Below are 72,089 nucleotides of genomic sequence, written 5' to 3'. Positions count from 1 at the left end.
ATAAATTTAAGCACCATGACTGTTTAATGCGTCTTCAGGTAATCTACATGATTCAATAATGGGGAAAGATAAAATTTTATCCTTGTACAAGGGGTTTTTATATTTTTAATTTATTTTTGAAAGGGGAAGATAATTTTTAACTCTCAACTCGTCATATGTTTTTAGTTTATTGCCTTCAATTTATTTTAAAAATTTGATGCATCACATTAATGTCTATGGGAATATGATTAATTAAAATAATATGAAGCTCCAATAAAATGCAATTTTCATAATTTTTTCTTTTAACTGTTTATTTTGCCTTTTTGTTTCGTTCATCATTATGATAGATCCGGGACATTTCGAAAGTGTTTGAGGCCCGTGGGCGCTCGTCTTAAGCTTTACATTAGGAATTTTGATTTCTGAATCAGTTCTGAGGTGCTCGAGCACCTTCTGACGGGGACGTAGCTAGGATTTTTGCCACACGGGGCAAAGAGCATTTTGCCGCCCCCGTGCCTCAAAGTACTGGAAGTGCTCGAGCGTCCTCCGCCACTGTGTATTTAGGTTTTGCTGCCTGTAGCCTGTACAAATTTCGCCACCCTTCTTCCGTTCCACTCTCATATTCTTGAATACGTATTACTCGAAATATATGCCGTCCATCCGAACCTTCCGCTATGTAGATGTAGTATTGAGAAAAAAAATATTAAAAATAAAAACCTTTTTTTACGAGCCGCGATAAGTCCTCTCTCTGGCCTATAGCCCATAGTATTTAGAAAAATAATCACTTGGGCTGTTTTTTCCCCCTCTTCATTTTGTACCTATTACTTTGCTTTTAAAGTGGTATGTGTACGAAACCTTGACAAAAAACACAATTTTCGAATTCAATTTGAAATCTAAAAATTGTCTGTGTTCGAATTTTTGTTGTTCTACCTGGACTGGAAGTATTTCTACAATATTTTAATATAAACAGCTGAAAGGCATTATATATGCTAATGTTTTGCATATATAATGTTTTTCGCAAAAAAAAAAAAGTCAGATTTTTTCAAACACCGCTTGTTCAAGTGTCTTTAAACATTGTCTTTCTCTCAGCACTGAGGTGTTACATACTTTGGCATAATTTTTTTGAAATTAAAATGCCGAGAAAAAATTTTGTGGCACAAGATATGGGTAAATTTCGGTTATTTTTTGCAAAAGGTTCCATGTTGTTGAAGTTAATATTCGAAAACAAACAACAACTAAAATTGTAAAATCTCTCGTTCAATTGTATAAATATATCCACAGAATTTGAGGGAAAAAAATCGAGTTCCTAAAGTGAATAGTAAATTTTTAAATGATTTTTAAAAACGGGATGTTTCTCATAGGAAAGCATGGGAAGCCACGGTTTGTTTGGGCTTACTTGGTCCCTTTAATAGAGCGATCACTGGCTTCATCTGGCAACCCAGATTCACCATGCTTTCTCAACGGACGCGCTGGTCGCGTCACCTCCTGTTATTCATTCCTCCATGTTCGTTACTGGTTGTCACAAGATAAATGAAGTACTTTTAATTGCGATTTTGTTTTGGATGGAAATGCAAAATTTTTCAATGAGTAATTGTTCATATAAATTTATCAACACGTTATATAAATTATAATTTCATCTATATCATGTTTTTACGGAAGATCAGAGGATCTGTGAAATCTGTCAACAATTGAAAAAGATGCAATGAATTCTTTGACGTGTACGTTGAACTAAAAACATGAATTTTTTAAAATCTTTTTTTTTCGATAATTATAAATAACGCAAATTATTATTTTTATAATTACATTACTATATCTTTCAAGGATAAAAAAATAAAAGAAAACGAAAAAATTACTGTCATCGACTAAACTCAGCAAGAAATTAAACGGTAATTGTAATATACCTAATCAATACTTTTGAAGTCTTTATTAAATAAAACCAGGTGATTACTGCTACGACAGCGCGATCGGTAAAGGCATGGCGTGAGAAACATGATAGCAATTCGCGAACGAGCTGGGTTCGAGTCCGACCTACGCCAGAAAGTCACTTTTTTCCCCGTCTCTTCGAATAGTGCCATCTATCTTCTGAAAGTCGAACTATTTGGAAATGGTCATTTTTGACGTTTTCAAAATGGACATAATGACCATTTTATCACGTCATGTTTGAGACATTTTATGACTTCCAAAAAAACGTTTTTATTGACGTCAGGCGACAACTTTAGTTATAGCTCAGTGTTTGATTCATTTAGTTGGTGCTGCCCCCAACGAAAAAATTAGAGGTTTTCTCTATATCTGCAGATAAAATATTAGAAAGCCCATATTCTGATCCCTGATTGGTTGAGATGGTCAGGCCTGGCCATTTATCGTTGGCGACAAAATAATATCGTTAGCAAACATCCTAGCAGCAATACCGTGAACTTTTCACTGAGGTTATTTGAAGCGGAATAACAAAAACTGAAAAGAGAAAAAAATCTTTTCCCCTTCATTGGATTTTTTGTCATTTTTGAATATTAATGAAAGGAAGAATTTCAGAGTAAATCAAAATTGAGGATTAATGAAAAGAATAACAGATATCATAAAAAGTCAGGATTAATAAAAGAAATAACTCCAGATTTAACCAAAATTCTGTATTAATGAAAGAAATAATTTCGGCATTAATAAAACTTCATTATTATGAAAGAAATAATTTCAGCGTTAATAAAAATTCATTATTAATGAAAGAAATATTGCTAGAGTTCATAACTATTCAGGATAATCCATAATTAATGAAAGGAATAATTCCAGAATTAATGAAAAGAATAATTCCAGAAATAATGAAAAGAATAGTTTCAGTTATTAGTGAAAATTCTGTATTAAGGGAAGAAATAATTTCAGAATGAATGAAAATACAGCATTAATGAAAGAAGTAATTTCATCGTTGATTAAAGTAATGACAGTTCAGGATCAATGAAACAGTATTAATTTGAAATTTAATTAAAGTTCAGGGATACTGAAAACTGTAATTCCAGAGTTAATGAAAATTTAGGATATTCCAAAGTTATGAGCGAAATAATTCCAGAATTAGTGAAACATCATTATTATTAAAACAAATTCTTTCAGAGTTAATAAAAATTCTTTATTAATGAAAGAAAGAATTTCAGAGTGAATTAAAATTGAGGATTAATGAAAATGATTTCAGATATGATAACAATTCATGATCAATGAAATAAATAACTCGAGTTAACCAAATTTCATTCAACCAAACCAACATTCTGTATTAATGAAAGAAATAATTTCGCCGCCAATGAAAATTCATTATTAATGAAAGACAATTTCAGAATTGATGGAAGTTCAGAATAAGCGAAAATTAAAATCAAAGAAATAATTCAATTGGCGATATCCAGTATTTTCCCCATATTTGTGGGCCTAATTTATTGTATTTTTCTCGAGGAAATGTGGTCAGTTTATTAATGATGATATTTGAGCATTTGAAGACTCAATAGATGTCACTGCAAATAGTTTGTTGTCTGTAACAAATATAAATGACACATCTTATCTTACAGCCTAAAATGTTGTAAAAGCCCAATGAACTTGCTTTCGGTAAGCAAAATAATGTCAGCATATAAAGACTCTATAGGTGACACTGCAGACGGTTGGTTGTCTGTAACAAATATAATTCAACAAATCAAACTTGATACCATAGCCTAAAGCATAAAAAAAGACCAAAACACTTTTCTCAGTTTATGATGATGTCATAGCATATAAGGACTCAATAGATGTCACTGGAAACAGTTTGTTGTCTGTAACAAATATATGCCAACGAATCTGGGTCTCGACCATCTACTTGTCGTTCATAACAACCTGTCCCTCGCTGAAAGACAATTCTGAAGGATAATATTCTGAGCGACCATTTTCCACTCGTTGAAGATTGTCGTTCAGACCACGTGATACGATAAGTACGCGAAAATTCTTCTTCGAGAGTAATGCATCTTCTGGCTAATCAGCGCTATATTAAGGAAATACAACAACTACTATGTTTTTTATTTTAATTGTTCTTCTTACGGTGGCAACAGAAACATTCTGTTTATTTACTTTGTCCCTTTCATGTGCTTTTTTCTTTTCCTATGGCAATGAATGGTGCTCAACCCTATCGCCGCTCAGTATGAGGTGATGGTAATTTTTTTGGAGAAACACCGTGCTTTAATTGAGGGGAAGCTGTCCCCTGACCTCACAAGTCACGACAAAAATACAGCATGGTCACGGCTGGCGACAAAATTAAATGCCATTCCGTATGGTCCCAGCAAAGATGGGAAGGATTGGAAAAAGGTGAGTACTTCCAAGTTTGTTGAATTTTACCTTGTAATTTATGAAATATAGTTAATTTATTAAATATGTTTCGTTTATAAAACCAAAAGTTTTGTTTCCTGCTGATGTTATAAAAATTACAGAAACGAAATAAGGAAATATTGCATTTAATCGCTTAAACTAAAATTTTTTTTTATCAACGTCTCTCAAAGGAAAAAAAAATCTGATGTAATTGTTTTTTTATGTGGTTTATATAAACAATGGTAGAATGTTACAAAAATTAACAGCGGTCCAAACAGGCCTTTTTGAATCTGGTTTTTGAAGATTGAATTAATGTGGCAGTTATGCATAGGATGATTATTTAAACCACATTTCTTTTTGCGTAGCCATGGACTCACTACAAGAGTGCTGTGAAAAAAAAAAAGTGAAATTCACTTCATCCCATGTCACATTTTCTCACTGCCGAAGAGCTTCTTTGCATTGCGCTCTCATTAAATTTCACTTTTGGGACACGGTGCCTATTACCTCTTGGCATACAGAAATGTTTCACGCATTTCCGATTGAGTTTTGTGGTCTTCCAGTTAGTGCCGTCTTAATGCATAGGCCCCCACCAGGTTTGAGACTGCCCTGCATTTTCAGAAACTAATAACACATACAGTTGTGACATGATGGCATTGGGTTGTATCATCGTATATAACTGTCTGAAAGTTTGATGCATAATGGATATGATTATGAGGTAATATTTGTTAAATCTCCTTCACTTGAATACACATTTTAGGTTCTGTTAATGTATTTCTTACTGTTCCTTCCCATCAAGAGGAAACAGCTCAGCTTCATTGAACATGGATGCGATGGAAGAGCTCATACAAGCACAGAAGGAAATTGCAATAGCCTTCAAAGAAGTGGCCACTTCTATAAACAATCTTTCTTCACAGTTATGTAACGTGTTTAAAAGTTTATTGAAGTATATAAGAAAAATTAAAATTGTGATTTTTTTTTTTTTCCTTTTTATTGATTGAATTTGCATTGCTGTATTTCATTTAGATAGGTCACTTTTTAAAATGCTGTTTAATCTCCCACAGGAGACTGGAGGATAATATGACCCTGTTTACACTTAAATTCAACCATTTAAAAATTCATGAAATTCATCGGCTAACAGAGATCAGGAAATGGTATAATAACAGATTGGAAAGTTAAAATGATCAAGATCACTAAAAATATTTTAATAAAAACTATTTCCGATATCTTTTTAAAACCGAAATCAATGAATTTCTCACACCTTGATTAAGTAATGAGTCAACTCTCAATTACATTTAGTTTAATTGTGCATTTATTATTTTCCTTTCTTGCAAAATTTGAGGTTTGGCAAGAATTTAACTGCCAGGACAATACATTGCAGCATAAAACATTCGAAACACAAGAGATTTTATAAGCAATACTACTTGCAAGGGCGTAGCCAGGGGGGGGGGGGGACTTGGGGGTCTGGTCCCCCCCCCCCGAAATGTGAGAAAATGACCGAAAAAAGGGAAAAAGATGGCCAAATCCATTGTTCTGTCACTTTGGTCCCCCCCCCCCCGAACGAAATTTCTGGCTACGCCCCTGACTACTTGTATATTCAAAAACTGAAATCACAATCAAAAATTCACAAAGATAAAACTTGGAAGACAAACGCAACATTTGTGCATGCCGTTCTGATCAATAACGCTTTCCCTCCCTATTTTTCATACATATAGGTTGGAAAAACACACCCGCAGTCAATGTTTACCGCTCAAAAAAACCACACAGTTCACTGGCAAGTCATTACCGCTGAGAATCCATTGCCTGGATGTTGAGATTCAGAAGTTCTGTCTGAAATAATAAAAAAAAACTATGTAATGATAGTTAAAAAGACTGCATGTGAATTACTAAAACCTGACATTGTGTCAGACAGAAATAGTTACAAATATCCTGAAATTTAGTAATGGAAAAAAAAAGTTCTTTACATAAAGGTTGAGAACAGTGTTTAGACAACATACGTGTATAGTACTACAAGAACAAATTCTGTTTGATAGTTTGTATAAAGATATCACACCTTTTCTCCACTTATGTCATTACATAGTGACAGTTTTCATGGAACGTATCATAAATGACTACTAAACCAGACATGCACCTCAGCCATATTGCTATTAAAAATTAACCCCCCCCCCTTTCCACAGACGTTTCCCAAAATTCAAAATCATAAAGGATGATTATTGACAAGAAGTTGAAATACTATATTTCTCACCAATTGTGCGTTGACTCAATGAAACTGCTTCCCGTTGATGTAGGAAGGCTCTGGATACTTCTTGTCAAACTTTAATGGTGCCACAACAGGAATGCGTATACAGTCTATGGCACAGATAACTCCCAGAAATTTGAGCTTTTCTCAAAAATTCTCTTGCAGGTCGACATATTGGGACATCTCAGGAAACGACACATACTTATGTAGCATCAACGTATTGATGGCCTCAGTAACTGTATGGATAGAGTTACTCACAGACTGTTCGTACATCCCCTAACAGACGTCTTGACTCAGGCTTCTTTGGCAGGCACCAGTGACATGCACATAGAACCTGCGCAAAAGTTAAATAAAACATGAGGTAGTCGTTCAAGATATATTATGAAACTATTATATTTGAATAAACTAATGTTATGGTAAAGCGCTATGAGAAACTTCTGTTAGAAACAAATGCTAATGCGCTCACGTAAAATGTAACCACCCCCCCCCCCCCAAAAAAAAAAAACCATGAAAAACAATGACATATAGTGTGGCTATCGTTCTATCCATTTTGCCTCCCATCTCCAAAAGAAATAAGCGCCTTTATTGTGCCTTCAATACCTTCTTGCAACACCCAAATAACATTCACTTCTCTTAAATCTTTGTTTATATAGTGTCCTCCTGGATGTTGTAATGGAATGGTTAATGGTTGCTATTAAATGAGGTCATTATAACGAGCATAGACTGTATACAGTTATCTCCCACTTATCCCCCAATGCAAAAGTTGGGGGGGGGGGGAAACATGCATTAGTGAGAGCAGGGCCGCAACTAGGGGGGGGGCAGGGTCTTAGGCACTAGACCCGAGGGGGGTGCAAATTTCATTCGAATACCTCTCCTTCAAAACGTTACAAAGGGGCGTCAAAATACTCTCTTGCCCCGGGTGACCAAGCATCTAGTTGTGGCCCTGAGTGAGAGAGGCATACAAGCGAATAGCTTGTCCATGCAGTGTGCAATCGCTTCGGTACTCACACAAATAGGTAAACCATTAAGTGAATATTTCATTGGAACAACTGTGATGGACAAAGGGTGACCTAAACAAAATACTGTAAACTTGTTTAGGATACTTATTAATTTTACACACACACACACAGTGGCGGATTACCGCACAGGCGCATGAGGCGCGCGCCTGGGGCCTCGGCAGAGCGGGGGGCCTCCAAATAGTTGTGTGCTTCATCCTACATATGAATTTACATGCGCATCAACAAATCTCTTGAACTAAGTACAGTATCTGCTCTACCTTTTTTTTTTTTTAACCGCAATTTTTTTTTTTTTAATGTATACTGTACCTATAATGGTTATGGAAGAAAAACGGGAACTGAAAGAAAAGAACAATTTACAAGACGCAGTTCTCAAGGGCCAGTTCTTCCCCGACAAAGAAAGAAGAGACATTGTAAAGCGATCATTCAGGGAGGGTCATTTTCAAACAGTATTTCCCTAAGCGCACAAGCAGGAGGAGGGGTGAGAACAGCAGGTCCTAATGTCTGTCCGAAATGAAAATTGGAGTGAAGGCATAAACAGATGTCTCATTCCACAATATTAAATGCTTTTATAGGCGCCAATAATACGACAGCTTTGGTGTAAGCTTTTGTATACAGTATAATGGATGACAAGATGGCTATCGGCAAGCGGCGACATCGACAGGAAGAGACACTCGTACTAATTAAAATGAATGTAGTAGAGCTCTTATTGTGATTTTGTCTCCCACTTGTTTGAATGAAATACTATAAGCTGGTTCAAACAACATATACATTTGCAATCTATGACTGGAACCATACGACCATATGACAAAAAAAAAGTGGGGTTTGAAATGAATGCTGAATGACATGATTTTTCTGTTTCTCTTTTAACACTCCCTCCCCGGCTGAAAAAAATCAAGGGGGTTTCTTTTCCTTCTTTCTAAAAAAAAAGAGCTACATTTTTGGATTGATCAAGGAGGCTTGGGTAGACAACATCTTTGTGTCAGACCGAAAAGTGTTTATTGTTAATGTAATTGTAATGTGTGTTATTGTAATGAAAAAAAATTTCATGCCGATCCTCAAGATTTCCTTTAGGATTTAGATTGCAGAATCTCCAAAAATAACGGTAAGCAAAACTAAAAATATAAAAATTATCTGATAAATTTTTATTTGAGCATTTCAATTCAACTACAGTAGTCTCTCGAGAATTCGATCGTGCTCTAATCCAGCACGTCCAGTAGTCCAGGATATTTAGGTGGTGTGGTGTCACTTTTCTCCTGATGCCCTAACCCCTTAACACGTTCTAATATTTCTTAATTGCTGATCAAGTCCTGACTATGTCTTTGCACGAAATTTCATATATTATTTCAATGGGTTTCTTCAAAGTTAATCCAGCAATTTCGGTAAAATCTGGCACACCGTGGTCTAATACGTACCGGATTAACGAGAGGCTACTGCAGTGGTCTTCAACCTTTGAGGCATAGCAGGCCATATTGAAACATTTTATAAAGTACGCGGGCCACAATGTTATACTGTGGCATTTTTCGTTATTAAACGAAACGGGGGGGGGCATAATATAGAAGATTTTTATTCACTCTGAATACAAATAATACAAAGGCAAAGGCCACAACAGGCAGAGTGCCCAACGAGGTGGCTGAAAGAGAAAATAATAATAATTAATATAATAATAGTAAAAATAAAATAGAATAAACAAATAAAAAATAATTTCTAAAAAATTTTTTTTAAATAATTTCTTTCATTGACAATAATTTTAATTCATTATGAAATAATTTCTTTCATTAAATTTTATTCATTATGAAATAATTTCTTTCATTAAATTTTATTCATTCTGACCTAATTTCTTCCATTAAAAATATAATTCTTATATTTACTCTGATATAATTTCTTCCCTCTATTGAAGAAATGTTTTTCTATTAAATATTATCAGTATCTTTATATCAAATCAAATATATTATATTTGAGATATTATCAAATCTTTATTAATCAGTAATATTAAATTACTAAAACTATGACGGATCTCCATTTTTGCCGTGTGGCTGGCTGAAGGCACCAGGACGGACATCTTAGATTACTAAAAATATGATGCAGAATTTTACTGTGATTTTTTTTTTTTTTTTAATGGGAGTGTGATTATTTTTGATCTAGTACCAGAGAATATCATTATATTTCCTTATCTTATTTTTGTGTTTATGGTTTTGGTGATGCAAAAATAAAAAAAAAGTTATGATTTTCATAATACTGTTCATTTTAGTGAACCATCTCGTTCTTATTAGGGCCAAAAGGGTGCAGTGGTGGATAAACGCAAATTTGTGGGTGGGGGCGGTGGTTGTGACAATGTGTTCAATTTTTCAGGACGGTTCTGATTTTTTTTGGAAAAAATTCTGAATTTTCCCCCTTTTTTAAGCAAATTTATTTTCTTGGTTTGTTATTCAGTCAAAAACGTAGAAAATATATTTTTTTTCCATTTAATTTTTCTGCTCTCGGGGGGGGGGGTGTGACAGCCCCTACCTTTAATCCGCCCCTGATAGGGGGGGCCTCCAGATCAGGTTGCGCCTGGGGCCTCCCAAAATCATGATCCGCCACTGCACACACATATATATATACACACAGGCAAGGCTTGACAAATGGAAAAAATATTTAGGCGCCAGCCCAATTTCTTAGCTGCCCTGCAAAATTTGGGAATCACAGGTCTGGGGTTGTCTCAAGAACGCAATGGGTCCATGTGCCCCCATTCCGCAGGATCCCTACGCTTGGATCTTTGCCGGTCCCCTCCAGAAAAGGTGAATTTAGAGTGTAAAAGAATGAAAAATGATAGAAATCGGGCCCCTTCAGCCCAACCCTTGTGGGTACCATGCATGGGCCTCAGGCAAAGTTATATTCTGGGACCCCCTAATAAATTGAAAGGGCCTGCAGCTTATTAATTTTATGCTTTCCTCGCGAGAATCATAGCACCAACTCTCACTCTTACGAGGCCACTTATGCACATCGGGTCGTGCCCGGAAGGGGCCCCACGTGTTAAGACGACACTGCACAGAACTACATATTTTGTGCACGAGTTTTTCAAAATACTTTTATTTCGAAAGCCTAGTGTTTTTTAATGAAAGTCAAAATTACCTGAAAACATCGTGAACATAAAAAATGTATAGGCTTACGTTAAGTACTTGATTCGTTTTCCATTATTAATAAAAAACATTCATTCAAAATGAAACACCACTACAACGAATAATTTCTGATTATCATTATTTTAATTTAAACGTTAATTATTACTTACCTTTCTGTCAGCGGTGTCTCGAGTTCCGACCTATGGGCCAACATCGGCGCAATTCCTCGTAGCATTTCTCTTCAACCTATGAAGGTTCACGAATTCTTTATCCGACAGCTCAAACGCATCTATTTCAAAACGGAGCACGTGCGGGCATTTGAGAATCGTAATTATCATTTAACAACACGTAAGTCGACGCCATTGCCATTGTTAAGCCTACTGAAATAATTGTCCTTCCGCTGAACGAGAGGTTCCCGGCTCTCGTTCACAATTGTCCCTCCCAGCGATCCGCATTTATCGTTCACGAAGAATATGGTCACAAAAACTTCCCTTTTATCGCTCATAACGAGAAATCGCTGAGTGAGCGATAGAATCGTTACCGGGGACAAGTAGATGGTCGAGCCCCTGACCTGCTACCCTTATCGCGATATATAAAGAAATACTTCCAGAATTTAAGAAAACAAAGAGTTCAGAGTTAATGAAATATCATTATTATTAAAACGAATTCTTTCGAAGTTAATAAAAATTCGTTATTAATGAAAGAAAGAATTTCAGAGTGAACTAAAATTGAGGATTAATGAAAATGATTTTAGATATGATAAAAATTCATGATTAATGAAAGAAATAATTTCGCCGCTAATGAAAATTCATTATTAATGAAATAATTAATTCCAGAGTTCATAAAAATTCTTTATTAATGAAAGGAAGAATTTCAGAGTAAACTAAAATTGAGGATTGATGAAAAGAATAATTTCAGATATGATAAAAATTCATGATTAATGAAAGAAATAACTCCAGAAACAAAAATTCTGTACTAATGAAAGAAATGTAGGCATGTGTAATGCTTTCAATGACTTTTTCGCGTCTATTTTTAATGGAGATAATGATATTAGGGTGTTGCATAGGCTAATAAAACCCTCAACGATATTCAAGTAGAAGACGTGGAGGTCCTAAATCTTCTAAGAAATGTATGTGCAAGCAAAGCACCAGGAGATATCTATCCCAGGGTCCTCAAGAAATGTGCTAATGAATTGTTGGGTCCAGTCGCACAGATATACAGGAGTAATGTTGCTGAGGGTATCGTCCCAAGGGATTGGAAACTTGCTAATGTTGTTCCAATATTTAAGAAGGGTAGTAGAGAAGCGGTGTCCAATTATCGTCCAGTGAGTTTGACGAACTCTCTCTCGAAAATTTTGGAAATTATCATCAAAAGGCAGTTTGTGAAGTGGATAGACGAGAATAATGTATTGTCGGATAATCAGCATGGGTTCAGGAAGGGGAAGTCATGTGTAACTAACCTCCTTTGCTTCTATGATCACGTGACTAAGGCTTTGGGTAAGAGCAAAAATGTAGATGTTGTTTACCTTGATTTCCAGAAGGCATTCGATCGGGTCCAACATGGGAAACTCTTGAAGCGTTTACACAAGATTGCAATTGGGGGCAACTTGCTGAATTGGATAGAATCGGGGTTAAGAGATAGGTCGCAACGAGTTATGGTGAACGGGGAATTCTCTGGTTGGACACACGTCACAAGTGGAGTTCCTCAAGGAAGTGTCCTTGGCCCCCATACTTTTTATCGATAAACTCGATCAGGCTATCAATGGGATTACTAGCAAATTCGCAGATGATGTGAAGTTAATGAGGGTAATCGGGAATCAAAGCGATAGGGAGTCGCTCCAGACCAGTCTAAACAGGATTGCAGCATGGGCAAATGAATGGAGCATGACGTTTAGCGTTAAGTGCATGGTCACTCATTTTGGTTCGAACAACCCACGGTTCTCTTACGAGTTGAATGGTGTCACTATCCCGGATGCAACTAGGGTCACCGATTTGGGAATTCTCATTGACGAGCGGTTTAGGGTTTCTGGACATTGTTCAGCGGTGGTCGAAAAATCGAATAGAATGCTTGGTCTCATTTTCAAAATGGTCTCTTTGTGTTCTCCTAAAGTCATTCTTCTGCTTTTTCGAGGCTTAGTTTGTCCTGAACTAGAGCATGCTGTAAGGCAGCGGTTCTCAACCTTTTTTGACTCATGGAGACCCATAGGCTAATTTTTTAATTATTCATCAAAGTTACTGATTTATTTTTATTATTTAATGATATTTATTATTATTATTATTTTAATATTATTGGTTTTTTTATTTTCCTCGAGCGGCCGCGGAGCCCCTAGAAAGTGCACAAGCGCGGAGCACCGGTTGAGAACCGCTGCTGTAAGGTTTTGGAGACCATACCTACAGAGGCACATAGACTTGGTTGAAGGGGTGCAGAGAAGAGATACGCGTGTCCTTATTGGCACACTGAGCTTGAGTTATGAAGAGAGACTTCATTTTTTGAATATGTTTACATTGGATGAAAGCAGATGTCGAGGAGATATGATCGAAGTGTTCAAAATTTTCAATGGGATGGATAGGATGGACCATGAACTTTTAGTACACCGCTAATCGACTGCTTTTACAAGGGGACACCAGTATCGATTGGTAAGGGACAATGCGAGGTTATGGTGTCGCAGGGAATTTTCCTCTAATAGGGTTGTTAATAAATGGAATAGCTTACCCCCGGAGGTAGTAAATTGTAACAAAATTGACACGTTTAAAAAGAAATACGATAAACATGTTGGGGTAAATCGAGAAACTCTATCCATACTTAGAATAAGACAACCATAAGTATTCTTTATGGGCGTTGTATAATATTTTATCATGTGTATATATTGTTTATAATTTCTGTTAATTGCATTTTTAATTGGGTTGCTGTATTTCTGAAATATATGACATCCATATTCTTATGGGCATTTTGCCTGTTGTGGCGTTGTATTTGTATAAATAATTTCGGCGTTAACGAAAATTCATTATTAATGAAAAAAATAATTCCAGAATAAATGAAAAGAATATTTTGAGTTAATGAAGATTCTGCAATAATGGAAGAAGTAATTTAATCGTTGATTAAAGTAATGACAGTTCAGGATCAATGAAAGAGTATTAATTTTAAAATTAATTAAAGTTCAGGGATACTGAAAACAGTAATTCCAGAGTTAATGGAAATACAGGATATCCCAAAGTTATGAGAGAAATATTCGCAGAATTAATGAAAATTCATTATTATAATGGAACAACTTTTAATGTCAATAAAAATTCTTTATTAATGAAAGGGACAATTTCAGATATGATAAAAATTCATGATCAATGAAAGAAATAACTCCAGGAGTTGACCAAAATTCTGTATTAATGAAAGAAATAATTCCATCGTTAATGAAAATTCATTATTAATGAAAGAAATAATTCCAGAGTTCATAAAAATTCAGGATAATCCATTAAGAAATAATTCCAGAATTAATGAAAAGTACCCACCCAGTCCAGCACCCGGGGTCCGCCTGGTTCTCCCCCTAGTTGTGGCCGTCATTACCTCCTAGAGATACTGGTACAGATGCACCTCTAGGAGGTAATGGCTGTCAGCCCCCCCCCCTCACCGTGGGGACCATGCACAGGGACAATCACTGAATGGGAGGTACCAACTTGGAAACGCCGCGTTTTTCACATGGTCAATTATACGTAGCTTGCTCGAGTCGGTACGCCGGATAGTTTACATTTAACTTGCTTGGTAAAATTTTGTACGATTCACCTTGAACAAAAGTAGGACGACAATCACACTGTCTACCCGAGATTTAGAAAAAGCTACACCCATTCCTAGGGTTACCAAGCATCCTCCTACGTTTCTCGCTTCGGAAAATTTCAGGCTTCCGGAATTACTTTCCTCCCCTTTGAAACATATTTCTTCAGTGATACGAGTTTTTGTGTTTTCCCACACGCATTCACCAATAGCCGTCGAAATTTCAAGAATTTTTTTTGTGTTTCTGTTTTATAGTTGTGGCTGGTTTTGTATTAGTCCGAATAGTGGCGGCATTTATTGTGAGAATTTAGATAAGTGACGTCACTTATATTTTCCAGTTTTCGGATCTGATAACCCCATCCATTCCCCTAAATGAAGCCTCTTCACTCTGGGTAACACCGGGTATTTGAGTTAGTATATACAAATACACGGCCACAACAAGCAAAATGCCTAACGAGGTGGCTGAAAAAAAAGGCACCCATAACAAATATGGATGTCGTACATTTCTAAAATATAGCAACCTAATTGAAAATGCAATAACTACATATACCGTACATAAAATACTGCCAATAAAAATATTTGTGTGTGTTGTGGTTGTCTTATTACAAGTATGGTTAACTTCTCGATTTACCCAAATGTTTATCATATTTATTTTTAAACCTGTCAATAGCGTTAGAGTTCACTATCCTCGGGAACAAGCTTAACCTTATTAGAGGAAAAACTTCCTGCGCCACCACAACCTGGGATTCTTTACCAATCAATATTGGTGAGCCCTTGTCAAAGCAGTTGATTGGCGGCACATTAATAATTCATGGTCCATCCTAATTATCACGTTGAAAAAATTGTAAACACTTTGATCATGTCTCCCTAACACCTGCGTTTCTCCAATGTTAACACATCCAAGATATCAAGTCCCTCTTCATATTACAAGCCTTGTGTACCAACAAGAGCACGCATAGCTCTTTTGTACACCTCCCTCAACCAAGTATGTCCCACTGTAGGTATTGAAAATACAGATTCATTCTTTTTTTCATTTTACCAAGGAAATCACATCTATAATGAGAACTCAGATGCATTAAAAAAAAAAAATCAAAAACTTTTTTTCAAAAAGCTGATGTGCCAGAATGAACATTTTCTGTGAATTTTAACGGTGATTGGTCAAAAGCTTGTATGAAATAAAAATAAAATGAGATGTTTTCTACTGCAAATGGTTCTCAACCTGGGGCCATATGGCTCTTGCGGTCATGGGATACTCTGGGAGGGAGGGGGGGGGGCACAGTTGAAAATCAGATATGAAAGGGGAGCTACAACAAGTGAAGGGACCACAAAAAGATTTTCAAGTTAAATAAGCTGGGAAAAAATATGACCACTTTCAGAATCCAGCAGAGCTGCCCAGAGAACTGGGGCCATCTTAACCCCACGCCCCCCTCCTGTGGGCAGGGCTTGGGGTCCTAATTTCCATAGGAAGCTTACATGGATAAGAGCTGGTACTATGATTTTCGAGTGTAAATATACAAGCTGCTACGGTTACTTCAAAATAAGTGGAGGACCCAGAATATCACTTTGCCCAAGGATCCATGATAGTGAGACAGGCATGCATAGAAGCCCCCCCCCCCAAGAAGGAAGCTCACTGAACGTATTGACTGAACTCACTAGGCAATTTGTTGTATCGTCCCGTATTTTAAAGAGACCTATTTTTTCCATATAATTCAACTCTTGAAGGATGATTACACCTCCCTTCTGGATCCATGTCTGGCCTAGGGTTAGGTCAGGAGAGTTTACGCCTACAAAAAGAGGGGGCGTGTGCTCAAAAAAGTTGAGAACCACTGTTCTATAGTGCATGTATTTTATTTTGTAGAAAATGGGTTCATAAGGAACAGGATGGCAATGACCTAAACTTGATAGGCAGGGGCTTCTGAGATGGGCCATTCAAATCCACTAACAGCCAGGTGCTTTTGAGCCTTTTATCAGTTTATGAAGAACTGGAGCCCGGATAAAGTTTTGACTAAATTACCCGTTATTTGCTATATTACTCATGACAGACCCCAAATCTGAGTTTACTGGGTCATATTACAGGTGCGGCTTATAGTAACTGACTTGCATCACAGGGTCCCAGGTATGAACCCCACTGTTGACAGCTGTGGTTGGCTGAATTTGGTTTTCTGTGGTTCCCCACTTCGAGGTGCAAATGCAAGCCGATCTCCTCGTTAAAAAGTCTTGCCAGACAGCAACAGGCCTACAAACGGAACAAATATGCAATCATTACACTTCACTTCTGAAATATAGATGGCAATACTGAAAAATCAGATATCACTAGATACGCACCCAGACTGTTTAGGTACACAAACTTACTAGGGTAAATTACCCGTGTCGATAAACCGGAGTTATGCTCAGTTTGAAAGAAAGGGTGTGGCTTATACATCATAGTGCTGTCCCTGGTGCTGTTTGCAATGCTGCGGTTGGCCATTACGTTGGCCCTTGAATAGTGAAAAATGGGCCAACCCCCTGATCTACATCTTTGAAAGGGAGAGCAGAAAATAATCACGTATAAGTGAGAGAACACTGTATCTTGCTTGTACTGATTACACAAAACCCATCAATTGCTCGGAAGCCAACGTAACATAAACAAGACACAATAAATACGAAGCCAGAAAGAAAAACAATTAATTTTTTTACTGATAATAATTGTTATTATTTTTTTTTTTACGAGAAAAAGGTGAAGATATACTGGGAAACCCAAAAAGGAACATTTGTAATATTACAGAGTAAATATATATCTTTCATAAACGAAAATTCATATAGCATGATAATTCATATGAATATAATAATAATAATAATCTATCAACATGCACGAACAAGACGTTTTTTTTGTTTAAAAAAAATTATTTTTTCTTTTCAATTTGAAATTCTTGAAAAATGTCTCTTTCTTTCTTTCATCAGCATTTTTTTTTCACTCACACTAGACAATCGCTCAGAAAAACATGTAAACGAAACTTTCGAGACTTTTAAAGATGTCAAAGACGAGAAAAAGGGGAGAAGAAAAAAGAAACAACAAAATTGCAGGCTAAGTTTTTTTAGGAGGGAAAAAAACAAAACAAAGAAGAACGTTATTTTTCATCCGCCCATCCCGAATTCTTTGTTCAGCAGATCTAGATCTCGCCTTTCGACCGCTTCGTATAATTCCGGCCTCTTCAGTAAGGTCATCACGAGATGCAGGGTCGACCATATGTTACCCGACATAGACGCTTTCAATCGCGACCCTTGAGGACCTCGACCAGAGTTCTGAAGGTTGAGAGCTGTGAGAAAGTGTTCCGCTGCCTCTCTGCAAAACAAAAATGAAGCTAAGAATAACAACATTCAACCATGTAATAACTGCCACAAAACATATGATGAGCAGTAAAAAACTATTTTATATTAAACAATCTTATTTTATTGCAGGGATGCTTCTTCTGCTTCACCCCCTTTCCAGGAAATGCATAGGAAAACAAGATATAGGGTCGGATTATTTCATTTTTCAAGTAGAACAAACGGAGGAATTCAAAATGCACCAAAATTATCACCGAACAGCAATGAAAATTGGGAAAAATTGGTCATCGAATGGTCAACAGGTGGAATCATGATGCAGAAACATTAAATTTGTTTAACAGTAATGCAAATACGTCAGCTCTACTAGCAAAAGGGGCCAAAGACTAAGCTATTTAAGGAATTAAAAATTACGTGCATAACTGTTTTAATCAAGGAAGACATATTTTACTCTTCATAATCTTTATCATTAGAGATGCCACTGATAAGCCATTAATAACTTGCCCTTCCAAGCTTGTTTGATCACTGCTATAAGTGCTATAAGATGTTTATATTTGTATTATGTATCATTTTTATACGCTTTGCGAGACAGAATGCCACACAAGTGCTATACAGGATTAAGAAAAGGACCTCTCGATGATCACTCGGGGGGGGGGGGGGTCTATCGATTTGGATCCAAATCAACACCTTTTGGACTGACTTGAAATATGCACAGCTGCATTGTCCTGTTGAAATAATAACTAAAATTAACGAGGTGTGCCTCAGAAAATAGAAATTCCTGACAAAATTGTCTCGATACGCCTATGTTTTCAAAATATGGCTGTCACTGTACAGGTCAGTAATATTTAATATTATAGAGTAAATCTAAATAGCTTCTCGCCAGAGAAAACATCCTCATCTTACTTAGCTGAAAGACACATACTTTTCGGCCAATTTGTGTCGCTTTTGTTTGTGCTATTTTGTAAGGAAAAAAAAGAGGTTAGCATTTCGGTTTAGATTACCAGACATTTACTTTTATCACGTTAGACACAGTTTGGCATGTGCAAGGCAAGTTTCATTCCATTTGAATTACACCAGAGAAATTTTTTTACGTAACATCTGTGTTTTTTTACGTAACATCTGTGTTTTTTTACGTAACATCTTTTTCTGATGAATGGTAAGAGAAAGAAGCCTTTTTGTGCAAGGTTTGTCTTTTACTATAATTTCAACAATTTTTTTCTGAAAAAGTACAACACCCATCATAATTATTTTTAGTGGAAAATGTTTAGTTTCACTTGTAGTTATCACTCTACAATTTTTATACAAGTACACGTTTTCAAGAAGTGGCAGTTTTTCAGTTGTTCTTAAACATTTTTTCATCACCTTCACAGTCTTTTGCTGAACCTTCGCTTTAGTTAAGGACGGAAAATACCAGTTTTCTCGAAGAATGATAGTTCAATACTGTCCGTGATAGTATATCGAGGATATGAATGAACTAAAACAGTGACTCCCAGTACGTTTTATGTCTGTTGCACTCCTACCTAATTTAGAGGCATTTTGGCTGCAGCCTTAAGTGCTGTGACAAACTCATACGAAAATACATTTGCATCACTGCAGATTCAGGGGTTTGAAGTGACAAAGTCCATTTCGGAGCAGCAAAATTCAGAATTTGGAGCAGTTTTGGAGCAGCAAATTGAGGATTCTAAGCAGTTTTGGAGCAGCAAAATATAGGATTCGGAGCAGATATTTATAAATTGGAGCAGCAAAATTAACAACAATATTTTTGTTAACCCTCACTCCTTTTCAAAATAAAACAACTGCACTGTCTTTTGTTATGAAACATCTTTTGATCAGTTTCTTGTGTTTCAGGATTTTGACACCTTGTTTGAAAAAGCGGCTGTCATAAAATTTTTCGCTCCAGTCTATTTAAGATGATTTTTGCTTACTGAGGTCACTATTTGCTGTCTGGAACAGCAGCCCTTCAAATGAGCTAAAGATTTTCTATAGTCTTTATATAGATATTATAAATTATTTTCTATATCAAGTTTTAAATTTTTTATACTCAGAAAATTGTCGCAAAATGGGAGAGCATTTCGGAAGAATCAACACGATGGTTGGCGATTCAGCACTCTTGTTTGGCGAGATTGGCGATCTTTCTCGTTATTTGGCGATTTAACATGCATTATTCAGCAACATTGGCAATTTAATTGCTCATTATTTGGCAAAGTTTCTAAATTAGCAATCGTAATTCGGTGCCATGCTCTTTTTACTCCCGGAATGAAAATTTTTGTTCACGAAACATCGGGATTTGACGCAATGACGATCGACTACAGTAATTTCTGCTGCCTCCAGTGGCGACCTTTTTCTTGAAAACAGAAACTGACTCGCATTTGCGCATTAAAGCTGAAAGAACATTGCAAACCATTTTCAGTTGCACCATTACAGATATTATTGGGGTTTCGCGATGGAAAGCCTGATGATGGGCCGGTAGTTTAAATACGGCGATAGTTGAAGTACAGTGGAATAAAACACTCTCTTTTTGGAAAGGATCGTTTCGCGACAAGCAGGAACAAAAATTTTTTGACGTCTTTTCTGAAATTCCGGGCATGCTGAAGCAAAATTCACTACTTGGCGCAGAAAAATACCCTATTGGAGCAGGATGGCGCAAGATGTTAATTTTGGCGCAGTGCGGCACAATTGGCGCACAATTTCCCATCCCCACCCCTGCAGATTTTAGAGTTTTAAATACCTCGCACCCAGGGGTGAGAGTACCCCTAGGGGGTAAATACATGGGTTGATTTCTTAATAGTGGCAACAATGCCGTAGCGATGACATGAAACAGCCAGGACATTCTGTTTATACCACAACAAAGTTAAATGTCCACCTTCCCTCAGAGCAAACAATCTCACCTCTTCCATTTTCCATGCACAGTGATAATAGAAATAGAGCAGTTGTAAATGAGCTGACATAAGCATTGAAAGTCATTTTTAATACCTTTTCGTGGTATTCTACAATAAAAGTCCTCAAGTCTTGTACATTTTTGGTTACATGGTAGATTTTTGATAGACAATGTAATTGTTAATAGGAGTTTTACTGTACTATATCTAGACACCCCTCTTTTACGGCCAAATAATAATTTCCCCTTGTATAAAAAAAGGTATGCATTTTAAATCCCTGATTAACAGTCACTCCTCTTTTACGGATGAATTTTTTTGTCCCGGCGGTGACAGCAAAGGAAAGGTTCACTGTATTGTGCGTCCATTTTTCATGAGCCATGTTACTTTACTTTTGGGCTCCGAAAATTCCCAGGCTCAAGATCACAATCGAATGACCGGGCCGAAACTAGGATTTTTGTAGATGGCGGGATCCCCCATGCAACTACAAAATTTGATGATTTTATAACAGTATGATTGTTCTATCCTAAAATTTCCTGCCCAGGGCAGTTGTCCCCCTTTTCCATTCTTTAGTTCCGGCCCTGGATATGACAACTAAAAAATTGGCATCGCTACATAAAATTGTCAATTTCTGATGACTAAATTAGAGTGTAAAGACAGCAGCAAATTTGCAAAATTTATACAAGCATCATATTTACCAACATGTGAGGGGGGTCATTATGTCCAAGAGAAGTCGAAAGAAACTTTATCTTGGACCATTTTCCTGCACATTCAAACACCAATATCTGGTGAACAATATACATGATATATATAGTTTCTCATAAAAAATACATTAACCCATTTGTACCCACTGTACTCATTTGAGTACAGCAAGGATTAGCCTTTATATAATATTTTAGCCTTGCAGCTAGAAGTATATTTTAGCACATGTAAGCACAGCCCTACTCTAACATCGACATTGAAAAAATTCTCGAGAAGCCATTTCTGATTTAGAAATGAACTCTTGAAGTTGGTGTATTTTATTACCTCGCAGGTGGGTACTTCTGCTTTTAACCTTATATTATTGACATTATATTGCAATTTTCACACAAGTGATTCTTTTGTAATTGATTATTTAGATTACAGTTTAATGAGAATAACTAACACAATTCAATTTCGTTTCACTTCAACTTTTTTTTTTCAAATATGCCATGGTTTGTCATATTTTCTGTCGATGTATTTCAAAGAATCTCTTGAAATACACTTAATTGGTTCAATTTCAACAAAATATACCAACATCAAAACGGAATTCAAAGTACATCAAGGTTGAGGGCATAAATGGTTTAAGAGAAAGAGTTAATATAGAAGTAATACCTAAAGGCTCCAAGGTTGATGCAGCTTATGCCCAGGTTGAATCGGGATCGAATGAAGCCTGGTGACAGTTCCAGAGCATTATGATAAGCAACAACTGCTTCGTCTGATCTATTGCCATTTGCCAATGTAGCACCTAGTCGATTCCATAATAAGCTATCCTGATGAGAAGAAATACGTGTCTTTAAATAGCAAATAAATAAATGAAAATTAGCATTTATTATGAAGCTTATTCACAACTTGAAATTCCATTAAGTTAATATTTACACAGTGAAACTTGACAATTTGGACACTGCCCTACATTGGACGGTTTTGCATAGCTAGCCATAATTCTACAACTCAGAACATCCACAAAATACTGTGCCTCTATATCTCAAACAACTCTCTAACTCACAGATTTTACTGGAACAGTAGGCAACTTAGTAAACTTAGTAAACGTAGTAAACTTAGACCAGTTTTTTGGTATATTTATAAACATGCAACACAAGCCAAATGAAATGCAAAATTTATTGAATCAAAATGAAATTTAAAAAAATTTAACACATTTCAAGATTTGCTACTATCAACATTTGTGACGTACATACTACTATATTCAAAAAGTTCAGAGATATATTTTACTTATGAAAGAATGAATATGGATATAACCTGTTCATTAGATGTTTCCTTCAAACTAACTACCCTGTGCAATTTTGAGCTTTTGCCATTATTCATTCAAAGTTGTAAATACAGATTGCAAGCTTTTTTGTAATATCCTCCAAGCCTTTGTTGCTGCACTTATTCGGAACCCGACAATTGTTGCCCCCTAAAGCAAATTCTTTATCCAAGAAGAAAGGAAAAAGAAATCGCATAGGACAAGATTAGAAGAATAAATTGGTTGTGAATGTTCAATTTTGACAGGTAATCTGAAACCAGGAGGAACTTGTGAGTTTTTAAACATCTGCATGATTTGGTGAGCCATCAATGACCAAATCTTTGGAAGGACAAGTCGTCTGTGAGTCAACATGATAACGCCCCAGCTCAGGTTCCGAAAAGTGCAGAAAGCTGCATTGAAGGCACTGCAGGGTATGACAAAAAAAGCTCGCAATCTGCATTTACATCTTTGTATGAACAATAGCAAAAATGCGTAATTGCACAGGGTACTTCAAAGAAAACACCAACTGAACAGGTTCTATCCATATTGATTTTTCCACAATAAAATATGTCATGGAGCTTTTTGAATGTAGTAGTATATCTAAAGTGTGTGATATTTGCATTTTACAAGGAACTTACTTGCGGCCGGATCTGTAGGGCAGATCTGAAGCAATCAGCAGCCTTATCATATTCGCCAGAGAGGTTCAGCAACACACCAAGACCACACTGAACATCAGGATCAGGATTGTTGGGTGAGAGACGAGCTGCTTCTATGAACATGTCTCTCACAGCCTTGTGCTTGCCGCTGCGAAACACAAGAAAAAAAAATTGTGTTAAAAATAAGAAATCTTTGTATGTTTCAAGTAAGTATAATCCACTTGCTCTGGCATATCATTGGAAATTTTTTCACGAGGGCTAGAGCATGCAAGGTAATTTTTTTTCTTTTTTAGACAATGCAGAACCAATATTGAATTTCCATTGAAAGAGCATATGGTTATTTCAATTTATTAGGTTTCACAGTTGTTGTCAATCAGAAGAGACGTTTTTGAGCAGAAGGCCATTGCCATGAGGTGTCTAATCCAGGACTTGACAAATCGCAAAAGATCCAGGCGCCAGAACAATTTTTTAGGTGCCAAACATTTTTTCCATGAAAAACAAGTAAAAAAAAAGCATTTATTTCCATTTTTACAGCACAGTGGCCATCTTCAGTATTGACAGATACACTGATATAAATGCCAAAAATTTGTATTGCCCTGAATTGGAATTTAGTAACCACACATAGAAAATTATAGGCCCAAATACCAATTTCTCAGTTGCTATAGCAGCCTGGCATCTGGGATTTGTCAAGCACTGGTCCAAAGTAGAGTACACTATATAATTTTCATAAAAATTCGTTAACCCTTTCGCTTACAAGCGATTGGCAACAAACTCGGGTGACCTCTATTTGATGAATCGGCAATAAACATGGTAACCTTGTCTTAACCTAACAGCACCTTAGAAAAAAAAGGAGGAGGACAAAAACGGAAGAAAAAAGAACAAATGAAAGAGCAAAACAGTATAATAGATAAGTTGATAAGAGTGTAGATACAAAGTAGATTTCACTTTTCACCATCACTCTACCTGTTCACTTGCACTCTTATATATATAGTAGAAAGATACATGACATATGTGGGGGGGAAATCACTATCAGGGTATAAAAAAAAACGAAGACGAAAAAATATAGGGTTACAAGAAAGCTTCCCGATGATAAGAGAGAAAAGAAAAAAGGGAACTTATTTGAATTCATTCCACTAGTTTTTTGTATGCAACATTATGCCCTTGATCGTAAAGTTGTGAAGAAAACTTGACAAATGCAACCAATAAGCTTAACAGTTACATTTGCTTGAATGTAGCCACTAAGGTTATTGGTGGCATTTTTCAAGTTTTATAAAAGAACTTTGATAGTGAAATTCTAGCTTAAGCTGCATGCCATGATGATGCCAACCACTGGTGTCTGGGAAAAATTGAATGAGAAAAATGACAACAGCCTTTTGCATCGAAAACTTTTATTCCAAAAGTACACGGATAAGAACAAATATGCATTCCCATGGTGTTAGAGACATAAAAACTCTTGGATTTCCAATCATGCACAGCACAGTGATACTCTTTAGCAGTGATAGCAAACCTTTTTGGTCTTCTGTGTTGCATTGGAAGATAGATTAACAACTGGGCTACACTCAAAATACAAATGACAGCTGATGAGAACGTTTCAAAGCCAAATTCATGGGGGGACAGACAGTCACAAATCGTCAATCGTCAACAGTTGAAAATATGAGTTCTTTTCTTTTTGGTTGGCAAAATATCAACCGATATAGTATTAGGAACAATATTTAAGTACTCATTGGGTTTGTGGGGCATGGGTTGAACTTTTCTGCTCTTAAGCCCCGTTCACATGTGCAAGATTGGGGGTCGCTTTGGTGATAATTACCGGCATGGCAACTTTTTCTCCTCATAGGGGAAAAAAAGGTGGGAGAGATGCTCATCAAAAAAGCCCATCTTTCTAGGGGTGGATTGGTGGTCGACACCAACCTTCTATCCCATAATCCTTTGCACTGTGAAAACTACTGTAAGCTCCTTCGTCAGCCATCTTGAATCAACCACTTCCATTAAACCCACGTAACCAGTGACGACTTTCGGAAAGAAGAGGGGGGATTACCGGCATAAACTAAATGTCATGTGAATAGTTTGTAGCAAACATCCACGTTACTGGGAACTTCCCAGGATGTTTTATTGCACATGTGAATGGGGCTTTATACTACTGAATACAGTAAAGCCCCTCTTAACAGTCACCCCTGAGATGTAGTCACCTATGTTTTATGGGGGATCTGGAACTTTCACCCCCGACATCTCGCCCCTGGAACGTTTCGTCCCCGTTACATTCGGCCCCTGACATTTCACCCCGGTACGTTTGGCCCCCGAAAAATTCACACCTGACATTCACCTGCCCGGAACGTATGAGTGACTGTATGAGTAACCGTGTGAGTGATCGAGTGACCGTATGAGTGTGAAATGGATTGTAGGAGTGGGTTAGTGACCGTACAGATGACTAAGCGAGTGGCAGAATGACTCACCACGTGAGTGACCATATCAACTAGTGTGCAATTGACTTTATGAGTGACCATGTGACTGACCGCACGAGCGACCAAGTGATTAACTGTGTGAGTGACCAAGGGAGTTACTGAGCGATGAAACATTAGAGTGAATGAGTGATCGATTAAATCTTGTGTAATTTTCCAAGTGAGTGACTGAGTGATTGAGCATATGAGTGACCGACCGAATGGACATATGAGTGACCAAGTGATTAACTGTATGAGTGATTAAGTGAGTTATCGAGGGATTGACCGTGTGAACGACAAAGGGAGTTACTGAACGATGGAACATTTGAGTGAATAAGTGACTGATCGAATGAGTGACAGAGTGTCTGACCGAATGGCCGCATCAGTGACCAAGTGAATGACCGCATGAGTGACCAAGTGAGTGACTGTATATGTGACCAGGTGAGTGACGGTACGAGTGTCCAAGTGAGTGAACAAGGGAATTACTGAGTGATGGAATGCATAAGTGAATGTGTGACCAAGTGAGTGACCAATTGAGTGGCTGCATGAGTGACCAAAAGATTGATAAAGTAAATGACCGTATGATTGACCCAGTGAGCGATTGATTGATTGACAAAGTGAGCAATTGAGTGATTGACAAAGTGAGCGATTGAGTGATTGGCAAAGTGCGAGGGTGGAGTGTCTGCAAAGATGATCCTCCTCATCCCCTCCATTTTATAGGTGGTTACGTAGCACTGAGTGACCAAGTGACTCACACTTTAATGGATCCTAAGAATTTGGAATTTTCAGTTGAAGCATAAAATATTTTTCCCAAATTTACGTTGCTGCGAAATTTTTCAATATAAGAAGAGGTATTACCGTCCTGAACAAAAACATTAAAATCCCCAAGGTACCTTTTCCCTCCCCTCACGCTTCTTAGATATCCAGATGGGTTTAAATAAAAACCTTCATACTTAGGTTCACCATGTATCATCGAGGAGAATGCAGGAAATAACAATGCTGAATACGGCTTATCACTAAATTTTGCCAAAAATTGCAATTTATTGCACTTATATGATCACTCACTGGGTCAAGGCAGGTGAAATGTCCGAGGGATAAATTTTCATTAAATTTATTTAATTTCATTTTCAATTCACTCATGTAGTCACTCATGCAGTCAGGGGAAGCAGAATGTCACGAGTAAATGTCCAACTCACTCGATCACTCATGTGGTCACTCACTTGGTCACTTGTACCATCATTCATACGTACAATCAGGGCAGGCGAAATGTCAGGGGGTAAATTTCTGATTCACTTGATTACTGACTGGGTCACTCACTTGGTCACTCATACCATCATTCATGTGTTCACTCATACGGTCAGGGCAGGTGAAATGTCCGGGGGTAAATTTTCAATTCACTCGATCACTCATATATTCACTCACTTGCTCACTCATGCGATCAGGGGAAGCAAAATGTCACGAATAAATGTCCAACTCACACTTGATCATATCATGTGGTCACTCACTTGGTCACTTGTACCATCATTCATATGTTCACTTATACAGTCACGCGTACGATCAGGGCAGGCGAAATATCAGACATAAATTTCCGATTTACTTGATTACTCACTGAGTCACTGATATGGTCAGGGCAGGCGAAATTTCCAGGGACTAAATGTACCGGGGTGAGATGCCAGGGGCGAAATTTCCGAGGGCCAAATGTACTGGGGACGAAACGTGCCAGGGGCGAGATGTCGGGGGCGAAGGTTCCATGAACCGTTTTATGACTGAAGAAAAATATGCTGGCAAAAATTTAAAAATGTATTTCGAACCCCTGCTCAAAGTTCACCCTCAGACATGTTCACAGACACACTTTTCATCATCTGTTCCATTGGACTAAAACTTCTGTACGGATACCAATGGTTGCAATTTTGGTTAAAATTATGCTCATTAGATGGCAGCATCAGTTCTAATATTAGATCCCTTTTTGAATACTTTTCAATGAAATTTTGGTTTGAAGTTTGCTAATGTTTGGCAACTCTGATGTCAGTTTGGTGGTTGTGCTTGCCCATTTTATATGATTTCAAGCTGTTTAATACAGTCAGCTCCAATAATTGTTGCTATCTGTCACTAGAGATAAAAAAATAAAAAGAGAGGAAAAAAAGAAAAACTGATGTCACACAGAACAGTGAAAAATATAAAATGGGAGTATTTCTCCTGCGAGTATCTGCAAAAGAGGGGTTTTACTGTATTTCAAATGTTATGAGCCAATTCCACAATGCCACAAAGGAGGGAAGGGGAACTAAAAAAAAAAATCACCATCACTCATTAAAACCATTATACACATTTTTTATGTTCAGGAAAATCATTTTTAATCAGAAATTTACGTTCCCAGACAATACACATTAGCACAACACTTAGAAAGTTTATTATCAATTTAATACAGTGAACTCTTAAGACGGACACTGCATGAGACAAAAACCTGTTTTAAATGGAATCAAAATATAGTCTGTTCAACGATTAGTGCTATTATTTGAACTTTTATAAAACGAAAATCTGTCTAAAACGCGGAATATTATTTTAGTCTGTTTGACGTTCCGTTTCGTACTGGTTTCACTGTATTTTTTTTAGCTTTATCTAACACATTTGCCATATCGTCATTTTATAACAAAGACCTTGTATATCAAAAATTTCAAATTTTACAGGAAGAGCAAAAAATAGATGGGACGTACCATTTAATAACACAGGGTTCATTTTTTTCTTTATAGAGAGCAGATCGTTATTGATTTCCCCCCCCCCAAAAGTTTTAACTGATGAGATATAATGTTCTCATTCTAAAACACTCAAAAAGCTATTTTTGAAACAAATTGATGTAAAAGGTTTTCATCATAAGGTGACAATACTTTTCCATTCAATTAGAATTTTTTAAATGGGAAATTAATCGAACATATGCATATCATTCATACCTAGGAAGTATAGATGTTATAGTGGGAGCAGCCTTCGTATCCACATCTTTCAGGGCTGCTGTCTCAACTATATGTGTATACTTTGGATTCCTCAGAAGCCATTTGTGCAAGGATTCGCATGCTTTCGCTTGAAGGGTTTCGTTTGTGTAACTTACTGCAAGTGACATTAAAGCTGTCAAATTATTTGGATCAAGTTCCAAACACCTGCAAGGAAAAAACAAGGGAGAAAATTGAATAACCAGTAAGACTCCATGCTGCTGGGAAGATGAAAAATATACAGGGTGATCCAATTATTCACATGGGTGCATTTCACTGGCAAACCATAGATCCAAGAGATTACAATACTTCCAATTCGAAAAAGTATCTGAATAATGTGTAGAACACAGATACGTCACTCATGTTGCAAGGGTTGTATAGTTATTAAAATTAAAAAAAAAAGACTTTTTGTACAGACACCTTGTTCTAAAAAACCCAATTAGAAGGCTGTTACCCTGTGTTTCCTGAGAAAAAAAGAAAAAGAATTCTATGTTTCCAAGTGAAATATTCATTGAGATATTTGAATTCAAAAATTAGAGAAAAGTTGTGAAAAAAACACCATAAATGAAAGAAGCATTGTCCATTAGTTTATGCTGTTCTTTCTCAACTTTAACTACTTTAATTCTCAACTTTTTAAATTCAAATATTTCAGCAAATATCGAAATTAGAAATGCAGAATTTTTTTTTTGTTTACTTCAAGAGAGACAGAGCAACAACTTTTTAATTGGGTTTTTAAGAAAAGAGGGTGTTTTTTATAAAATGTATTCAATTTCAATAACTATACAACGTCTTACAAGACGAATGATGTATCCGAGTATTCTACACGTTGAGTGGATACTTTTTCTAATTGGAAATATGCCTCTAGGATAAACGGTTTTCAACTAAAATGCAGCAAGGGGAATTATGGAATCACCCTGAACTTGATTAGTTAGAAGACAGAGGAGACTGCAATTATCAAAGTTATAATTAAAGAATCTTTAGAATCATGAGAAATTCATGTAGGACACGTAGGAAATCATCATTCATGTAGGACATCTTCAACCTGATGCTCCTCGAAGCACTAAGAGTGTGCAATGCTCATGCTCGATTTCATGCTTGCAAGCACTTGACAAAAATTTTCTCTTGATCTTCAAATAAATTGCATTCAAGGCATAGATAGAAATGAAAGACTGGGGGAAGGGGGTGTCAGGAGGATGATGCAAATTCATATATATATATATATATATATGCATATACATTAGATCAGTCGTCTCAGCCAAGGACACTGGGAGAGGATATCTTTGCCCATGAGATTCAAGGATTACAATTACGCACATTTCAAGCATACATATGTCTAAGTTGCCGCACAAGGCTCCTCTTCCTCTCCCTTGATGAAGGATTTATAAAAGTGACATTAAAATTTTTTCAGTTTTGAATTACAACTTTAAGATTAAAAAATTAAGAACCTGAAAGAACTCTGATGAATGCTATAGAAGAGATCCAAAGAAAGAGAGAGAGAGAGAAACTAATATATATAACAATAGGAAGCAAACACTTGGAGGGTAACTCACTTTTTAAGAGCAGCAATGGCAAATGGATCCTGCTCATTTTCAGCTTGAGTGGTTCCCAAGTACTGCCAAGCCTTTAAATAAAGAAAATTTCACTTATAAAATACCATCAATGAAGAAAACATGAAATTGTGTACTAAATTATGATTCGATCCAATCAACTTGATATGATACAGCCTACAGATCAAAGTTCAAAAACCCTCGCTCAACTCTTTTACAGTCAGTTTTTTTCCCTCAAAATAGTTTTGGCTTTTCTATCTTTTTTTCTCCTCACACTTCTATGAGATTTAGAATTGTTTCTCAGGTTTCTGCCTCTGACGAGATCTTTCAATTTCTTTCACCTTTCTAAATCCAAAACATACTTATACTCCCTATCTGGGCCGTCTTCAGCCATTTCAGACTTCATTTCATAGAGTTAAAACACTGGATTACTGAATGGGCTGGAGATAGAACATGAGCAGATTATAGAGCCCACTGTTCAAAAATACTGGCACAAAAACAAAATTCAAGACAATATTGATTCTCATATCTTGTGAGCAAAGCCTGAAAGATTTCTCAAAACCACAGGGAACAATTCTGTTACATAAAACTAAAAGATTTTTTTCAACTAAAATAAGTAAAACGAACAAAGAACATGCTAAAAGAACCCATGCAGATGATCTCCTCTAACTATGTCACGAACTGCATTTTTGCTGCATTTCGCCACTGACTGCAATTGCCAACTGTCACAGAGAGTGACAGTTGGCTAATATATATATATATATACACACACACACACACACATATATATATATACATACATACTTTTCGGGAGCAGTTTTGTTTCTACCTATTCAACCTCTTCGCTCTCATTTTTAATGGTTTTAAATAGTTTTTATAAAAATTCTTTTTTTCAAGTTAAGACCTGACGTACACATATGTGTACCTAACTTGAATTGTCCTAGTAAAGATAACGGTCCAAACTATTTTTTTTCTTTTTAAAGGTCATTTTGACATTCAATAAAAACAAATTAATCAATAATTTTTTACAGTCAGTTTTGGCTCAAGTGTGAAGAGGCTAAGTCATGAGAATAAACTAAATCTTCTCTAAAGAAGGCTTGCTTCATGTCCCAGATGTCATATTATAGCTCAACATTCAGAATTCAATTTCAACGATCCCTCTTTTCAAACTGATTTCATTGATGGAATTTCGTAAACACTTCAAAGAAATAAGATGGCCCATACCTCCATGTGTTCAGGAGACTTTTGCACAGCAGCCTCAAACAGCAAGACAGCACTTGGGATATCGCCAGCTTTTAGTTTCTTTAGACCTTCTTCGAAGGGTTCTGGAATATCGATCAGAGGGTTTTCCTTCGTGAACTTGTACTCCTATTTGAAGATAAAAAAAATCAATGATCCATGCGAAAAGCCATACTACAGTAACACACACATCAACAAGAGAAAATCGGGTAGGCTGGACATACAATTCAAACAAATGAAAAGACAATTACTCAAAGATATTAAATAACAATCAAGTCTGGTTTTGATAAAAGAAAACCTAGGACTATTCAAACAATTTGATGTGACATATAATGATTTGAATTCCAATAGGTTATTGATACTCACTTTAAATGGTTCAGTGAATTCTTCAAAGTCGCTCAACCAAGGATGGTCACCAGGTTCATCTCTGAAAAATACACAGTGAACATTTTGAAGCTATGGTATCATTTGAAGAATAAAACCACACTTTAAAACACATTAGAAACTGAATTTTTTTTGTAAGAACTATGTGGTCTAGAGAGATATAGATGGCTTTTTCTCAGCTCGAGATATCAAGGAAACAGTTATTTTCCGGATATTATGCTGAGGTGAACTCTGAAAGAAAATCCTGGCGGAGACGTGATGACTTTTCCTTCCGAGTTCACCTCAGCATAATACCCGGAAAATAACTATGTGGTCTGTTCAGAATGTTCCAGGACTGCCTTAACCCTTCAATGTGTAGCTTTGCATGTGATGCAAAGAGTCCTTTAGATGCTCATTACTGCAGCCAGTTTATAATTTTTAGCCATAAAAATTGAGAATCGACTTTACGTATAAGCTGAGGCCATATTCTTTAAATTTTATATTTTGAATTAGATATCCCAATTAATGACAACCTCCTCTTTGTTCATTACAGGCCATGTGTGGCTGTGATTTTGCTGATTTGTTGAAATGTTTTGTTTGCATTTCTTTTCTTTACCTTGAAGTTTGCAATGCAAATTTTGTTTCTTACTGTGGTGTGAATGACAAAGAAGGTAGTTATATATTTCAAATGCAATATTACTTCAATACATTTATTTTATGGCCTATTTTTGAGGTTCTATACAGCCTTTTTAAGACCCTGTATAAGTATAAGCAGTACAATTTTAGAGATTTGTTTTAATGACTTTTCAGGCTCTTTAAACATGTCATCAATGATGAAAAAAAAATTGAGCATTTAAAGGGTTAAATATTGGATTTTTCATGTAATAAAAATGTTTACTTCGATGCTCAAAAAGAGACTTCCCCCATTCAAATTTATTTTTTGAAACATTCATACATCTCTTGAACGTTTCAGAACAGCTCTTCATTGTAATGCTGTTAAGACTTTGTCACATTTTGACGAATGTCCTATTGAACATAACATCGATTTTTACTTTTAAAGGCCATTTTAATTTTTGGAATTTAAAAAAAATGTGTGGCAGAGAGGGAATATTTAATGATTTCCAAAGATATTAAATCAAAATAACAGATTTTTGAACCAAAATTTTCTGCACAATCAAAGAAAAATACTCTGAGTAATGCTATGAAGTAAAAGATAATTTACAGGTTGGTACAGATTTGGCCTTGAGTTACACATTTGTTATAACTGGCAATCGCTTACAACTTTTAGGATGAACTAAACACTTCCCATATTGATGATTCCTATGTCATCAATTGAATAGATAAATGGTGATCAGGTAGCAAACTTGTAAATTTACTCATTCGCTTCCATCATTTAACTTGTGCTGATGAATGGACCCACCTCATTTGGGCGTCTTCAAGAGACTCGTGTGGCTATTCAACTTTGTTTACTATGCAAATACTTTTGCAACACTTGAACAATCTGAACCCCAATTCTACCTTAATCATTTGTATGTTTTTCCACACTTGAAACAAAATTTAATGACGTCCCTATCTTTTCCATCAATAAAACTGACTTTATGGACGAACAACTGTTTTTCCTAATACTTCATAAAAATCAGTGCTATCGGCTGATATTAATAAATGCCAATTTTCTACTGGCAAACAGAAAATGGCTGCACAAGTGAATTGAAGAAAAAATCAGTCGCATATCTTTTTGAACAGAGTATGTAGAGTGTCTTTTTACTGCTAGCATGGCCTTTATCTCAACCATCCATCATAGAAATACGATTCTGATTTAAAAAATGCTCAACAGGCATTCAAAAATTATATTGTACCAATTTTGAGAGTGAGAATACAGAGTGTAACAAAATAAAAAGTCTAAATTTTTATACGATCCTCTGCTTTAACTTCCAATTAGAAAAAAGTTGCCCTATCTCTCCTGAGGCCAACAATGAATGAATGAATGCCAGAACTTTGCCACTGGACTTATCCCATTGCCAAGATCTCTTCCAGCCCAGCTTCGTGGCAGAGTCTGGAACACTTTATTTTGTGTAAAGTGTATTTTTTTGTAGGTGGGTGGGTTTGAACCCATGTACCCTGAACTCTTCTCATCTGTATCTCTGTATTTTACCAACCCACCACGACAGCACTGTCCTGAGGCCAACAGAAAAAAAAAAAAAAATCCACCTTTTTAAGTGCAATATTCAAATTCCAAAAAATGAGGAAATATATATTTGGGAAAGAACAGCGTTAAAAAATCCTGTTAACCCAGGAAATTTCAGTTTACAGAGATTCGACTAGTTAAAATCATGAAAACATAAGTGTTTTAATCCTCCCTCACTTTGCCATTTGCTCCCATTCTTTCTGTAGATTCTTCCAAAAATCTGCATCGCTCTTCTCTTCTTCTTGCTTCTCATCATCAGTGCGTGTATAGGTTTTGAACTCAGAATCTCCACTCATGCTCATGTACTGGGTAGACCAATCATCTCCGCCAGCAGCCGCAACAATATCCTCAGAAGGACTCTGCAGAAATTTAAAAAAAATAAACATTACAGTGGATAATAAAACTCCCAACTTAAGTAGATAATCTTTTGTTTTCAGATACATGGGAAAATGGATTCATTCTGTTAAACACAGATTTTTGGCAGAGGAGGTTTAATGGTCTGGGCAGGCATGCTGGATGGCCGCACACCTCTCCATGTCTTTGAAAGAGGCACTGTGACTGGTGTGAGGTATAGGGATGAAGTCTTGGAGCCCTATGTTCGCCTTTTCAGGGGTGAAGTTGGCCCTGAGTTCATTTTAATGGACGATAATGCGAGGCCACATAGAGCTCTTCTGCTCGACGATTTTCTAGAGAGTGAGGATATTCGCCGGATGGATTGGCCAGCCAGATCTTCAGACCTTAACCCTATAGAGCATGTCTGGGACGCTCTGGGGAGGGCAATTGCAACTCGCAACCACCCTCCGGGAACCATCCAGGGAATGAAAACAGCGTTGCTGAATGAGTGGGACCAATTGCCACAGGAAATGATAAACTGCCTTATTTCAAGTATGAAATCACGCTGCTAGACCTGTATATCTGTAAGAAGGGACCATACCCCCTATTAACCCATTTTTTTTGTTTATGCTGTTTCATACCTTCCGACTCCAATGAGTGTTACGCACGATCATGTGTGTGTATTACAATTATTCAATGGGTATTTGTTTTGTATTGTATCAATGTATGTACATATCAAATTTTATTAAAATTGGTACAGTAGTTCTAGAGATAATGGACCAAGTCTGCAAATTCTCTTAATTTCTTATACCAGTGTAGCTTCAGGTACTACACCCTCATTGTCCCAGAGTACGTGCATGACAGGATTAGTGTCTGTAGACTGTTTGTAGTGATGTACTGCAGACTAGTTTGTTGTCAGGATCGGTTACATAGTAGTATATGTCGTAGTTGGCATTCTTGAAGTATGCAGACCATTGCACAAGTCTTTTGGCTCTGTACTGGTCCCAGGTGTATGATAGATTGTAGAAGTTTCTTGTCTGTAGGTAGCCATGGTGATACCTTTTCATATTCTGCAAGTAGTTTAGCAGGAGTGTCAGCTTGTTCACTTGACATTCCAAAAGTCATGTTGTAGGTATGAATAGATTTCAAAGTCACATACCTGCATATAGGTATATGTAACCAGTTTCTAGAATTTGTTGAATCACATCCATTCACGAAACATTCTAATGACCATCGGCATAATGTTGAAGACCTTGGTAGTACATAACTGCAAGTTGATGTAGCATTTTATGGATCACCTGACCAGGGTTTAAGCTACCGTCACATTTTTTGCAAAATGCGAAAGAAAATCATAGAATGCGAAAAAAGTAACAACCACTTTCGCAAAAATGCATACAGGAAATACGCAACGAGTAGACATTCAACCATTAATCATTGCATTAGCATTGCAGCATTTAGCTAAAGGTTTTTCCCCCATTTTCGCTTTTCTGCGAAAGGAATTTTTTATCCAGCTTAAACCCTGCACCTGACCCTTTCAAGGAACCATTTTCCAACTGGCTGCATGATAAATGACTATTAGTTGACTAGAAGACTATTTAGAACTACCTGGAGTAGCCTACTCAAGAGATCACCTTTTTACAACATAACAACTAGTTGTTAGCATGGGTTGTTCACCCATCAGCCCCACTGAGTGGAGTGAGTAGAATGAACTGAACGAAGTTAGAAGATTGAATGTCCCGCTTCTGATTTATCCAGGCCTATTTATAGTAATTGAGAACAGGTTTGTGCTCAGTGCACTGAAAGAATGTGTTTCCTAAGGCACATTGGGAAAACTATGATGTCAATCCGTTCATTTGCATATTGTGACACAATAACAATTATTTCGGGTATTCTGTATTTTTGGTGGCAACAATTCGATAATCATGAAGGAAGCCAACCAGACTTTACCCATGATATCGGTAAGGCTATTGAGGGTGAGACCAAGACAGGTCCTAGAGACATAGCTTAGTAAGGCTATTGAGGGATTATACGAAACCAGCAGAAATCGGAGGCCTTCCGCTAATTAAACAAGGTAATTGAATACAATTATTTCTTTACAATGAATAATCACATACATTGAACATAATCATAAAAAGTCATACTGACACAACCGGGTCTTCACCCGGGGAAAGGACCTAGCGTTAGCTAGTAAACTGGGGTGGGGTTATCGAGACATTGGAAACACGTAACGTGAGACCCAAAGGGACATGTTAGATTATAAGGTCAAAAGAGACAGCTTTGAGCTATATAAAGCCTCAAAAATATTAATTTCAATTTTATTGAAATTAATCGTTTTCTTCCCGACCCTTCATTTGTTTTGAATGTGTGTGTGTGTGTGTGTATGTGTGCATGGGGGGGGGGGAAAGAATATTTGAAAATCAAAATTTCATTAGGCCACACTATAAAAGTTTTATAAAGTTCTGTTACATAATTTGACAAATGCAACAAATCAGCTCATCGGTTTTATTCGCTGGAGTGTGACACCAATATGTTCATTGGTTGCATTTGTTAAGGTTAGTATAACACCAGCCTTAGACCAGGTGGGCATCACTGATCAAAACTCGTGGTGGGGGGGGGGGAAGATTCGTTGTCCAAAATTTGTGCGTGTGGGAAATTTCTTAAGTGTTGTAGAATATTTTGCGATTTCATCATCACAAAAGTGTAATGCTCTTAATTTTCTATATTATCTGCATATTTTCATCAATGGATAGTAGCACATTTGGTTTGAACTCATATGGAAAATTTGCTCAAAAGAGGAAACTAAGCAATGTTTTTCGGCCATGTAAAATATTGATTCTGAAATGTATTTGTTTTACGTTGCATGCCCGTCAGGTTGGTATATTCTTTTCAACCCTGGTGCACACACACACACAACCAACAGTAGCTTTAATCTACTAAAGCTGGTGTTGACACAACTCAGTCGAGTTTGTAGGTACTCCAACCATCTGTGATTTGGTCAGCTCATTTTTAGTTTGATACACACAGAGCAGATGGAAAAGATAAGCTCTTTGAATGTCCAGGCTATTCAGTTTGATGCTCAGAGTTTTGCACTGAAAGAAAGTGCATTCTGAAAATGTAGGCTCCTTTTCTTTAATTCAGTATATTTTCTATCAGCTGAAGCTTTCATTTTATGATTCTGATGCCAAAAATCAGCTCATCACGAAGCTATTTTATACTAGCACAAGTAACAATATCAACAAAAATGTCTGTTAGTCAAATCCACATTCGTTAGCAAAGGCAAAAAAAAAATCACGAAACAAATCTTCATTAGCCAAAAAGTTTGTAAGCCATTCGTTAGCTGAGGTATCACTGTATTCATGTCCCCAAATTATTTGCCAGGTAAAATGTGAAATCTATAGGCGAATCTATGCTGGTTTACATTGAATGGATGGTTATTCCAAGTTTTTTGGACATACTTTGAATGAATGAATGATACTCAAGAAGCAAGATTAAGTAACTGTACTTCAAAATCCCTCTTAATAGATACACCTCAGATGCGGTCATCCCCGCTTTTATAAACAAATAATAATTTCCCTGTGCATAATGAAAGTATGCCCTGATTAATGGCAACCCTTCTTTTATGAACAATTTCTTATGTCTCACTGTTGTCGGCAAAAGAGAAGTTTTACTGTATTTTGAATCAATATTTCGATCAAATTTTTTGACATGGGGGAAATACAAGATGATTCAATAAAAATTGTTTATTTCAGTTTTAAATTGGGTTTGATGGAAAGTTTAGAAGACAAGACAAAAATTTGTTTTGCCTCCTCTGTGAACATCATTTTTCATATTCAGGAGAAATCACCCCCTCCCCCCAGTACCATTAAAAAAAAAAAAAAAAAATATATATATATATATATAAATAAAAAATAAAAATTTCTAGGGAAACAAAATAACAGTATGAAAATAACAATCAATGACTAACAAAAGATGACTGATTTTCTAAAAAAACATGATCCACATGAAGAAATTCCAGACCTCACAAAAACATTCAGCATTACTTCAAGCGTGCAGTCATAATTTCTTAATCTATTTCAATAGTTCTTTACATCTAGCAAATAGGTGAGTGGACTGAATAAATAATATTTCTGTGGCAACCAATTAATAAAAAAGTTACCTAATAATTTTGCTATAAAATAATAGTGTAGGAAAATATTTGATAAAAATCTGATTGATCAGTCAATTAATTCTATTAAAATTCTTTTGACTAACCAGTTAGAAATTTTAAATCAATTTCCAGCCCTATTTATAATGCATATATTCTTTACTGTATACAAAACAAGCCACTGTGGTGGTCAAATGTTCATATCACGAGGTCCAGGCATGGCCCCTACATTCTGGACCAGGGTTCCTAGGCTGAGACATTTGGCGGGCCCCAGACACATTTTTCATGGGGCCCCTCTTTAGTGAATTCATACAGTGAAAAAGAAAACACTGAGAATTGTCCTGGTGCCCTGTCAGCCCCACCCTTGCGGAGGCCATGGGTCCCGGGGTTCGAACCCCACTCGTGCTAAAGTAGTGGTCTCGGTCTTCTAGGTGCAAATGCGAGCCTATCTCCCTGTTGAAATGAGTCTAGTCTTGCCACAGAGAGCAAGAGGCCTACAACAGTACAAATAATCAATCATTACACTTCAATCATAGATGACAGCACTGAAAATTCAAAAACACGTTACTAGATATGCACTCAGACTGTTAAATACCTATACACACTCCCACTTTCAGCACAACTCACGCGGTAGTAAACTGCCCATGGCAATAGACCAGAGTTATGCTCAATTTGAATGAATGAATGTATACAAAACAAGTAAAGGGAAATATAAGTATTCCAAAAGTGAAGTGTTGATTCAATCATGTACAGAACTACAGAATTTCTGGACTGGCGTTATGTCTGCAGAATAATTAAATGCAAATGATTAGTAATGAAAATAGCACCTACCCAAGCAGAACCAAAATCAGCACTCCAAATATCAGCCATAGACTTCGACGATACATTGCGAGTGTCTGCACTGTCCTCCATGATCACCTTGCCCTCTCCAACATTCCTTATAAACTTCATGAACTATTCAGGAGAAAATATAGATTATTTAATGACTGATGGCCACTAAAATATTCTCAAGTTATTAGCTCAAAATGATGGCCAATGGATTGGCAGGATGTCGTGTTATACAAAGGTCTGATTGCAATCATACAAAAAGTTCTTATTCAGAAAAGGCAAAAACATAATAGACCAAATATAGTCAGAGATATCCCCTCCACATGCACAAGAAAAATTTGTTTTTTCCCCGAACATCGTAAATAATAAAAGCGCTTCACCAGTATACTAGGCTGATCCTCCTACTTAACAATGAGAGAAGTTCAAAGGTAAAACATCAAAATTTAGATTTAGAATGCACAATGGTGTGTATACTCATATATAATGATATGTTCAAACATTCATAGACATAGCCCACATACCTTTGATTCAGAAAATTTAGGGTTATCTGTAGTCTCCAGAATTTTGTTTGCATCATCGCTTGTATTTTCGGTCTTGAAGTCTTTCGTCCATTCCGTCGTTTCTTGTGGAGTGCTATATAAATGAAACATCATTCTCAACGTTCATTGAAATGAGTTGTGCTAAAAATTTTTTTTGAATCTTTAACTAATTGATAACATGGTTCATACTCTATGAAAGTAAAAAATTCAAGGACTATTCAAGCACTTTTCTAGGCAAAATTTTAAAATTCAAGGACATTTAGACGGTGGTTAATAAAAATCAGGATTAAAAAAAATTACTTTGATTTTTTAAATTTATATTCAACATTTACTCATTTTTAATTTTGAGTTTGAGCAAGAAATGCCAATTTATTAAAGGTATAGCATTTTTTAAAACAATTATAATTCCCATTTTAATTTGCGATCAATGTCAAATTCTAAAGGGGTGGTCTTGCTTTTAAAAAAAAGCCTTTGTAGTTTAGTATGCAAATAACATTTAACCAGAAATCATTTTATGTTTGAAACAGTATGGGAATTTGCCTTTGATAAAAAAAAGTCGAAAGCATGTAATCCTATATCTAGAGTGACTATATGATCTCTATTTCCTGGGACATTCCCATATTTTCATGTAATTTTAACTTTTTATGAAAATGTCCCATTATTTTCAACAAAGCCTATTGAAATTTTTATTCTTTAGGAAAATAATTTTAATACTTAATTTTAGTAACTTCATGAATTGTATTATGATAATTAGGACTTTAAATATTGTCATGTTAATGTCCCCCCCCCCCCCATAGAATTCATTTAAATCTACTGCTTCAATGCAATAGTGCTTCCTTTTCAGCCTTTGGTATTTGTTTGGTGATTTTAGCAGTAATTGCCAACTTTACTTACCTTTGGCATCATTTTGATGACAACTAGCATTATATTTTTATCGAGGAAATATGATCATCCCACATATATGCAACTGACATTCTTTAATTGAATAGTTTAAAATATTTTGAAATTTGAAATAATATCTTAAGCGCAGTGTTTCACTGCCAGATTTCAGGCAACATCTTTTTAAGCATAGAAATACCTCAGGTATGGGTGATCATATGTCCTGTTTTGAACATTGTCTCGTCATCATTGTATCATTATTGCTCTAAACATTTTTGCCCCAGTGGAATATGGGTTTAGAGGGGGTATTTAGTTGAAAAGGGACAAAAATTGAAGGAAGAAATTCACACACAAAAAAAAATTTCAAGCACTTATAAGAACTTGAATTTTTTTTTTTTCACGGATTTTCAAGGACTGAACGAACCCTGAAAATAGAATTACAAACAAACAAGATCACTGATCAAGTGCACAAACATGGAAAACATAGACATCTGAAATGCTAACTCACATGTTGTCCTGATCGGAGCCAAGAAACTCTTGAGACCAATTGGTGTCAGTGGTTTCGGCTGGCTCGAGCAAAGCATCATCAGCATCCACAGTCTGCTCTCGATGGAATGCAGAGATGCCTAACTCAGATGTCTCAAGGTAATCGTTAGTCCATTGTTCAGCTTCATTCAGATAGTCGACTTCTGGAACTAGAATAAACAGAAACGTACGTAAGAATAAATGACAGTTTCCTAGAGTTCAATGTTTGCATGCTTTAGTACATACGTCACAGTTAATACATTTTTATCTGTCAACCTTTTAACAGCCACTGTTTTCAATTAAGAACAATGGTTTTATTAAATGATAAAAAAAATACATGAAATAACTCTATCTCCCTCCCAAACACGTGAGATTCTAAACTTGATTTACAAAAACAAGTTGCATTCATTTCAGCACTTAATTTCGCCATAAATTTAATTTTTTGAAATCCCCTATTTTCATGGAAAAATAAATTTTAATTGTTTTGTTTTTAATTTTGATGTCGTTTCTATGGACATGGGCAAGCCCAGGAAACATGCAGGAAATTTTTTTCATGAATATTTTATGGTTGATATCTCTAAACTAAAGGATCAGAAGGAAAAATAACTGAAAAAGTTAAGAAAAACAATTTAAATCTTGATTCAGCCGATAAAAGGTTAAAAAAAGAAATAACGCCTGTATGGTTAAAATTTAAACATTGTCCAACACCACGAAGATATTTTATATGGAAATTAAAGGGGGAAAAATTAAATGAACTTTCTTTTCACGCATACATACCTTTCATTTGTTGCTGATACATGTTGTCAATGTTTGACATTTCATGCAACAAGCCAGCCATGTCGAAAGTCTGAGGAGCAGTACGCTCTGCTGTAGGAACCCCATGCGATTCAAACAGGAATTCTTTTACCAGCTGAAAAGTATTGGATACATGTAACTGTGAGCCATTGAAAGAAGACAATAAATACAGCAATCATGATCATAAAAGTAACACACCCACATAATCTCTTGCTCTCTAGGGGACATGTCCATCAGACCAGACATAACCTAGGCCAAGTGGACATTTCTGGCTTCATGTTTTTTTCTTTTCTTCACTGTAGTGTGAAATGGCTACAATGACATATTTTTCTGTCATAGACGATTTAGGAGGCATGCATTCTGATGTACCCACATTGAGTGGATCCTCACGTGCCACTAACTTACTGCTTGTCATCCCGTCTATATTATATGAGAGCTCAGCAAATCCATCGAGTCAGGGCGTCATTTTGACTTTTTCCGGGGGGCGGGGGCAAAGAACATGTACTCAAGGTATGCATATATATATTTGTATATATATATATGCCATTTATAGTGTATTTTCAAAAGCCGGGGAGGGGGGCAACGGCCCCCCTGACCCCCCCCCCAAATGACGGGCCTGCCTCAAGTACAAGCCAGAGCATGTGTAATATGGAATCAGTTTAATGAATCATTTTTTTATATATCAAGATAACATTCTCCACTCTTTGCACTCAGATGTTACCTATGCTGGGACATAGAAAATCTGTGAGATCTGATTACTTCACCTCAAAGTCAGTAATCTTTTATCTTCAAGTAGCGATTTCAAAAACACTTCACCCATAGGGAGCTGTTCAAGTATTACGTAAGCAAATTTTTAGCCATTTTTGACCCCCTTCCCCCCCCCCTTGTCAACAAAATTTCATCATCAGCTCTGCTCCTCTGAATCCTAACTCATATTTTCATGAAGGGTGGTCGATGACGTAAGCATTATCCAAACCCCTCCCCCTTGTCATCAAAAGTCAGCAAATCAGAAACCCCTCCCCCATCGATGATGACGTAATACTTGAACGGCCCCATACGTGCAGAAGTGTAGAATAGCAAACTAAAGACTACACTTCTGTTGACTTTATGCCTGTAAGTACAGTAGACTCTTGATTATCCATACTATCCAGCCTAGTTAAAAATTCATTCATAATAATTCTGTGATTCTAAAGCTGCACAAAAATGGTTTTGGGGTGTGGCTATGCAAAATCAACCATCAAAATTTCATGTGCTGTGCTAGCCACACCTCAAAACTGGTTTTTGCATGCATTAGAGCATAAGTGGAGGGAAATTACGTTGCGGAAGAAGGCTAAAAGGAAGAAACAGTCATCTATCAAAGACTTTTTAAAAACTATAAATTGCGAGTTTTAGCACTTTCCGACTCAGGCCTATATACTGTGTGAGGCCTTTGACATTTGTGTAATCATTCATCAATGAACAGTGAAATAAGTTTAAATTTTAGTTCATTCTAAGCCTATGTTTTGCGTTAATGCTTTGTTTATTTTAAAAGCATATGCATTCATACTGTTTCCTGCAATCAACTTAGACACAATAGAATTTATCCTAAAATATTCCAATATTTTTATTTTTGCCCCATTTATTCTGCAATAAATTCCTGAAACCTACAAATATTTATTAAGTGCTTGCCTGTACTTAAAGATCAGAAAATATAAACAAGAGTGGGTATTGGTATAAGAAGGGCATTTAAAGGACATTTCTGATGGTGTGTAGGAGAGGGGTAGTAATATTGAGCATTTATGAATTTAAGCTTATTTAGGTTTTTCTGTTATTTAGCCCAACTTTCCATTACATTAGGCCGTATAGTTCAGATTCTACTGTATATATCAGTGGTCCTTAATCAGGGGTGCCAGCACCCCGAAGGTGTGGGAGAGCATATTTTGGGGGTGCGAGATTGAAAAAAAACCATGTTGACCTATTAGTCAGAAAATTGGAGAAAAGCTAGGAAAGAATAGGCATAAATAAGGAAAAAGAAGCTTCGTCAATTCGTTTATGCTATTCTTTCCTAACTTTCCGCCAATTTTTAAATTAAAGTATATCACTTAAAAATATGAATTTCTAAGAGACAGGGCAACAGCGATCTAATCAAGTACTTTGTTCATATAAAAGTTTTTATTTTTTTAAATATTGTCACATAATGTGTTTCCACTCTTAAAACTGGTACAGGGTGATTTTTGTAACACATTTTGAGAATTTTTCAAATTGAAACAATTTCTCTACGATGAACGTTTGATGAGATAAAGGGCAAATCAGGACTTACAGTACATAGGACACTCTGCACATTATTGTATCTGCTGAAATCAACAAGTGGTGATCAATTCACTGGAACTTTTTCCCAAATTTCAAAAAATGTCAGAAGTCTTTTTTCAGTTTAGTTTTGAACTCATTTGAAAAAAGGCCAAAATTAAATATTAACAGAAATAAAAAATATATAAAAATGATTATCCGAGGGTGGGGGGGGGGGTGTGCAGGATGGTAAGGCGTATTGCACTAGGGGATGTAAAAAGGTTAAGGACCACTGGTATATAGGGTGTTGCCTTGAAGTGACGACAAACTCAGAGAGGATGATATTAAGCATCAAGAGGAACAAAAATTGGCGTAGAACATGGTGCCGCAAACCAGGTTTAGTCGGTGAAAATGGTAAAAATAGATGGCAGCCACATTATCAGCACACCTGGTATTTGTGAGCTCGTCTGACAATTGTTACTCCATTACTGTTAGCTGACCTTCGCAGTTGCACCTTCAAACAACTCTTGTAATCATTTCTCTTCATCTACTTTCTGACATTGAACTGTGCTGCACAAGCTGTACTGTAATCATGCTGCCAAATAAATGTTTTTCCTACTTATTATTGGCCTATTTGTTCCACTTGACGTCACACCCTTCATAAGTATTTTTGCGATTTTCAACGACTAAACATGGTTTGTGATACTATGTTCTATGGCAATTTTGTTCCTCTTGATGCCTAATCCCTGAGTTTGTCAGCACTTCAAGACAACACCCTGTATATTAGGCAGCAAATACTTAGAGCTTCAAGTGCAAAGTGTAACATATTTAAGTTAAAATAGTCCCAGAAACAAAATATATTAGGCTGCTACAGAAGATTGATGGTGTATTTTCTGGTGCTTAATTTATCGATTTCAAAAAAAGGTGGTCAGCAAAAAGTTCTACGAGATTAATGGGGTGCACACTTTTGAACAAAGCAGGGACGGAAAAACAAAATTATATAAAATCTCCATATTTATCATCCACTCTTGCAGACTATTAAAGTGTAGTGTGTTTAACAGAAACATTTTGACATTTTTTATAGCAATTGAATTATTCGAGATGCTTTATGGGTATAATGCTAATAGCTATTCTCATACATACTTAATTATATAAATATAATTTTATTAAATCTCGAAGTCTTACCTTATCAGATGCAGCTGCAGTTGGTAGCTGACCGATCTGTGAAAGATCAAGACACATATTTAATTAATATTTGGGCAATTCTTTATATAATTTATATATATCAACTAGCCTACAATACATTTTGGATGAAAAAGAAAGTCCGCATATAATCAGCTCCTATGAATTTTGCCAGTTTGAGAGATAAAATTCTGCCAACAACCCATAAACTAAATACTGTAACTTGAATGTGCCTGTTGATTAAACAAGGCATGAGATAAAAACATATTTCAAACCTTTCAATTTAAATATGCACAAAACAATGCAAGATCTTTGGTAGAACTTGGGGTTATAGTAGATCTGGTAATTACACTTCATGCATAGTTGGTCATGCAAAATGGGTGGCACATGACAGCACTACACGTAACAAGCGTTACACCGAAACAAACTTCACACACACATTCCAACATGTACCAATTCGATAGTTCTGCAGAGGAATATGGACGAAGTTCATGTCTAGTTTAGTAGTTGATCTGGTGCAGTATACGGTGTAGATTTGTAATTTCTCTAACACTAATAAAATCTTGAAAGAATTGGAACAGAATGTGTCACCTTTTAGGAATAGGTGTTCATCTTTCTAGTCGCTCCCATAACCCATCTTATAATAATAATAAAAACATATTATTTCAAGAAATGTTTATTTTCATTCCAACCGTACGAAAAATATTTTTATTGAAAAAATTAAAACATCGAAAGAATATGCTACCTCAGTCGATAAGCTGATTGCTTTCTAAAAAGACGTAACTCAAAATTTCTGTAGAGGTGATTCCTTGAGCCCCCCCCCCCAAAAGTTGATCCTGTGTATGCCCCCTGCCTTGATTCTTCATTAAGAAATTCATAATTTTTAAAAATGTATAATATTTACAACACATATTGATCCTTTTTATTGCTCCACTGTCATTCTCTGCACATGAGGGCTAATTAGACCGGGACCTATTACACTATATTGTCACATTAACAAACAGCAGCATTTGATATTATCTTTCATATAGCTTGCCAAGGAGTTGATGCGCTAATCTCTCAGTAAGAGACTTCCTGTGATAGCAATGTGTTACACGGTCATATTAGCTTATTGTTGTTTCTGTTGTACCTTTGCATCAGAAAAGATTCTGACAAGTATGAATCGGGAATAGAACTGTAGGCAAATATATTGTTGACCTAGGCTTTATCACCTTTATAATATATGTAAAATTTAACAACCTTTTTTTTCATTTTCTTACTTATATTTATAACTGAAATCAATGCCCATCCTTATTTATTACATTTTCATTCACAAAATTTTAAATGAACTAAAACACTATTTTTCCGAACAAAGTACCCCTCTCTTGGCTGTGCCCAAGCCATTCTCTAAATTTTGAAATAACTTTCCCTCTTAGAATATTTTTTTTCCCAATAATAACTTATAACTTATATATAAGTTAAATATATATGTTAACTTATAACATTACATATATAGTTAACTTATAACTTATTATACATTATTCTTACTACTGGGTTGTGTGATAAATAAATAACTTTTCAAAGGAAATTGTATTTTCATAATTCAATTTTGCTTTTACATATACAGTAAAAACTCCTCTAATGGCCACCTCTGAATGACAGTAATCTCAGAATAATGGCCACATTTTATTGAAACCGAACCTTATCTGAAGCGGGAGGGGGTGGGGGGGGGGGTAAGGATGCTTTCCTTTCCTGGATAAAATGATAGATGGGTATACTGAAGTCAGTAGAGAGGGGAAAAAGGGCCAATTAAGTGATCTGGAGCAGTGCCACAGGTCACTCAAGTGATCTGTAAATGTGTTGCGGGTCACTGAAGTGATCTGAGAATGTAGCGCTTTAGTTCATTCTTACAAAATTAGGTTTGAGATCCCAGGCCAAATTTGGCCCGCATGTCATGGGTTGAGCATGTATGGTCTAGTTTATTGTGGGTGTGGAGAAAGAGCAATTTGGAGGTTGTTAGTACACCATCTTGGCCCATTTTCTCACCAAGTCATTTCTGTTGTGCTCTGCCTTAGCACCGCAAGCCTAAATTTTAGGCTGCCAAAATAGCGCTGCAGATGGATTTAACAGGGCTGCAACTAAATGCTTGGTCAGCCAGGGCAAGCACACATTTCGGTGCAACCTTGTTGTAATGTTGAAGGGGAGTTTGAAGGAAAATTTGCCTCCTCTCTGGTCTGGCGAACGGGTCACAGACCCGCATAATCCCTCTCTAGTTGCATCCTTTCGATAAGTCAATTATTATTACAGTATCCATATAATCATATACTGTACTCTAATATAATCAATTTTATAATTACCACAATCAATTACAGAATGGATCATCATTTTATCTGTTATAGTGACTGCAAAATTTTAGTTTTTTTCAGAAAAAAATAGCCACATTTTCACATCCCATTAGTAACCATTGTTGGGAGGTTTTACTGTATGTTCCAAACCCTTTTATAGCAAACCATTCCCTTGAAATAAAAAAAAGTTTAATTCAGGACACTTAAACATATTGGCTGCTACATGTAAATGTTGGATCTAAAACAATCAATTTTTTTACAGAAATGATAGAGAAAAATAGTCATTAATTGTGTTACCTTTAAAAGCAATATATCAATTTGTAATTACTTCACAAATTGCACTTAAAGCAGCTAGAATGCTCATTGTATTTCTACTGGCTGCTTTTTTCTGTACAAAATAGAATATTTTCATTTCACATTATGAAACAATCTACAGAATTCTACCATTTTATGCCTGGTGGATGCATTACTAATCATCAGCAGGTGGTGGGGGATAGCCATTAGGGAAATTGACAACCTTTGACAGAGAGAACCAGATGATAAAAGTTTTAATTTGTAATGGAAATCAAGTCAAAATGTCAATAGCAAATCAAGGGAGGAAAAGGTCACTGCTTCCATTTGCTTGGGACTCTGATTCATGCTGTCCTAATTTGCTGATCAATAAGCAAAGTTGGCAAAAAAAACCCCAATCCACTGGGTCTTTTCTGGGTTTATGATACTGCAGCATGAAGAAAGTAAGTTACATATGGTGTAGCTTACATAAATATAATTGACCTAGACATACAAATTTATATGCAATCTCATTCATGTGTCATTATATCATTACAGAAAATTCTAGGGAGAGGCAAAATCATTTTGCATTTTATTATAATAAATGGGTTTATAATATGGGTTTTTTCAAGGGTTTCTCTAATCTACATAATCTAAATACCATTGAATACATAGATTTATTAATGTATTTCTCTTTAGATAAGAGTATGACAATGTAATAACACCATAAGAAAGCATACTGTTTGCAAGTAAGTGCAGTTTCAAGGTGTAGTTTTTGGTGGGTTTGTTTTGGGTTTCTTCACCTTAGTTTTTTTCGGCTTGAGCAAAACCAGACCAATCGTGCCAATATGGCACCCATTGTATGACAAAGGACATGCTCAAGATGAAAAAAGTATCTCCAGAAAAATTTGGAAGAAAATACCACTCTTTTGCCAGAAAGAAAAGTCATAATTTTTTGCATGGCTAGACAAATCCAAGGTTTCTGGTTGATGTGGCGATCAAAATGGTAAAGATATTTAAAATTTGTTTGTAATTGTTGAATTATCTTCTGAAAAATATGCACTACAGTTGTACTATGACTACAATAAATACAATAATACCCCAACTTATGTGCTCTGACTAGTCATCTCATCATAAAAATAGAATTTTCCCTTCAATTAGACATAGTTTGAGCAAAGCCTTAAAGCTTTTGAAGTTCTTAGAAAAGAAATATTTTCCTGGGAAAGTTAAATTGAAGATACTAATAGATAGATAACAATAGGGTGACTGACTACATGACTAACATTTTACTATAATTTTGGGTGCACCGATTATTTTACACTAATGATTTAACATCGGGGGTGGGGTAGCCCAGGTCGATAAGATACTCGAATAAAGTACGAAAGGATGTTTAGAGGTGTCAAGAGTTTGATACTCGCTCATCCTTGTCAGAACTTTTCTGATGGGGGGGGGGGGGTTACAACAGAAATGCTGACATGACCACAGAAAACGATTGCTACTGCATGGAATCCCACGTGAGGGGTTAGCGCACAAACCTCTCAGTGAGTATAAAAAAAGGCTGTCGTTCAGAATTTGCAATAATTGTTGGTCCTGGTCCAATTAGCCAGCATGTACAGAAAATGATAGTGAACCGACAAAAATGATCAAACGATGATTCAACATCAGTAGAAATAAATACAATAAGTCATGACCATTTGATTTTGACTAAACTTAGTTGCCTGAGTGGAAAAGTTTACTTTTAATTATGTCATAGGTCCTGGAACAAATTACTGACATAAGTCTGGGTATGCACACTACTTAGGCAGAGGGTGATGACATGCTATTAATACAATGCATGCTGTTTGATGTGATGACATCGGGAGTCAATTTAGGACATTGTGAACTGAGTACCAAAATTATTTGTCACCAAGGGAGCCTGACCTCTTACAGGAGACCTAGGACACGAGACCTCCTACTGTATAATGACAGTGTTTGAATGGATTAAAAATTAGAAAATACCTGTCCTTTGTCTTGGGTGAAGTGAGCGGCAACTTTCATAAGTGGATTGTTCAATCCACAATCTCCCTCTACTAACTCCCTCATAGCCATGGTCAGTTCCGGAGGTCTTTCTTCTGAAGTCTCAGCTGTCGTGGATCTTAGATTTCAAAGAAATTATCTTGTGCACACTGGTTAGGCATCTCTGCTTGACGGTTCATCTTTTTGAGACCTGAAAAACAAAAAATAGAACAACTATTAGCGATGTAAAAACCAGTCCAAATTAATAACTTAAATGGATTTATAGGATTAATAAACGGATTAATAGGATTTGGATGACAATTACTAGTCAATCCAGAAGGAGGAACTCTTTTTTCAGAGAGCACCTGGTTTTCTTGATAACACTCAATGCAAAGGCTTGAAAAATAAATAAAATTAAGCTATGGCAAAATTTCATAGGCGCCAAACATTTTCTCTTCCAGACAAAATCAGTCGCAGATAGTGCATTATTGGATTTAGGGACCCATTTCGATGCTAGCAGACACACTGACATAATTTCAGATAATTCTGTGCTGTCCCCCAGACGTCAGTTCAGCTATTATACATACAAAAAATTAGGTGCCAATGGCAACCTGATGTCAGGGATTTGTAAAGCCCTGCTCTATGATCTGTTACATTAACAATACTTGTTTTGCATTGAAAAAAAACCCCCATGCAGTCTATGATTAGTGGACAAGGCCTATCAAGATCACATACATGCAGGCCTATGTGATGTCGTTAATAGACCCTGCCTAATACTAAGGCAATTTTTTCTTGCTTTTCATATATACAACAACAATATATAACAGCGACACGAAAAATTCCAAATCAATAAGATTTTAAGGTTTGGTTGCCAATATTACTAGCCAATTTAGAGTGAGGTATTATTTTCCCAAAGAGAGCATCTACTAATACTACTTCCCTGTACACCAACTTCGGCCATATCGCCATACAGCAATTTGTTAAAGATCAATTTGAGTTAGAAATGAAGGTGACATCTATTGGTGGTTTCCTCAGGTTCAATGGCAAAAGAAGTGGCAATCTATGTCCTTTCACAATATCAAACTCACGGACCTAATGGCAATCTTCATGGTAGTAGACAAGTATCTCACCACTGCGTCACTTGGGCAAAGAGAGCATCAGGTTTTCTTGATAATACTCGATACGCTAATGAGCCAGATTTTTGTGCTCTTCGTAATAATTAAACAGACTCTATATGCATACATAAAGGCTGATTATATTCTGATACAATGACTCATTACAGTGGAACTTCTAAAACTTGGATTCTTGATATCTCAAAGTAATTTAAACATTTCATTCAAGTTTGATTTTCCACACTTGAGCCGATATCAATTGTTCAAGACATTGGAGGTTGAATGTAATCATTATAGCTAGTAATCTTGTCACCAAAACACAAGGCAAATCAGAAAAACATTTGGATTCCAGCCGAATTTCAAATAGGCTAAGCATAGTCTACTTAATTCTTTTTAAGAGAGGAACAGTACAGAATCATCTTTTCTTTCACACTTTTTCCCTTAATAATCACACATCTTCCTCTCCCCCACCTCATGCCAGAAGCATGAATGTGCAATGTTTTTAGAAAAAACAAATGTGGGAAATGACGTTTGAACATTCACTCTACGCATGTTATGCTACAAAAGTTTTTTTTTTAAAATTTTGTAACATGTGTTTTAATAGGGATACCTACACATTTGCATTTCAGGCAAAACTTACCTATCAAAATAATAATACCTAATCAGCTGATAAAAAAAGAAAATTTGCAAGGAAAACATGAAAAAATTCAGACGGCAATGCCAATATTTTAGTTGCTATGAAAACCTGAAATTTTGTCACGTCCTGCATTTAAGCTCGGAGAATGCCGAGAACATGCGAAAAATTATCAATCACTATTGAAATGAGTAGGATGGATCAAAAATTTTTTGGAATGAGAGGCAAGAGAGATGCACCATCCCACCATACAATCTAGATCGAATTAAGATGTTATGCATAGATACTACACAGACAAGTTCTCGATATCCAGCCTGAAGTCACAGAAGATGCCCATGATTGAATTTTTTGAAAATATCGCTGGATAAATGTAAATGCGCATCTTCACCCTACTGACATAAACACAGAGATGATTTTGCAAATATTTTTTATCTTAGCCTGGGATTACACTATAAAGATTAGATGAAATATCTTTTACAGAACTTGAAAAAAAAAAAAAAACCCAATATGCCTATTGATTACATTTGCTTGAATGCAACCAATACGCTTATTGGTTGCATTTTTCAAGTTTTATTAAAAATATTTTACAAAACTTTTGTAGTGTAATGCTGTCCTTAGAATGGTTGAGCGAGTGGTATGTACACAAATTTTTCTATCAATATGACTGTCAGTTAAAGCTGCAGAATGCTTCTAATAAGCAAACTTATTTCTTGATTACCTTGAATACCTATATAGCAAAATCATAAGACATTGAACATTGAAGGACCGGACACACCCCACTTCCCATCTCAGAGAGATATCGAAAAAAATCATAAGACAGCCGAATCTCCATAAATGCTAAAAAATCTGAATTTTCAAACTGGAGTCTAAGGGTGACAAAAAATTTTCTGCTTTTATTATACTACATTTTTTAAAAGATGTAAAAGAAAACATTACTTAGGCTCGTTTTCATCAGCAAAATACCATGCTTATCTACTAAGAAATCAGGCTGGTGCCTACATAACTTTCTGGATTTGTCAAGTCCTACCTAAACACACATCTACATGTACATGCTATGCATTGTCCTTGATTGATTTCAAAATATATTTCATCCCAAGTCAAGCAATGCATGCTAGGCAAGTGCAAAACTTTGAAGGTTCCATCAATGATGGATTTGGATCCCAAAGTAGAATGTTTTGTAATATCCTGCAATGAGCCCTCAGCTGACTAGAAATGTTCTGCAGTAAAAAATCCCATGATAATGTTATCCACACTTTTATTAAAATCCTCCCACATTGCTCCGCAACAGCACTAATTGTTCTTCGACGTACGCCACATTTTTCAGCATATTCTGCTTCAGGGGAAGCTCGTATTGTGACTTTGTATAGCCATGGCTGTGGCCAGAGGCGCGGGTTATGTGTGAGAAGTGGGAAAGAAGAGAGAGAAAAGAGTGAGAGTTTTTGGCAAATTTGCAAAGCAAAATCATGGCAAACAGCAGTAAGGGCGAGTAACAGCATGTACACACACTTTTAGAAATACCAACTCAATGTACAACATAAAACCATAAGCTGATAAACAGCTTTGTCTTGATGGATGTAGATATGAGTGTCAATTTGTACTTGATATTTGTTTATCGATATAACATCTCAATGAATGTTCATTGGTGTAGATGGTAAGCATGAAGCTTATGTGAGTGTTCCCTTAGAAATACCAACCCAATGTGCAATATATAAAAACTACCAAGATACACAGCCTTAACTTGAGATGCGTGGATTCGAACTCCGATTTGTATATGCACATTCGTTTATCAATGTAAAATCATCTCAAACATAATCAAAATGAGAGATATACAGTATACTAATACCACATAATAGTAAATTCCCCCATCATAACATCAATCACATGACATGCTTTCAAGGCCACATTTAATCATCACAACCATGCGTTCGAAGTGACATGGATATAAACATCAACACATTAAAATAATCAATCAATGCAAACAATACTAATAGTATTCGCACATGCACACACCGAAACAGCACACGGAAGTAATGATTCAGAACCTCTCTTTATAAGAGAGAGCACTGATAAATCCCATAATAAATGAACACTCAATTGATTACAAGATAATTCAGATAGCTCCCGAATACTAGAATACCCGAATAAGTAAATTTAGGTCTATTCCCAATATATGGTAAATTTTTTTGTTGACAAGCTTTAGATAATGCCAAAACAGCGATATGTTGCCAACACCAACCTCTCCGCAGCACATTCTCAAACATTATTGGTTGTTCTTATTGTACCACAGCAAATCCCGTCAAATTGCGTTTAGCAGACAAAAAAGTCGCAGAGCTACGGTATACTGTATGTGGGGAATATCATCACCCTTGAATATAAACACAACCTTGACTTAAGAGATGTGGATACGAGATTAGATTTTGTACATGTACACTTGTTTATCAATATACATCATCTCAAACATGATCAAAACGAGAATATAAAAAGTGTACTATTATCACACTCCACTTCAAAACATCAATCACATGTGGCATGTTTCTCAAGGCCACACATTCAAATGACACAACCATGTGCTCCAAGTGACATGGATATAAACATCAGCGCATTTAAAAAAAAAAAATAATAATCAATCAATGTAAACAACACTAATAATACTCGCACATGCAAAACACACCGAAACAGTACAAGGAAGTAATGATTACAAAACCCACTCTCGATACGAGCGCTCGCGGATCCCGTAATAATTGAATAATCAATTGATTACGGAGATAATCATCCGTGATCGCTGATCAATAAACAAACAATTCTCGCGATAATTATCCACGGAGAATCGGGCGAAAATGCATTTGATTTCTTTCCTCCTCGGAGCGAATTGCATCATTACTCTCTCTCTCTCTCGAGGCGAAAATTGCTTAGGGCTTGTACAGGTACGTCAACAACAACAAATTTCGCCGAGCGAGAAGAAAAAGACTACAGCCATCTTTCCCCCCTGTCACGGCGAATTTTCCCGCGATGTAAACAATTATCGCGATAATCGGCGATTACACCTCGAATTTAAAAAAATAATAATTGTTATTATTATTATTGTTTTTTTTTTACCTTCGCGAAGTCTAAAAATCAGCATGCTGTGAATCAGCATTCACAGAGACGGCATTCCTCAATACTACTTTACTGTTATTTAAAAGGAACTGTTGCCACCGATACGACAACATGTCAATGGCAAGACAGAAATATCGTGACCATATTACGCTCATTTTACGGGATCTAATGCAGAATTTTTTATTTATTTCATGTCGTCGACACTACCAAAACATTTTGCCAAATGTGAGGGTCGTGGCTCCCCACGTACTGTAGCGGGATTCGGATATTTCGCCTCCTGGAAATTTCACCACTGACATTTCGCCTGTTCTGACTGTGTGAGTGACCAAGTGATAGGGCGAGTGACCGTATGAGTAAGTGTGTGACTTTCTGTATGGTTGAGTGAACCATATGAATGATCAATGAGTGACCAAGAGCCTGACCGTATGAGTGATCATATTAGTGATCGTATGAGTGACAGATTGCATGGCCGCATGAGTGACCAATTACGTGGTCATATGAATGATCAAGTGAGTTGACACACTCACTTGGTCCTTCATAGTCACCCAACCACTCACTTGTTCCCAGATACGGTCACTCTCTCCTTCCATTGGTCCCTCAGTCACCCGTTCACTCATACGGTCACTCTTTCCTTCGATTGGACACTCATACAGTCACCTACCCACTCACTTGTTCACTCATACGGGCACACTCTTTCGATTGGTCACTCATATGGTCACACCCACTGATAAAGTAACTACTTGATCAAGCACATGATCACTCATACGGTCATTGACTTAATTACTCATGTGGTCACTCATACGGTCATTGACTTAATTACTCATGTGGACATTCATACGGTCATTGACTTAATTACTCATGTGGTCACTCATACGGTCATTGACTTAATTACTCATGTGGTCACTGACTTAATTACTCATACGGTCATTGACTTAATTACTCATGTGGTCACTGACTTAATTACCCATGTGGTCACTGACTTAATTACCCATGTGGTCACTGACTTAATTACTCATGTGGTCACTCATACGGTCATTGACTTAATTACTCATGTGGACATTCATACGGTCATTGACTTAATTACTCATGTGGTCACTAACTCGATCATTGATAGTCACTTACTTTCAGGGCACGCAAAATGTCCGGGGTGAAATTTGCGTAAATCTACTGCAACCAGGGGGCCGCCAGGCTACGGTTACCAGACGTCCTTATTTTTGAACTCCATTTGAGAGTCCTCATACTTTTTTTCCTTTTGTCCTCACAGGGTTTAAGAATTTTTCACTTTTTTTCATTCTGAAAAAAAAACACGGAGATTTTTTTGCCGCCTGGGCTTCACTCAGTGGTCTCGGAGCTGCTGTGTTTTTTATAATAATTATTTTATTTTTCATTCAATGAAAACATTCTTATGCATAGGACATACATGCTATGCATAATTCATGCCAGCCATTCCAATTAACGGTTCACGAGCACAGGTATTTGGAGGGGCTGATAACTTCACTTAGAAAGAGAATCTCAATTTTTATTTAAAAAATCGGGCATGTCTCTATTAACTACATGAATGGGACGAATAGTGATTTGGCCGAATACCGAAAATATCGGGTATCTGAATATCAATTTTCTTAAAATTCACCACAATTATAAATAAAATTCCCGTTTTTAATCGAAAAATTGTAAAAATAGTAAAATTGTTGGTAATCTCCCATTTGAACATTAGAGGGCGAGCCGCAACCAGAAGCTTGGCCAGCAGGGGCAAGCATGCATTTTGGCGCCCCCTTGTAATGTTAAGAAAGAGGTAAAAGTGTGAAATTTGCGCTCCTTCTGGTCCAGGGCAGTAGACCCGCCTGCTCCGCCCTAGTTACGGCCCTGGTTGCGGCCCTCATTGGAAATATTGGAAGGGCTCAAAAATATTGGTGACGGGGGGGAGGGGTAAAAAACCCAATGTTTACATTAGTATTACAAATATTAGAGGGGAGGTGGGTTTGATCCCAATACAAGTTTACGCATATGCTCTTCGGAATTCCTCCGCTAATTGTAATATTGGCCATCAGCGCTTTCACTTTGTTGGGATTGAAACTGGAAAAGCTGCTTCTTTTCCCACCAAATGTAAGTTTCAGGAAAAAAAATTGTAATTTTCACAAACACACAATATTTACCATTCCAGATTTTTTCGATGGGAAATTGCGGCCCGCACCTTTCGCACCTGCCTAAGGGCCTCGACTCCCGTATTTTCCAGTAATTTTGGCGTCTCACATTTTTGCTGTAATGCTCCATTTTTGCTTGTATTTTCCACTGGACATTTTTATTTAAAAAATCGGGCCTGTTGCTGTTAATATAATTAACAACTCGTACACGATATACAAATATAGCTGCCGAACGTCGTAAACAGAAAATTTTACGATTCGGGGGACTGTGGGGGGGGGGGGGGGAGAGGTGAATGGTATGCTTATCCGTAAAGTATCGTTATATTGTTCCACTTCACAAAAAGAATACTAATGATAGACTGATAGGTTAGGAAACTACTTACAAGACGCTGTCAAGCGAATCGGACCTCATAACAGAGGAATGGTGTCACCATTCATTTCTAGGAGGAGGAGGGGGGGGGGGGAGTCTTCTGAGACGGCAGCAACTGTTTGCAGGTCAATACCACTCGGATGAAACACACCAATGCGTCAGTACTACTAATAATCTGGAGTTAATTATTAATATTTTTAGGGCACATATATTGGAGGGCATCTTTTATACCATTGAGAGCGCGAAGTAGATCAAACTGCTTTCAAATTAATCAGAGATCGTTTAGAGCAGTGATTCTTAACTTCCGGGCCCTGACATGGGTCAAACCGGGCCCTGAGTGATTCATCTCTCTCGTTTCATTTTTCTCCATCCATATCCTATTAGTCTCCTATTAGGGTATGGCCGGGCCTTCAACTCACAAAAATAACTCGATCGTGGGCTTCCAGAGGTTGAGAACCAGTGGGTTAGTGTTTCGGGTGGATCATGAGCTTCTTTTGGTTATTCCCTTCTGGCAACGATACAAGTAAAGAATTTCAACATTATAATATTGCAGATTTATGGTTTTGCTGCCAGTGAGCTATTCGAATTTTGCGGCCCTTTGCTCCTAAGCTAGCCTAATTTTCCTAACCACTCAAATTTACTTCTATGACCTACATAACCCGCTTAGCCTCCCCTCCCAGTAAAGATGTCCCAGCCTTTAAGTCGTTTTAGTCACTCGCATGTTTTCACATTCTCTAGGCCACTCCTTCCGTCCCTCCCCCACTATATGACTCTTTTGGTCATTCCCAAGCTTACACACACGCTCTGAGTCACTCGCTGACTAATTTCTGAGTGGCACATTACCAGATAGCCGTGTAGGGCCGTTCAAGTATTACGTCAGCAAATTTTTAGCCATTTTTGACCTCCCCCTTGTCAGCAAAATTTCGTCAGCTCTGACCCCCACCTCCTAACGCATATTAGTGGGATCAGACACGTACGCGGGGAGGGGGGGGGGGCTCGTGTCTCCCCTCCCTAGACGATTAAAAATTTATATTTGCAATGTAAAAAAGTAAAATTTCGGAAGAAAATACTTTATATATGTTATTATAATCAATTTCTGTTAATATTTCAATGCTATTTGATGGCTAAGAACATAAAATGTCTTTTTAAGAAATTCATTGCGACCCACCGTCTAAGCCATACATGGGAAACTCTTGGCCCGCGGACCAAATGTGGCCCCGGGATTATCTGATATAGCCTGCCCCCTTAAACCTAATTTTGTAAAAATGAAAAAAATGAACTAAGCGGCATATTTACAGATCACTGAAGTGACCACAATTAAGTGTGGTACAATTCCAGAGCATTTAAGCTGCCCGTGGCACATTGACAGATCACTTAAGTGAACCGTGACACACATCCAGAACACTTAAGCGATCCGTGGCACATTTAGAGATCCCTTGAATAACACGTGGCACAGCTTTAGAGCACTTAAGCTTCAGTTCCAAATCACTCAAGTTACCCCCCCCCCCCCGGCACATTTCCAGATTACTCAAGTCAGGGGTGGTCAACTTTTTTCTGTTCGCGGGCGAACATAATGCGTCACGGGCCGCATCAGTGCTGCAACTTCCGTGTGTAAAAGCTGCTTCATCATTAATTTAATAAATTAGTTAGTTATTAAATTAATTTCGTCACTAGAAATAAGAAGTTTGTAAGCAGTTTGTTAATCAAGAAATCTGCTGTTGGAACCGATAGTTCAGAATAATGATCACAGATTTAATCTTTTCACGGTACTTTTACTTTGTCGCGGCCCGCACAAAATCACTTCACGGGCCGCATGTGGCCCGTGGGCCTGCTGGACTTGAGTAATCCACCACCACCAGACCAACCATGACCAGTGCCGTCTTAACGCATGGGTCCCACCCGGGCACGGCCCAGTGGCCTCAAGAGAAGAGGGGCGTGATTTTCCCGAAATCACACGGGTTAAAAATCAGAACCCTTTGCAATTTTCGAGAATTTGCCAGGTAGGGCCTCAGAAAAATCACTTGGCCGGGGGCCCATGAATGACCTTAAGACGACCGTGACGCTCGCTCTGTCCCCCTGGGGGATACACGCTGGCACTTAAGCTATCCGTGGCATTATTACGGATCACTTGAGCGATGTGTGGCACAGTTAGAGCATTTAAGCGGCTCGGACACATTCCCAGAGCACTAGGATCCGCGAAACATTTAGAGATCACAAAATGTTAGAAGACTCCACTAATCTTAAGAAATGAAGAGATCCACTAAGAGTGGCTCTGTAGGGGACTTATCAATAGGAAGAATATCAGTTTAGAATGCCCAGAAACTGGTGAAAGGTTTTCCTTGTTTTTGGCGCACCGAGTATAAAGATGATACTAAAAATATTTCATATTTTTATAAAGGGTGGTTGATGACGTAAGCATCATCCGAACCCCCTCCTAATCTGTTCAATATCACTAAGTGGCCCACGGCACGTTTTAAAATCAGTGAAGTGGCCACGCACTCCCGTAAAGGTTGAAAACATTTGCTTTTTAGCATGATTAACACTATTTTTGTTTGTCAAATACTTATATTTAGAAGACACCAACGAATAAGGCAAATACACAAATACTTATATACGATTCAACATAAAAGAGGAGACTGCCATCTAGTGCTTATTTTAAAGAGCCATACATGAACTTTTTAGATCTTCTAGTATTGAGAAAATTTGATACAAAACGTAATTTATCATGATTAGCAAAAGAGAAAAATTAATATATACATATTTGAACTTTAAAATTACCCGCATTTTACATGTTATCAGCAGTAGCTGGAAACTGTCTGGAGAAACCGCGAGACACCCAGGCTCGGTCGCAAGAAGCAACGTAAGCACTTCGCCCCCCCCCCCGGGGGGGAATGCCAGAATCCTTGCCTCTCCGTGTAAAACATGACTCGTTGTACCAACATTTTTTCCAGTACCTTCCCGAAGCCAGAGAGTAAAGAGATAGGGCGGTAAGCTTTTGGGTCTCCTGGACGTCTTCCTTTCTTCAATAAAAGGAGTAGCTTACCTTCTTTGAAATGATTTGGAAAACATCCCAGTTGCAGGCACTTATTGTATAGGGAATGTAAAAGATCTGGAAATGCTTTATTTATCACCTTGACCATCCTGTTGTTCACCCGGTCTAGACTCGGGGCTTTCCGCATATTAAGCTGGTCAACGATTCTTTTTATCTCTTGGTTAGATATTGCTCTCATATTCAAATCCGGGTCGAAGTACATACTAGAGCTCATACAAGGAGGACCATAATCATCGGAGTCAACATCGGGGTAAATGTCATTAAGGTGTCTTTCCCCGCCTGCAAAATTGTTTCGTCACCAAATTGGCTCATAGTCAGCTGCGGTTTCGTTTTGCGGGACATAGAAGCACGATATACGGTACCAAATTCAGAGGCCGTTTTTTCACATAGTGCACGCCAGGGAGATAATTTTGTTTTACGAATCTCTTTGCGGTACTGAGCCTGATATTTATTAAATGCCATGCGCAGGCGAATTTTGTCCTCCTGATCTTTTGCTCGTATATATCGTCTTTTCAGAGCCCTGAGCTTCTTGCGTGACTCTTCCAGTTCAGTTGTCCACCATGTGCTTTTGGATTTAACTGGCATCTGCGATCCGTTGCTCCCAGGGACTAACGACCTATTACCTGCCTCTTCTATTACTTGATGCACAGTGTTTGTAATATGCTGAAGTTGATCATACGTTCGGCACTCACGAATCTGCCTTATCAGGACTGGTGTCGTACTTCTGAGGATACGAATAAAATTGAAGAGCTTACGTTGCGTTGTTTTGAATCTAGGAGTTTCAGATGACGGAGATGAGTCACATATCACCATGTGGATATAGGAGTGACTACTTGCTGATGGTTCCTCTCCCACAGACCATTGTAGGGCATTTGCTAGATACACGTGATTGCATATAGATAGATCCGGCCAGTCGAAGGATCCAGTGTGTCCATAGGTCGGTGTGCTGTTGTCGCCATTCAAAAGGAAGAGGTCTTGGGACATAAGGAAGTCTAGGATGTCTTCACCTCTTTCATTATTATCGGAATAACCCCATACAGAGTTGTGTCCATTCCAGTCTACGGCAATAATGATCCCGTGCCTTCCATTCTTTACCACGATCTCCTCAATCTCCTGGATAGCTTCTTTTATGTCCTTGTATGGAGACGAATACGAGCTAGCCACGATCAACTCCCTCCCGTGTAGGTGCAGTTGCACCGCTACCGAATTATTCATAACCGACAGCACAGCTCCACGAAGTGCTCTGTTGCGGATCATGATCGCAGCCTTCCAATTATTTGATGTCCAGCGTGACCAAGTCAAGGGGAGACCCTTGATTTCCGGACCTTGCGCTGTGGACCAGACCCAAGGCTTTTGGGCAAGTACTATGTCCACGTTCATTTCGTTGGCAGTTTTTTCTAATTGGTAAGTAGCCGCTTTAGAGTGATCTAAGTTAATCTGAAGTAATCTAATTCCCTACTCAGTAAATTATTATTGGCCATTACACAATCTATTTCATGATATTTCGTCTACCTTTGCTAAGAAGAAAACTGGTGCACATACGATCATTGGCACGGTGATAGACATCGAGATTTGTGCCATGCGCTAGGTTTTGGAAACAGCACTGCACACATCGGTCCTTTCCTTCTCTCCTGAAATTGTGGATCGACGGGAAGTTATATTGAGTTGAGAACCGAATCGGAAACGATAATTTATGGGCAAGATAATAAATAATATTGTTGCACAAGTCCTTTAAAAAGAATAAGTTGAAGAAAACAACAGCTAATCCGGCCACCAGCGAGCTTCGTGGAATTAGGTATAGGCCTATCTGTACAGCTGCATATAAAATCACAGGTTAGTTCATTTTTTACTATTACATAAAATGCATTGATGAATATTCTGTAATATTATTATTGCAAACATAGTTAATTTCATAATCCCAATTTTCATAAACTCAGTGCTATACATAGGGATAGGGCTTTATTAAGTTAATTGATAATATTGGCACTGTGCTATTTGAATCTTTTTTTTTTTAATGTTATCTTTCAACGTAAGAAGTTTTTAAGGAATAAACAGTTGGGGGGAATTTAGAATAATTACAGAAAATATATTTCATGAGCCGCCGCCTCCTCACATCCAGGAGCCGGGCTTCTATAAAATTTTTAGTGGATCCCACTCTAATATTTCTCATTGGAGCCTTTGATGGAACTTCAAATAATTACGTGAAAGGAAATATTTTATTTCATGCCCCCCTCCTCCTGAAACTGGGTGCCTTGGTAAGACCTGCTAAGGTCAAAGTAATGAAAATTCTAAATTTTTTTAATGTTATAATTTCAACTAAATACATTCACAAATTTTGAAAAAATTCAAACGTCTAATGATGCTTTTATTTCATGTCAATAGGTGTGTATGACTTGGACAGTATCATGGGATCAGACTAGAATCATGTGAATTTGCTGATCGCCCAAGAAGATCGAGGACTGGATAGATAGATAGAACCACCAGACCAGAATCAAAGTTTTTCCCCCCATGCCCAGCTCCATAAGGGCTGACTGTGGAACTACAGACGGGCCCAGATAGGCCTATGAAGAAGGGGAGATATGTGTTTGTGTTTTGTGCAAGTATATGGATGTGTATGAAAGAGAAAAGTTGACAATTTCGGGATAAATGATCCTGGTCGGTCATTGCTAATAAAAATTTTAGCCTTGGAAAAAAAAATGCCACCACAACACTTCAGCCTTTTCCTAAGGAGAGAAACAGTTCAAGAAAAATAATGGTACAGTGGCATTTACATGCGAGTTCAAAGCAAGCTCTGTATAACTCATTTCCTAGGTAATGATATAATTTTTTGCAAAAACCTTAATTTGCAGTAAATCCAAGCAGGCACCACCATCACCAGTCAAATCATAAAGTTGGTAAAGATGTTAAAGGCGACGGCAATGAGAAGATGTAAATTTCATTTTTAAAGACATGAACATTTTATTTACACACACGGACAAGTTATACGCGACATCCATACTCTATGACGAAATACAATCAACTGATTAAAACGTTCGAAAAACTCTCTGGCCATCCGTTGCTAGGTTACCATCCATCACAAGGCGAAAAGCGCTACAACGGGAAAACGTGACATCGTGACGTCACAGAGCATCGTTTATGATCGGTCACTACACACTCCCCCCCTAGTGTTAACGAAATTTGTGGTCGAATATCTGTCGGGGAAGTGGACGTGACGACCGGAGCGAGTCACAGTTGCTGGTACTGCTTGTGCTGGCAACGCTGTACTGGATGGCTGTATGGGCACTTCTGAAGGTACCTTAAAGCTATCTCCAAGGAAAGCTGGAATCAAACGATCAATGGAGATCCTCTTGCTTGCCCCATTGATGCCAATGTCGAAAAATTTTTCTCTGCGATCTTTGACAGGAAACGGGCCTTGATATGTTGGTTGTAAGGCAGGATGTGGTGCGTCGTTGCGTACGAAGACATGCGACGCGGATTGCAGATCACTAGGAATATACGTCGGCGTGTATCCGTGAGTTCTAGTAGGCACAGGCTTCATTGAACGCATTAGCTTTTGGATTTGATGGACGAAATCGGATTGTATAATGTCTGGTGTTTTCGAAAAATACTCGCCGGGCAACTGCAATGGTGTTCCGTAGAGTATTTCTGCGGAAGAGCATCCCAGGTCTTCTTTCACTGCTGCTCTTAGACCCAGTAGGGCGAATGGAAGAGCATCAACCCAAGCAGGATTCGATTGAATACGGCATCTCAGGGCAGTTTTCAGCGATCGGTGTTGTCTCTCGATCAGCCCATTTGCTTGTGGATGATAAGCAGTCGTTTTATGATGTTGGAATCCTAGATATCTGCTCAAGCTTTGGAAAAGCTGGCTCTCGAACTGCCTGCCCTGGTCGGTGGTGATCCTGTGCGGTATGCCGAATCTTGAAAACCAAGTGGCAATTAATGTTTTGGCGACTGTTTCGGCAGTTTGGTCTGGCATTGGAGAGGCTTCGATCCACCTGGAGAATCTGTCTATCATCGTTAGGAGGTACCGAGAACCTTGGCATAATGGTAATGGACCAACTATGTCAAGATTGATATGCTGAAATCGGTTGTTAGGTACCTTGAATTCAGCCAGCGCGGATCGAGTGTGTCGGTGAACTTTAGAGCGTTGGCATGGAATACATGCTCTAGTCCACTCACGACAGTCAGATCTAATTGAAGGCCAAACAAATCAGTCACTCAGCAGTTTTGATGTTGCTCGCATGCCAGGATGTGATAAGCAATGCAATGATTCAAACGCTCGTCGTCGCTGAGAAATTGGTACAAAAGGCCTTATTTTGCCGTTTGACACATCACACCAAATTTCGGCTGTTGCGTCGGGAAGGCTGAGTTTTTTCAGTTGTAAAGATGATACACTAGAATTTAAAATGGTTTTGAGATCGTTGTCATTCTCTTGGTCAGCTGCGAGTTGCACATAATCTAAAGTTGTGGGTACAGAAATGGTCGATATTCTAGAAAGAGTATCAGCTGGAATATTTTCGACACCTTTTATATGAAGAATTTCTGTTGTGAATTGGCTGATAAAGTTCAACTGTCGTAGCTGGCGAGGTGAACACTTTTCTGGTTTCTGCCTGAACGCATACACCAACGGCTTATGGTCACTACAAATGCAGAACTGTCTTGCTTCTAGCATATACCTGAAGTGCTTGACAGCAGAATAAGCTGAAAGTAATTCTCTATCGTATGCAGAATAACTTCTTTGTGCGCTTGAAAGCTTCTTTGAGAAGAATGCAAGTGGTTGTAGCTGCTTATCGTTAGATACTTGATGCAAGGCGGCACCTATAGCAAAATCACTGGCGTCCACATGTAAAACTAATGGTGATGATGCTAAAGGATGGTGCAAAAGAGTGGCATTAGCGAGCTGCGTTTTGCATTTTTCGAATGCTTGTCTGGTCTCAAGAGTCCAAGGAATTGATGTCTTGTCATTCTTCTTGGTGCTGGACAAGAAGGAATTAAGTGGTGCTTGCACAGCTGCTGTAGATGGTAGAAATCACCTGTAAAAGTTCAAAGTTCCCAGAAATCTTCGCAACTGCTTGATATTTTCTGGAAGAGGAAATTCTTGGATTGCACGAACTCTGTCTGGAAGAGGCTTCGAGCCGTGTTCATTGACCAAATAGCCCAGGAAGGAAATTTCCGGTACATTGAACACGCATTTAGATGTGTTGATTGTCAGTCCGTACTTATCGAGTCTTTCAAACACTTCTCTAAGGTGCTTGTGATGTTGCTCTGCGTCATGGCTGGCGATGAGCACGTCATCAAGATACGAGAAACAGAAGTCGAGATTACGTAGCACCTCGTGGATGAAGCGTTGGAACGTTTGTGCAGCGTTTGAGAGTCCGAACGGCATGACTACGAATTCAAACAATCCAAAGGGAGTTATGATTGCTGTCTTGGGAATGTCGTCGGGATTTACAGGAATATGATGAAATGCTTTGACCAGATCTATTTTAGAGAAAACTTTACATCCATGCAGATTCTGCGCGAAGTCCTGTATATGTGGCACTGGGTAGTTATCCGGCACAGTAATTCGATTCAGACTTCGATAATCACCAGTTGGTCTCCACTCATTCGGTTCTTTTGAAACCATGTGCAACGGGGAAGCCCAGTTTGATTTCGATGGACGACATATACCTTGGTCCAACATCATCTGGAATTCGGTCTTGGCAATCTTGAGTTGGGCTGGGTGCAATCTGCGTGGCTTTGCGAAAACAGGAGGACCTTTAGTTTCTATGTAGTGCAAGGTATTATGGGAAGCTTTCCTCGAAAACGGACGAGGTCTCGTTAATTCGGGAAATTCCTTCAAAATTTCAGTTATAGCACTGTTTCCTGAGATTGTTTTAATCGTTGTCGAAGGTCCATTGTAAGTAAAACCTTTACACGTGAGAGAAGTGAGTGGATCTATAAGTCGCTTGTTTTTGATATCGATGATGATTCCGTAGTGAGCAAGGAAATCCGATCCGATAATTGGTCTCTCAACGTCAGCGAGGGTGAAATGCCATTTGTAATTCCGCCGTAAGTTCAAGTCCAATTCCAGGAGTTTCAAACCGTAGGTAGATATACGGGAACTATTTGCAGCGAAAAGCTCAAAAGTTGTCGGTTTGCCGTTGCCTTTGTAAGGTAAAATTGATATATCAGCTCCAGAGTCAATTAAAAACTTCATGCCGCTTTTCCTTTCCATAATGAACAAACGGCTATGGTGAAGACTGCTATCGCCGCCACCGCATGCCGTTACTGCGGGGGGCTTGGACCGTTTCCCTGAATATTCTGAGCGTTGTAAGCGCAGGGGGACTTGCATCTGAAAGCTTTATTTCCGAATCTGCTATGATAATAACACACGTCAGTGTTTTCATCGGAGTCTTGATATCGCGAACGATTCCCGGAACCAGAATAACGTCGGTCTAGACTGGAGTTTCGATAGCGGTTCCGGCTATTCCTCGGATATCTGCCCAACTGCTCGACTCTTTTAGTCAGCTCCGAGATTTGAAGCTTAAGGTCTCTTAGCTCCGAGCAAGACGAGGCTTCTGCTACATGACCGTAATTGGGTTCGGTGAGCTCAGCTACTCGATCAGCTAACTCGGCTAGCTTGTCCAGTTCTTCGCTGCTGGCAGCTAACACTGTTTGTATACTCTTTGGTAGCCGTTGAAGCCACAAATTTTTGAGGAAAGTCTCATCGCTAATTCGCCCTGTCGAAAGCTCGCGCATTTTACGTAGCAACGTACTAGGCTTCTGATCTCCTAGGGATAAGTCTTCTAACAATATCTTGACCTCTTTCGCGGCTGAATGTTTATACACAGCGAGAAGTCTCTCCTTGAGTTTCGAGAACGGATCCGATGCGGGAAGATCGAAAACAATGTCACTTACCGTTGACAAGATCTCCACATCTAGGCAGTTGACTAGGTAGTTATACTTGGTTCCTTCGGCAGTAACATGGTTGATCTTGAAGGCAGCGTCGAGCTGGACGAAAAAAAGTTTGATTTTGTCCTTCGAGAACGTCGGCAGTTTCGCGTGGACAGCTTGAACTCGAAGATCGCTTTCTTGCTGTTCAGCCATGGCGATAAGTTCTTGGCAGGTTCGGGATCACGTCCGGGTCACCAGTAAAGGCGACGGCAATGAGAAGATGTAAATTTCATTTTTAAAGACATGAACATTTTATTTACACACACGGACAAGTTATACGCGACATCCATACTCTATGACGAAATACAATCAACTGATTAAAACGTTCGAAAAACTCTCTGGCCATCCGTTGCTAGGTTACCATCCATCACAAGGCGAAAAGCGCTACAACGGGAAAACGTGACATCGTGACGTCACAGAGCATCGTTTATGATCGGTCACTACAATGTTATACAATAGTCACTCAAATATCAGTCAAACCACCCCTATTCGCCAGGGTGATTTTTTTTTTGTTGTTGAAATTTTTGATATAAATGATTAATGCACGCATCTATATTGGGATTACAATGTAATGTAGAACTAAAATTTCAAAGGTAAGTGTAAAATATGTGTCTCAAGTTTTATATCAAGAAATATTCAAGTAATGATGTACAGTTTTTAAAATTTCATGAATTTTGTCTTAAAATTAAATGAATGTTGAAACTAATAAGACAGTGTTTCATTATAAATGTGTGAATTTATATAATGAAGCCCCTCTGAAACACTATTCCAACCATATTACCTGTTATAATGCCAAAATTCTTTGGGACGGGTGGTGGCATTATATCTGGGCTAGACGTTATTAGGTTAAAAAAATGTCAATTTATTTTTCCATATAAATTAACAAATTTCTCAACAGGTACACCAACTGGTACAGAAGGTGCATTTTCGAAATAAGACTTGCAATGCGTTATGATAAACAACTTTGGGTTCTTTAGAAATTACAAAATACTGTGTTGATGAATTGGGTTTTCCATGTTTTAACTGGAAAATATATACAAATACTTATTCAAAAGCCAGGTTTGGGAAATATAGATAGGTACTAACAATATTTCTTTGAGGTAAGTTTTAGTATGTGGGAAGGGGTAAATTTCTGTGGAGTTTTTTTCTAACGTATTTCTAAAGAACCTTAGAATAAAAAGGCACTTTTAAAGGAAAATTATGGTCAATAAATTTTATGCAAAAAGGAAAGTGGTGACATTTTCAAAAAAAGCACTATTTTTGATTTTTACTACTTGAATCTAGAGATACAAGGTGAGAATATTATCCTGGATGTAAAACTTGGAGAATAATCGAGAATATTCATTTTTCTTTTAAATAATTTAATTTTTTTACTAATTTTGTTTATATTGTGAAATATAAATCACTTTTCTTCGCCCGAAACATTTAGAACAAAACAATTTTTGGTATAATCACCCCCAATGACAACTTTTAGTTCTAGAATATTCTCAGATCATGATGAGAGGTTTTAAAAGTTTGGTTATATGAAGATTTCAGAAACCTTTAGACTAAAACCTTAAAAAAATTATTTTAAAATTAGATAAATTTTCAGAAATAAGTTCACAACAAAAGAAATTAAATCAAAGTTGATTGATAAAGGAAGCTATTCCTATACAACCACTTTCATTCTAAGATACAGAACTGTTGTTTTCTTCAATGCACATACACTTAAATTCTGTATCACTCAGTTCTTTTAAAAGTTGTGCAATTCAGCCCTGTTGGTTTAATTTTCTTGCTTTCAAACATTAATATTTGTGGTCTACAAACTTCAACATTCCCATCTTGACGAGTAGAGAGACGGAAAATATTCTCTCAAAAGACTATTATAAATTACTAGAGACTATTCTTATCAAAAATTATTCTCAAGTTATTTATCGAGATTATTAAATACATGTTATTACATATATTCTTGATACTCTCTGGAAAGATTTTGGTAACTGAAGAATATTCTCTGCAAGCACTATTATTAATAACTTCAGAATAATTATTTTCTACATGAATATTCCCCAGTAATTTATGAAAGTAGTCCTTCCAGAAAATGTTCTCAAGGATATATGTAACTATATTATGTATATTATTATGTATATTATAAATAACAGGAGCATATTCTCATCAAGAACTTATAAGTCTCAAGTTATTTATTATATTTCATGAAAAGTTACTTTTACATATTTTTTTTATGACTTAAAATATATATTGTATGTGATGAAAAATAAAGGATATTATATAGTTGAATTTGTCTCAATTTTCCTTTGGTATTCAATGGATATTTTTTTTGTTTAAAATCAACAGAAATGAAGTTCTGAAAAATTAATGCTCTTGGGGAAGTTTTCCAAAAGGTCAAAAGGTAATTTTTTCAAATATGAAGTTTTTATCAAAATTTTGGCCCTAATTGATACTTGGAAATAATGAATTACAAGTATAAACTTGTCTATTCGAGCCAAGTCTTTAATAATTTGATCTTTTTTTTAATACAACATTGAGAAAAAATATAGCAACGTGGGTCAATTCTGTTTATAACACATCGACGTTAGTGTGGTGCTGGAAAACGATCTTACAGGGAAGATGGGTTTCGTAGGACGGAACTCGATGACGTCACGAATCTCAGGGTCAGGCCTTCTGCTTTAGAAGGTATTGCCCTAGGTCACTTTTTTTTCGTGGGTGTACCGGGTTCGTTTCCCGGTGATTGGTCACGCTTTTGTTGATTCACACTCTTTCCAAGACCACTTTTTTGTCACTCACTAACCCGACCCTTTGCTCTCTTGGTCACTTACTGACCTGGTTCTTCGCTCAATAGGTCACTCTTTTGATCATTCACTTACTTGTACCCAGTTTTGATCACTCACATGCTTGCGAACGTTTGAGGTCAATTTTAGTCGCTGACTGACTTGGTCCCTCTCTTGATCACTCACATGCTTGCAGACTGTTAAGGTCAATTTTAGTTATTTACTGACCTGGTCACTCTTTTGGTTGCTCACAAGGTCAATTTTTTGGTCATTCACATACTTGTACACGGGTTTGATCACTCACATCGAACATTGAAAGACAAATGTGTGGGAAAGACATTGCTGTTATCACTCACAGCTTGCACACCATCTAGGTAAATTTTAGTCACTTACTGACCTTCTCCCACTTTTGGTCACTCACATGCTTAAAAGAATATACAAGCATGTAGTGAGATGATCAAGAGTGATCGTCTCAAGTACAAGAGAGGTCAGGCCAGGTCAGTAACCAAGAGAGTGACCTGGACAACAAAGGGCCAGGTTAGTGAGTGACCAAGATGATCTTGTAAAGAGTGAATTATACACTCTTTTGATTCACACTCTTTACAAAGATCACTCTTTTTGGTCACTCACTAACCTGGCCCTTTGTTGTCCAGGTCACTCTCTCTTTGTTACTGACCTGGCTCTTTGTTGTCCAGGTCACACTCTTTGTTACAGACCCGGCTCTTCGTTCACTAGCTCACTATTTTTGGTCATTCACATACATTGTTTTGGTCACTTGCACACTGTCTAGGTTTATTCACCTAATCCGTCACATGCTTGTACACTAATTAGGTCACTCTTTGTGTCGCTCACCCGGCGTCTCGCTCTATAGACAGAGGTGGATTGATGGTTTTGTCGCCCCTTTTGCATTCTGATATAATTTAATTGAGCTTCCACAAATTTGCCACCTGCTCCTCCGAATAGTGGGGGGGGGGGCTATAGCCCACTTAGCCCCCCTGTAAATAGGTCACTCTTTTCGTGGGTGCCCCGGGTTTGTTTCCCAGTGGTATAGGTCACTCTTTTGAGAGAGATTCACACTCTTTCTGAGATCACTTTTTTTGTTCACCTGGCCCTTTGCTCTCTCGGTCACTGACCTGACTCTTCAATCACTAGATCACTCTTTTGTTCATTCACATACTTGGATACTGTTTTGGTCACTCACATGCTTGAACACTGTTTTGGTCACTCACATGGTTGAACACTGTTTTGGTCACTCACATGCTTGAACACTGTTTATAAGCCAATTTTAGTTACTTACTGACTTTGCCACTCTTTTGGTCGCTCACATGCTTATACACCCTTTTGATTCACACACTTTACAAGATCACTCCTTTTGGTCACTCACTAACCTGGCCCTTTGTTGTCTAGGTCACTCTCTTGGTTGGTGACCTAACTCTTCGCTCACCAGGCCACTCTTTTTGGTCATTCACATACTTGCACACTGTCTAGGTCACTCTTTGTGTCGCTCACCCGGCCCCTCGCTCTCTAGGATTGATGGGTTTTGCCGCCATTCTTGCATCCTGATATAATTTTATTGAGGTCTCATTCCTCAAATTCGCCACCCCCTCAGAATGTTGGGGGGCTATAGCCTACTTAGCCCCCCTCCCTCCTCCCCTGTAAATACGTCTCTGGTTACGAGAGATGGCTGAAAGCGATTTTCTGTATACCTCAGCGTTCGAAATCATTGGTAGTACCTTTAAACAATCGGACTACCGAGAAAAAAATTGTGGTGGTCCGCGGGACCAGTAGCAAAAAAACCTCACCAGTCAGCTCGATACCTTTATTTATGTGGAGATATTGTATTTCAATTGTTTCGTAATCAATGTTGCTGCTTGAATCTTAGCAAAAGAAACTATTCTCTCAGTACATTATACTTTCTTAGTGGCAATTATCTTTTGCAAAATGT

The 72,089-nt window shown here is 37.4% G+C and overlaps 2 protein-coding genes and 1 long non-coding RNA gene across 5 annotated transcripts; all 3 read right to left on the bottom strand.

Moving 5' to 3' along the window:
* Positions 1–5,594: 5,594 nt before the first annotated feature.
* On the bottom strand, positions 5,595–11,115 carry LOC149080770 (uncharacterized). Its single transcript, XR_016193345.1, has 3 exons — positions 10,802–11,115; positions 6,521–6,848; positions 5,595–6,105 (listed from the first exon to the last, which is right to left on the bottom strand). It is a non-coding gene; the product is annotated as an uncharacterized LOC149080770 (long non-coding RNA).
* Positions 11,116–17,047: 5,932 nt separating this feature from the next.
* Positions 17,048–54,977, bottom strand: LOC149080769 (peroxisomal targeting signal 1 receptor-like). 3 transcript variants are annotated; one of them, XM_089237458.1, is made up of 15 exons: positions 54,881–54,977; positions 50,042–50,249; positions 45,453–45,488; positions 41,985–42,117; positions 41,191–41,377; positions 39,786–39,897; positions 39,268–39,390; positions 34,137–34,318; positions 31,778–31,838; positions 31,397–31,540; positions 30,176–30,246; positions 28,590–28,793; positions 23,189–23,354; positions 21,923–22,080; positions 17,048–17,715 (listed from the first exon to the last, which is right to left on the bottom strand). In XM_089237458.1, exons 2-15 carry the CDS (start codon positions 50,129–50,131, stop codon positions 17,508–17,510), a joined length of 1,875 nt encoding a protein of 624 aa, XP_089093584.1. In that variant the 5' UTR covers positions 50,132–50,249; positions 54,881–54,977; the 3' UTR covers positions 17,048–17,507. The 3 variants fall into 3 exon arrangements, with proteins under 3 accessions (XP_089093584.1, XP_089093585.1, XP_089093586.1); XM_089237459.1 differs by lacking the exon at positions 54,881–54,977 and adding an exon at positions 54,493–54,645; XM_089237460.1 differs by lacking the exon at positions 54,881–54,977 and adding an exon at positions 54,456–54,625.
* An 11,733-nt stretch (positions 54,978–66,710) lies between these two features.
* LOC149080768 (uncharacterized) lies at positions 66,711–67,532 on the bottom strand. Its single transcript, XM_089237367.1, has one exon. The coding sequence runs from the start codon at positions 67,530–67,532 to the stop codon at positions 66,711–66,713; it is 822 nt and encodes a 273-aa protein (XP_089093493.1).
* Positions 67,533–72,089: the final 4,557 nt, after the last annotated feature.

This window comes from Pholcus phalangioides, unplaced genomic scaffold, assembly GCF_987345545.1.
Source record: "Pholcus phalangioides strain wild (caught in Gottingen) unplaced genomic scaffold, Ppha-v1.0 ptg000010l_1, whole genome shotgun sequence".
NCBI classification, from domain to species: Eukaryota; Metazoa; Arthropoda; class Arachnida; order Araneae; family Pholcidae; genus Pholcus; species Pholcus phalangioides.
This window is presented reverse-complemented; position numbering and strand designations above follow the sequence as displayed.

What these genes read in the sequence shown, in the direction of transcription:
- LOC149080768 (XM_089237367.1), bottom strand. Translation starts at nt 67,532, where the DNA reads ATGGCTGAACAGCAAGAAAGCGATCTTCGAGTTCAAGCTGTCCACGCG.
- LOC149080769 (XM_089237458.1), bottom strand. Translation starts at nt 50,131, where the DNA reads ATGGCTATGAGGGAGTTAGTAGAGGGAGATTGTGGATTGAACAATCCA. An exon ending in AGTCTCCTGAACACATGGAG is followed by an intron (nt 30,247 to 31,396) that starts GTATGGGCCATC and finishes CTTTATTTAAAG; the next exon opens with GCTTGGCAGTACTTGGGAAC. An exon ending in ATAACATCTATACTTCCTAG is followed by an intron (nt 23,355 to 28,589) that starts GTATGAATGATA and finishes TGTGTTTCGCAG; the next exon opens with CGGCAAGCACAAGGCTGTGA.